The sequence below is a fragment of the Aplidium turbinatum genome, chromosome 9, assembly GCF_918807975.1.
Source record: "Aplidium turbinatum chromosome 9, kaAplTurb1.1, whole genome shotgun sequence".
NCBI lineage: Eukaryota > Metazoa > Chordata > Ascidiacea > Aplousobranchia > Polyclinidae > Aplidium > Aplidium turbinatum.
Genome location: NC_137480.1, coordinates 19,385,496 through 19,446,307, shown reverse-complemented (window position 1 = coordinate 19,446,307; position 60,812 = coordinate 19,385,496). Strand labels below are relative to the sequence as shown.

Sequence of the window (60,812 nt, the reverse complement as noted above, 5' to 3'; positions counted from 1 at the left end):
CCATATCATCAACAATTGTGCCATCTTCAAAGCACCTTACGGAGTGGAAGGTCTGCTTGTCTTGGATGATGAAACCAAAGACCGGCTGCTCTCCAGTAGCCTTCCAGTGTAGTCTGAGAACATCGTGAATCTGGGGTAGAAAAATGATAGATCTTCGGCCCCAGAAGCTCATGCGACGATTTAAATATTATATATTGAATTAAACAGTATCGAAGAGGAAGTTCTTTTATTTTGCATCATCAGCACATGTGAAACAAAAACAAAACAATACAAGATTATAATGGGAGCTAGGTTGTTTGCTGATGATGATGGGAGTGGCAGAAGGACCGAACTGGTCATCAAGTCTGCCACACCCGTGTAGTCTGCCACACCCGTGTCGAAGACGTTGATCAATTAAAAGATCAAATGATTGACCTAAAATATCAACTTCACTTCATTTCATATTCAGGCAATAGTGATATTTTCAAGTTTTTGCGCAGATTGACTGCAAGTTATTTTACACTGATCTTTTACAACAACACATCTTTGTGAGTCAGAATACGCTACGCTTATAAACATGAAAACAACGAATCGATCTTGATTAGCCTACTTCCTAATTCCTGGATAAGACATGCTGGCGCTCTTCTCAAACACAGTTCTAAGATTATATCCGAAATTGTGGATTGGCAGCAACCACCAGCCATCAATTTGTTGAGTGAATGTTTTGGCTTTTTATATTATAAGCTACGTTTGGGAAGTCTATGCATTTCAAAGCTTTCTTTTGTTTTTGTTGAACAGGTTTGCGGAATTGCTAGTCTACGCCAGTGGTTCTCAACCGGGGGTCCGCGAAGCGATTTCTGGGAGTCCGTGAAAGTTTTCGAGTTTGCAGCATCATTGATAAATTATGAAATTTAAAAACTGGTTGGTTGTGCTTTATTTGTGTGTTACTGTGATTTTCAAACTGTACTTCCCAACGAACTAGTGCGATGTTCTTTGAAAGTTCAAAGGTTTGGTTTCTTAAAGGCATACTAAATGAAATTTTCAAACGGGACTTAAGCATTAAAATGCGTAAACTGAACATTCAAGAATACATTTCAAAAAAATTAGCGAAAAAAAATTGTTTTTAATGGCGCTGGCAAGGCCCAAAGTCCAATGTTTCATTTATTTTCATTTTTTTTCAAAATGACCAAAAAGTGGAAACACAGCTCGAGAATACGTCACAAAAGACAGCAATAACAAAAGCCACGTTACAACATCTGATGTTTTAACATCAGATCTGAGGTTTTGAACAAACTGTCTGATGTTTTTACGTTGAAATCTGATGTTTTGATGTACATACATACATAGCTTACAGTTAAATCGCCGGCAGTAACAACTGTTGCGTGATCAGCTGATTGCTCGTCTTTTGTTACGTAGACTGAACAGTCGCACGCTTCGCTGCTCAGGCCCATTCTGGTTTTGAAAGCTCTGACAAAAGCACGCGCGCAATGATGGTCAGACCACAATGGAGCAAATTTTTATTGAAAATTGTTTTATGGTAGCATGTTAAACACAAAGAACGTGGAAAATCGCCAAGTCAGGTTTTTCCTTTAGTATCCCTTTAAATGCATTAGTTTTTTAATAAGGCTATGTTCAACTTAATTTTTTTGAGACAGCAGTCTATTGATCAATGCTTAACTTAAAAATGCAAACGTTAGTCAGCAGTCTATCACCACTCACAGTTTTGCAAGACAAAGATTATAACGAATTAATATTGATTAGAAATGATAAAATGAGAAATTGTTTGTAACGGTCTCAAAATTCTATTGATTTTTGATAAAATTTATAGAAAAACATCAAATCAACATTTAGATTACTGATTTTTGATGGTTGTCCAACATAAAGCTCATAACATAATATGATCAATGTCAGCAATCGTCATAAGTGCGTCGCGAGTTCAGCAAATTCTTCTAAGTGTGTCGTTTCGAAACTTATGAAACATTTGATTCCATTATAGGAGAAGCAATATACTAAAATTTCAGATAAAATTTTTAAGAGTCCTCGACCGCTTCGAAGGTACCAAAAGGGGTCCACCAAAACAAAAAGATTGAGAACCACTGGTTTACGCAATAAAAGAGCATGAGGTGAGATTTATCTTCAAAGGCTGACAAGAGGTAAATGGACAATATAGAGGCTGAGAATCTATGATTTAGAATTTTAGACCAAGATTTAAACCACTTACTTTGAAAAAATTCCGAAAGCAATAAAATAAGTTGCATTACTTTATCACTAATCAAATAAACAATGAAACTACTGTTAAAAAGTAAGCAGGACTTGTCATGCATTTCATTCGATGCCACTCTTATTTTGAACAAAATATTCACACAGTTTATTTGAGAACAGAAATTGATCTAAATACGTCGATTCAAAACAACATAGAAAGCTTTCACTTCGAAATGTTTGGAGCACAAATTCACAGCTTCAATATTTCTAGTTTAATTTCGTTTCTTCAACCAAGGGATTCTTTGTTTCTTCTTTCTCTGAAATGCAATGATAAACCTTCGTTAAAAAATGTGCTTTGTCGTACCATGATTATGCAAAACTAAGTAACATCACAATACCCAACATCATGTGAAGATTCTGAAAAGAGTTTTTCTTCTAGGAATAAAGATTCTCAACATCAAGAGACCAAATAATCAAAAATTTAGTGGTTTATTCCACTGAATAATCAACTTATTCAGTGGTTTTAAGTACATCGAGCACACTAGCTAGGAATCTATTGGAAGTTGTATCTTGTCATGGGGTAGTGATTTGATCACTGCACTTTTATAGAATATGATAAATGCATTATGCTAAGAAGTAGAGTTTTGGAAAGCTTGCGGCCACCCAACAGCATAGTTTATGTTGAGAAGGAGCAATATCACTATAGAACTGGTTGTCGGTTTGATTTAATCTACTTACTAGAATTGACGTCATCGTATTTTGCCCACGGTTGAACTTGGTCGGAGGCAAAGGCACAATACATAATGGCACCAAATAAGCAAATTGCTGCAGTAAGCAAGAATACATTTTGCCAGCTGGAGGCCAAGTTCTATCAAAAATAAGTAAAGTTAGCAAGTAGGCTAAGAAAAGTAAACGAGTAAGAAAAGTAAAAAAAAATTGTTGCGTACTGCACTTTCTTTGAATGCTTCGCTTCGACTCAGATAAATCATTGCCTTCAAATACATAGATTAAGCGTTGCTGTAACGATATAATTAATATCATATTTCATTGTTTTCAATATTGTAGTTCGATGTTTATTCTTTTTCAGACAAGTGTCTGACAGAGAAGCAAAAATTTTTCTTTTATGTGTAAATTGCAAATTGTTGAAGGTTTTGTTTTTATATAACAGACCGACTTGCAAAAAGCAAACTTTCTTTTAATCTTCGATCGTAAGTGTTGAAGCGCATTGTGCGACAAGCAAGGGCTATATGGACAAGTGGACTTCCATGCCCAAACGATTGGGGGCCAATTTGTCCGCGGTTGGACTTTACTACAGATGTGCAGCTTACCAGACAATAAACCATTTACGTTCTTTTGGTTCAAACCAAGCAAAACTATCACAAGATGTGTAAATTATTTGTCAGATATTTTGTGCTGAAATTTAAGTTCTTCTCGATGCTGCAGCATTGTGTCCTTGTCATTAGCAACAGCGAAATCTGCTAGGAAGTTTTCACAGCTAAAGTCTATTGTCTGCAGTTGGTAAAGTTGGCTGTTTGCTTGGTTTTACAATAGATGTGGTAAAAATTTGCTCTTTGAAAGGCTGGTTTGGAGTAGGTAATAGCAGATCGTTCAACAGATGAAACATTTATCTTAAATCACTACTATTATTATTACACTATTTTATTATATTATATTTCTAACTTCTTATTTGATACCCACTGAATCATAGTTCGAACCAAAAATAAAATAAAGCAAATCTCTATCCGTCGGTATCAACATTAGAATGGGTAGACGACTAAATGGTGGAGACAATTTAAGGATTATTTAAATATACATGAAGCGATTAACGTGCTTTCTTTCACATTTACCTCATTGGTAATGAGTGCCCCAGCCACTTGTGGCGCTGCAGATCCAATAATTGAAGCAACGGCGTTTGAAATTGAATATAAAATTCCACTATATATTGGGGCCATATCGATAAAAGATGGAATGTGTCCAGATGCTAAAATAAATACATTTAATAAAGATGGTTTCGAAAGGCTACTTGGTCCAAGCATCCGGTGAGAGAAGATAATGTTTTCATTTGTACGGACATTAGGCCTTTGACACTAACAATGGTAGCGACTCTCGGCGGCCTTTGCTTCAGTAACAGTGCCCATCAAACTTATTACACCCTGTGTAAATGTGATAAGGTTTTCAACAACCAGTTAAGCAGGTCGTCGAAGCAAGGTTGTAATATGATTGGACAGCAAGTGTCTTATCCGTTACGCCATTCCAAACTCATTAAATCATAACGTTTCTTTTTAATAGTACTTGTCCAGGAGTTTTTACATTTTGAAAATCAGTAAAAACAACCAAATAGAGAAAGTTGCAAATCTACTGTACATGTAAATCCCAGGATTCCTGTGGAAGCGCACAACAAACCAACAGCCATCCATCGTTGATTGCCAACAAACGCCATCAAAACCATCGCCACACCTGCCACTGTAAGTGGTACCGACGACATAATCTGAAACAATACTGAACTTAACTTAAATATTACCGCAAACGTGTAAGACAAATCAAAGATATTCCAAAAAGTGTATCTTTTCATTTGCTACTTGCTACTTGCAAGTAGCAGAACCCAGGAAAACCCAGCAGACCACGCCGCCTGAAAAATGGCGTCCCCCAAGGGTCAGCACTATCGCCCCTCCTATTTAATATCTATATAAGTGACCTCCCATGCACTACATCGCAACAGTATAGCTATGCGGATGATCTAGCTCTTCTATACGCTCACAGGAACTAGCATGAGGTGGAAAGAAAACTTGAACTTGACCTGAAACTGGTGGCTGACTATCTGGACAAGTGGAGGCTCAAACTGAATGCGTCGAAAACAACAATATCCGCTTTCCATCTAAATAATCGGGAATGTCAGCGTCAACTGTCTGTCTCGCTAAAAGGAAATCCTTTACCATATACAGCAAACCCAACTTATCTTGGAGTAAAACTTGACCGGCAGTTGACCTACAGACCCCACATCGAATCAGTCCGTGCCAAGGTTACCTCGCGAAATAACCTCTTGAGAAGCCTTGCAGGAACAGGATGGGGAGCCCGAGCATCAACCTTGCGTACAAGTGCACTAGCATTGGTCTACAGCTCAGCCGAATATGCCTCAGCTCTGTGGAACCGCAGCAGACACACAAAAAAGATGGATGTATGCATTAACGACACCTTGCGCATCATCACTGGCTGTCTCCGCCCCACACCTACTGCTTATCTGTCAATTTTGGCTGGCATTGGTCCTGCTCATGTCCGTAGGGAAGAAGCCTCTCATAAACTGGCTTTGCATGCAACACTCGATCCTCAACACCTTCTCCATAGTCACTCCCAAAGAAATGGACTATTCAGACCTCAACGCCTATCATCAAGGCGCCCATTTCATCGATATGCTACACAGCTTGTGGATAAGAACTTCAGCTGCATGGAGACATGGACCCAGGAATGGAACGAGCTGCCACATATCACTCCTCAGTTTTCAGTTATACCAGCACTCTCCATCCTTCCTGGAGCAGACCTCTCAAGAAAGGCATGGGTCACATTGAACAGGATCAGATGTGACGTTGGCTGCACTGGAGCTAATCTATTTAGGTGGGGGTTGCATAATACGCCGATATGTGTCTGCGGAGCGGTAGAACAAACAATGCAACACATACTCCACGAATGTCCCATCTTACGGCCCCCAAGTGGAATCATTGGTATTCGACAACTGGACCCAACTACCGTATCTTGGCTGCACAAGGAGGCATTGCCAATCTAAGCTACTACAAGTCAAACGAGAGAAGAAGATCTTTTCATATTTCGATAACCTGATCACCAGACTCAGTTATGGAAAGAAATATTATTGGAGGAGAAGGATTACGAAGTCTCAATAGACCTTTCATATGGGATTTGTTGTTCATGTAAACAAACCGGCAAATTACCAAAGACCTTCTTTTAATAGCATTTATATCTTTCATGAAAGAGTTAATTTAGTTGCATTCTAGGATGGATATAGCAGCGGAAAGCCCAAGGGAATATGGTTACTTGAGGCTAAGATCAGTTGTCTTATTACAGTATGTTTTCCTTTGATAGATCACAAGTATTTGAAAAACAACACTTTAACTTTAGATTTGTAGTTTTAAGACTGTATCCTACTATAGCCTGCAAGTAATGATATTTTTGTTGGTGCAACTACTTGATTAACTTATCAAAAAAACAAAAAAACTGAACCTTTCGCATGACTATCAATCGAACCCAGCGTTTTGTGACAATGTAATCGGTTAAAACACTGCCAAGGATCATCATAACAAATCTGAGAATAAACGGCAGAGCCGATAGAACTGCGGTCTGAAACAAAAAAATATAATTGATTGGAAATGCTTCATTAATCAGAATAGGTCCTATACTTTGCATATCGGATAAACAGTTTTTATAGCATTAAAAGCAAGTATTGAATACAACACTTACAATCATAAATTCACAGTAACTTCGTATCATGGGTTACGCCATATTGGCCTGTAAACTTATTACATGGTGATCAACTTATTACATTAACTTGTGAACAGTGTTATAACTTACCGACTTGATATTAAACTTATGCACACTTGCGATGTAAGTTGGAATCAATGTAATGATTGATATCGTTGCCCAACAATCTGCCACGTGAGAAGCTAAGGTTGCCCAAAATGGAAGAGATTTTCCAATAGATAACCAAGGAACTGGAGCTTTGTCCTTTGGTACCTGGAAGGCATGATCAATTTTAAAAAAATTTGTTTACCGTCAGAGTTCACATTGGTAAGCACTGCAAGGTGCTAACTAAATCGACCTTTAGCAGTTTGTTTGAACGAAATAGCTAATTGTGTGAGTTAGTGAGGCAGAGTCAACACGTTTCTGAAATAAACTTTTGCACACAAAAAAATACACCTCAACCATTAAACGACACAAGTTTAGCAAATAACATTAACTTAAAGATTGTGACTAAAATAGTTATTAAACTCAATTCGTCAAGTGTCTATCCCACAATCTATCAGCCTAAGTTGTTGTTTTACTATTGGGATGTAAACTCAATATAATACAATGCGTTGAAAAGTGCCAAATAATTCGTTTGAGATTTGTATCTTTTTGCCACCGCCATTAACCAACCTTTTGTCCGTAGATGCTCATTTGAATGTAATCTCTCTCTTGTGGTGATATGCGTGGATGAACAGCAGGAGAGTCGTGTATGATCAACAAAAACACGATGGAAAAGATCACACCAATTGCTCCTAAATAATAAAATAGCAACACACTTATCACCTTCCTACCTTGTTCAAGGCGAAACAAACATTTGTTTTAAATGTAACAGCGAAAATATACCTTGTGGGAAAACGCAAATTCAGACAGTCAACAAATACTATAAGCATGCTTGTAAGCTGCGCAACATCAAGGTGCCTTTTGATTTTACCTTTTTCTGTTTTTTTTTTTTTCTATTTGGATAAAAGAATATACTGATTACTGACCCAGCCAAACGTGTGTGGCGAAACTCTATGATAAACTTGAATTTGCCAATTTAGTGTTACGCTCTCAGCTTTTTTGAGTACCTTTGAAAGGGTTACAAGTTGCCATAAAAAATCGCAGCAAATTTGAAAATCAAAAGTTACTGCAGAAGCGTGTGCTTTTTAATACCGTGGGTAGCCACTTAAACATGACAATTCCTCGTAAGGCCCGATGACACCGCCAACCAAGCTTGGGGCTTCGAACCTTGTTTGGTAATTACAAAAGCTCAGAGAGTTATGGTTTGGGTGAGAATCGAACACAAGTCATCTGAATGACTACTACTGCCTTAACCTCTACGCCAAGCTGTGGACGACAAAACGTTGACTTAATTTGCTTTATATCGATTGATTGATTGATTGAATCTTTATCCTCGGACTGGGAAAGCTTCTTGCAGAGTTAATCCTGGCAGTTTCACATACTTGTAGAAACTTTGAATCACTGACGCCGGCCCGGTCACATTGACGGAGTGAAGATTTCCGATTGTTAAAGTGTTGTTGCCGGGGAATTATTCCATCCATTAAATGCCGCTGAATGGAGAGCAGTCCTTAACGTACGTTGCTCAAGCGCACACCCCGAGATCGAACCAGCGCCGGTATATCAGAAATGTTTTCTCTGTTTTCCTTGCAACTTCTGATTGGTTGAAACGCTGTTCCTGTAAGTTCTGATTGGCCTGATGATTGATTTGTCTTACAAAACTTTTTATGTTTAGATGCCTAACCAATAACGTGACCAACCTGTGATGTAAAACGAAGCTTCCCAACCTAGACAATCAATTACAATTCCAACAAAAGGATAGACAAGAAAAGTTCCTGTCAAAACCCCTGAGAGTGTGGAAGCAACAAGACGACTTCTTTCCAACGGTGGAGCCCATATTCCCCATCCAGTCATGAAGGAGGGAAATGTAACTCCCTTCGAAATAAGTTTAGGTTACATAAGTAAGCGTTCATGGCAAAGCAGACGCATTAACCTAATTTCAGTTTGCAGCAAAACTTAAGGCGCTAGAGTCCTTAAATATAGAGTAATAAAAAATAAAAATTGTAGCTTAATAAAGTCGGTATTAATGAAAACTTTACGAATTTCCAAATTTAGCCCAAGAAAAAGACTTGTGTTTTGATTTGTATTCTTTCTCCAAAATATGACTTTTTGGTCAAAGTTCCGTTGATCAATAATGACATAATAGCCTACATTGATTTTATTTTTGAATGAAATCTTGCAAATCCAACGAATGCACAAGTAACAACTTTATAGAAGGTCAAAGCAATGGATTGAATGGATGCTAATGGTTTTGAAATACTCATTCGGCCTGTTGAAAAACAAAAAACAAACAAATAGAAGCAAAAATATTTCAAATCGCTTGCCTTTGCAACCTTGGGGGTATTCAATACCTTTATTTATATTGAACCGGATGGAGGCCATGGACTGGTCATAGTTGCAATGTAAATTACCTGTATAAATCCAATGACAATCCTTAATCCTACAGCTAATCCTAAGCTGGTCTTGGCTGCAAATGGCATCAACAAAGTCAGGACTGACGAAGCCAAGCCGGTTGAGCCTAAAAGAAGTCTGATTCCAAACCGCTTTGCCAGCCAACCACCGGGTATGTTTGTTATCCAATAGCCGTAATAATAAGATCCCAATAGTAACGTTTGCTGTTGGATTGTCCAATTAAAATCTCCAGTTTGCTAGAAGACAAAATAGCTTGTCATACAAAAGTTCTTTTTCCATTTTGCTGGTAGATGGAACGTTTTGATCACCAGAAAAACATTTGTTTCTCTAAATAAGAATTAGTATCCGTAAGATTGGAGCAAATACATCGCATAACTTCATAAGTTATTTATCAGCATTCCGCATTATGGTAGAAAGTAGATGCTTTAAATTAAGAAAATGTAAGCTGTGATTTACACAAGATCGGTAGGGCAATACCTTTGTGAATTTAAAACATTGATTTGACCCATTTTTATAAGCTCCGTTGAAAACAGAGTCTCTCAGTGACCCAAACTGTTAAAACGATCTGTGAAAGAAATTGGATTCAGACCGAAAAGTTTTTCCTGAAAAAAAGTGTTTAATTCACTTTTCTCTTTGTAAAAGAACATGAATTCACAACAGGATTGTCAGATGCGTATCATAATTGCGCTTTTATTTTCATCTGCTGAACCAGCGAAGTAACAGGCAGATTTCTGTGTTTGCTTCTGGTGTTGGATAACAAGTAGCCTCACCATTAACTCGAGATGACATATTCTTCTTTAGAGTACTCCTTTTATACATAGACTGGTTTGGATGGATGCATTGCATAATGATTCAACGGCTAAAACCGGCAGTAAATTAAAATGGCGAGTATTTGGTATTAAAACATAATTTTTACTTCATGAAAACAGATATTCGTCTTATGTAGAACCAAATGAAGAAAACGAAGCTGCTACGTATGAGCGTACTTGTTTCCCATGATAAGCACTTTGGAGTAGGAAAAGCGACTTGTTCAAATTAAGGTTAATCAAGCTTACCATTTCAGCGGAAGAAACATTTCCTTCATTTCCTCTTTGGCAAGAAAGGTTGGGATCTGTACAGTTTCCCAGACTAACGCTTCCGTTTGCACTAGTTGTCTAAAATGAAAAATATCTCGGTAAATTCAATGCATTAGGCCCATAGGACATCACATTGGCCATGTCAAATTAAAACGCACTTCAAACTAGATCAAAAACCAACCAGCAATTTTGCTACGTGAAAGCCACGGTTTAAATCCTGGATAATCTCCAGATCTTACTCTACTTAATGTATTCTTACTGAAACCTGTTACTCACTTTTAATAGATTTAAATGTGTTTTGAAATAGACCAAGGCCAAAGAATAGCCTAACAGTTGATTTCAATCTGATCTAGTAGTTTTTTGATTGATTTTACACAATTATCAAATCACTTATCAACATGATCTTGAGTGAAACCAAACATTCACTCAACCTTACAAAATAAACATTCTTACCATAGATACAATAGCAACATTGATGCCATTTCTTAAGGAATAAATATTCAAGGTTCCTAGCGCTGACATTAGCGCCAAGACATAGCGAGCCTTGATATAGCATCCGGATGTCTTCACCTGCAAATATTGTACTTAGTTTTTAGACACTCAAAGATTCTGCAAGCATAAGTCGTTTTGACCAGAGCTGTGGAGTCGGAGTCGTAGAGGAATCGGAGGGATTTTGGCGTGTTCGGAGTCGAAGTCGGCCAGTTAGGCTATAAACTGAGCAGCAGGAATCGTATATTTTTCTCCCGACTGCACAGCCCGAGTTTTTACATTGATTATTTGTCTGCAGACATTGAATTAATGTTAAAAGGAACTGATTTTCTTGCTGGAAGTCTTTGCGTTCTTTTTACCAGATATTTAATTTCCTTTGTGAGACTCCGCATTTGTGTAAGGCAGGATACTTACGCAATTATACTTCTTGATAGTTGGGTTTATTATAAGCACATTGGTAGAAAACCTGAAAAAGTTCCATAGGCCATGAATTATCTTCTGACTTATACCAGAATAAAGCCAGTGTGTAGAATTGTTTCAGATTACAAAACCGTCAATGTTTTTTTATCTCAACCTTGCGTTTGTTATCATTGCCTTTCTTAGTGTTCTCACGTTAGCCATTTTGGACAGCGAAGACTATTTGGAAAATTGGACAAATTATCAAATATAAAACCAAATTCATTGAAATCGGTCACAATGTTGAAGTAGCCTACATCCTTGTAAAGAAAGGTCGGTCTATTCCATGAGTTTCAAACTTAAATTGCTCTGATGGCCACAATGAGCACTTGTAAATTAACCCCCGAGGGGTGCAATACACAGTAAGAAGTTAATTAATGAACAAAATAACACAGTTAAAACGCAATAAAAAAAGGTAGTAAAAACACAACAGGAACGTTAGATCGCAAGAACAAGTAGGAAGAGCAAAGAGAAGGAAAAACACTTTACGAACGCAAAAAAACGTGAATGAAAAAAAAAAGCGAATGAAAAAGAAAAACAAAAAAGAACGCAAACAAAACGACGGACCTGCATAGTGAAACGTTCGAAATTTGTTTGACTGTATTTTTTTGTTTTCTGTAAGTGTTATAATAAATTAAATATGTTATATCTGATTAAGTTACTTGGCTTCGCATGCCTATGCTTCAACAAGACAAACTTTTTACCTTATCCTTCTCATGTTGCAATTTTCCATGATTTGTGGATTTAGAAATGCCAAACATGCACGAGAGGACTGCAACCTCACAGAAAGCAATGAAGATTATCTGAATGCCTGGGCTACAATTGAACACCTCGCTTCCAATACAACCCAAATGATGCAGCCAAGTGTAACCAACAACAACCGGAGTTCAAAAAAAAAAAGAGAAACGTGCTAAACCCATAAGGAATAAGGGCTTTCTTGTTTGTTCAGCGCTTAAATTTTAACTGCTCTAATATAGTGAATAATAAAGTAAAAATAAAGAAACAGCAGCCAGCGTAGATTTAAACAAAACGGGTCCTTTTTTTGGAAAAAAAATCTATTGCTATTTTTTGATACAGAAAACAAAAACACTTTCCTTGAAACGGCCATCAGAAAAAGGGTCACCGTGGCCTATAGGTGTAGGACTAAGGGGTGTATGCTGTGATTTAACCAATTAGGCAACTTAACCTTGAGGCTCAATAAGTGTTTTATCATTTGCTACAAATGCATCTCTTTAATTTTAAAAGGTCCAAAATGCATTTATCAACTTGTAATACTTTTGTTTTTACTGCATTTTGCCCAGCATCGTGGAGTAGCTTGCTGCGAATAGATCTCATTCATAGCCTATGAGTCGCTCGCAAATCAACAGAACTTTGTGAACTTAGCAAGCGACAACTAAGCAAGTGACAACTGAGCAAGCAACGTTTGAGCAAGTGGCCAAACTTGGTAAATGACGAAAATGTCAGCAAAATGAGTTTGACAAGGGATGACCATTGACCAAGTAAGTCCGAAGTAGGCACGTAAATATCATTTGCTGAAATGTACTTGCTGAGTTGAAGCACTTGCTGAGTTGTCGCATGCCGAGTGGTACGACGACGATAGCTTATACCCCCACCTATAACATACGTAGCTCACCTCCACTACATCGTGATCGATTGCATTTTTCGTGTCCATTGTGGGGGAACGTTGATACAGTTGAGAATTGCCAGAATTTATCAAATACACAAACTCATCATCAAAAAAATACACACAAATAATTTACATTTCTTCTCATTGCTTGTTAATGAAAATACAAATAATCTTAGTTTTACAACAGTTGAGCCTCCTACCAGGGAATGGGATGGGATAGAATGGAATGGAAGATGGAATGGAAGGCAGATTTTGGGATGGAAAATGGAAAATGTCAAGGATGGAAAGGAATGGAAGATCTTAATGATGGGATGGAAGACAATCTTCCATCATTCCATTCCAATTCCATCATTACCTTTCTAACGCTTCATCAAGACATGCAAAATATTACGTTGCTTGCTGAAATAATTCGATTTTCGAATGCTGTCAAACGTCAGGAGGAAACTTCTTGACGTTTGACAGCATTCCATCATACGACACTTGTGTTCTATGTTTGCAGATTCTCGTGGGTTTTGTTTCGAGAAAGCAGTTAAACGAAATACATTTTTGTACATTTCGAAACAAAAAACTACAATGGCAAAGTCGATAGAAAACAGAAAGAAACAAAACAAAAATGTCTCCAAAGTAAACGTTTGAAAGTATTTGCCACCTGAACAAAAGTAATGTTGTGCAATAGGTTGGTTGGACTGACAAAGCCTTTGATAGGTTATTCCTGGCAGTTTCGCATAGGCTACTTTTGTAGAGGCTTTCAGCTACCGACGCAGGGCCGACGTTAATAAACATTATGTATATTGTATATACCAGCGTAGCGCTTGGCCTACATTTGCAGAGTGTGGCAGAAGACCAAGTCATATTTCAGCTATAGGCTATTAATTTCCTGCATGTTTTTTCTTTTTGTTGCCATTAAGCTACTGATACATGCAATGCAGCTTATGCAATTTTTTGTGACTGCCACCCATCAGTAGGCTACTAGTTTTTTGTTTGTAAAACTTACGCAGGACTAGCTTCAACCATATAATCCGATGATGATGACTTTAACTTGTGCTTTTATTACACCAATTGTCCGCGATGCTTCTCAGTATTTTGTTACTTTTTTATCTTCTCCAACGTAGACTACTACTATAGTTTCTTTAACTTTGCTACGTGTTGTTTCTTTCTGTATTATATTTATAGAATCAATCTACGCTTCTAGTTCTAACACCAAACGGCATGTAATCCTTAGGAAAATATTGCTGTTAAATTTTTAGCTTATTTGTTTGTTTGTTTGTTTATCTTTATCCTGCATTGCGGGAAAGCGGACTTGAGTGCTATGCATCGGTGTACGCCTTCCGACATACACCTGACCCACGCTGCAGCCGACTGCAATGTCTGTTTCCGGTTGTCTACTCTGCTTAAGACTGAAATTTGGCACTACCCATTACTCGAAATCGATCACTGGGTAGAGGCAATTATCGTGAAGTTTCTTGTCCAGAGAAACAACAGCAAGTGCGGGTGGCTGGAGTCAAAAATGCAGGCTCTCGACTGCGAGCCCAACGCGCTAACCACTCGGCCACTGCTGCTTAAATTTAGCCTACGGTTTTTAGGTTTATTTGTGGCATATTCATCGCGGAGATCACAAAATGTGAAGATGGAAGATGGAAGAGATTTCTGAGATGGAATGAAAGATGGAATGGAATATTTCTAAGATGGAATGGAGATCGAATGGAAGAAAATCTCAGGATGGAAGATGGAAAAAAACGTCTTCCATTCCATTCCATCCCATACCCTGCCTCCTACCATAGAAGAATTTAAGTTCAAAGAAGACTATCATTTAGAAATTGTCAATTTGCTTTGGTCATCTGTTCCTGATATTCTGCACACGCCATCACCGTAGACAATAGTCGGTAGGCCTACATACAAATATCACTTTCAGCACATGATCTGCTTTTACATTCAGTTTCAGCAGCAATACCTTCGGGACATTGTATTCTCATACTTATTGTATTGTTGCTGCTGTCAAACCGTGTGTTTATAAAAGGCGCTTCCTAATCTGAGTCAACCTTAAAAGTTAATAAAATAAGCAATTTCTTTTAATTCTTTTGTTTTACCGAAACAGAAACAAGACATTACAAACAGAACTTAGCACAAAATCCAATCGCTCTTTTACTCGATTTTGATTTTAGGCACAGAGTAGGCCTACAAAACACGAAAAAAATCTTTTGTAAAACCGCTATCAGAGTTACCTTCCCATGAATCGCTATCAGTAGCCTTATATATAAGCCACCACATTCACATTTGTGATAGAGATCAAATCATTGAGCGAGCTTATATTAGGTAGACCTAATTTGCAAAGAAACGCGTAGCCTAATATTATTTGCACGAACAAAAAATCGCAGTAGTCCCACATAAAATTTAGAAACTTATACATTTTCCCGGTCTTCTTTGTTTTCTTCTGAACTTAAAAATAAAGCTGTGACGAGTTCTTTCTACTTTAAACGGATCCAAATGAAACGTTCTTCATCTACGTTTTCTTGTAAACAGTCCATTTTTTCGCAGTGGTAGACCCCAGATACGTGACGTAGCTTTGCTGGCTTCACTCCATGCTGGGAGTGTTAAAAGTTAGTAACATATGGTGGTTACCAGGAAATCAAAGGATGCAGCTAGCTGCGGAAAAAACAAGTTGCTGCAATTGCATGAAAATATATAACGATGTTGCTGTCAGTAGGATAAATGGCGAAAATGAGTGTTAACCCTTTGCTTTTCAACGTTATTTTGGAAGTTAACTGCTCAAGGGGGGGCCGTTTTTGGATCAAATTCAATCAGCTGTTACGTGTTATCCGCTGGTGCTATTTCAACAGAAGTTGCACTGGTGTGAAAACAAATCATTTGTCTATAAGTTTGAAAAGTCATTATTTTAAAATTTTATATGTTAAACTTGATATTTCAATTTTTGCAAAGGTACCCAAAAACGACAATTTTGATTTATCTTGCCGCTATTTAATTACCATGCTAATCCGATTTCATGCAAAGTTCTGAATAACAAAGAGCTCAATCGACTGCACGAAGTGTGTGTGCGGTGTGCCGAATCATCGCGTTGGTAAAGATTTGCGAGCAAATCTTATTGTAAGCTACTCACTGATTCTAAAATAGTTACAATCAGAATAATATTGTTACACGAATTTGCAAAAAAACAAAACTGCGTTTGTTGTCTTACATTTTTGTCCTAAACTAATGCATTCCGAAACTCATGGCTATCTTCTAGTTTTATGGAACCAAATTTCTCATAAGTAACACCTTAGCCTGCTTGAATAGCTGTTTACATCTTCGTTTGTGTATTTTAGGTCTACAATTGAGTTTGTAGTATGAATATTTTTAGTAGAGAGAAGACAATTGAACAAGTTGTTGAAATTATCTGAAATTTCTAAGTTCAAATTAGGTGCTTTTGAAATTGTGGATTTGTGTCAAGTCGCATCACAAATATCATGCAGGCTCCATCATAAGTCATTTCGCTTACGGGTGTTTATAAACATGACTCATAAATTACATCCACAAAAAATACAGCATTTACATCAACAAAGCTAAGTTCGAAGCCCACTTTTATTGAAGATTGCGTCAATCAATTTGAAAATACATTTTTAGTCCGCCAGCGTCGAAACAATGCAACGGCGAATTGAGGAACATGCGTAAACAAAGGAAATGTGAAATAACCCACAGTCAGCAAATCTACATAAATTTAACGTTTACAAATGTTGAATCAATGTAAATAGACTGGATTGCTGACTGGGTCCTTATTGTTTGAAGCACAAAAAATACGCGTAAAGGCGACAACATCAGCAAGGCAGTGATTATGTTTCTGGCCAAAAAAAAATTAACGTTTGGCTTCAAAGATAAAAATGATTATAACGAAGCTTCAAAGTTTGTCGTAAAACATTTTGCAGAGATACAATAAACATAATCACTTTGTGCCAGATTGTGAGAAGACTTCCTAGATTCTTTCCAACCATTTGCATGATTGCAAATTATTTTCTATAACTTTATATTGCCAAATAATGGCTTCTTTGTTGAAACAACGTGGCTACAATTCTATAAAAAATTCTGAGGCCTACTACATTGAAGTAATGAAAAAAATTTTTGTGATTTTGCTGATGACGTTTTACAATATCCGAGAAGTAAAAAATAATAATGATGAATTATTTTACAAAACCGTGGTTTGCAAGCGCTTCACAAAAAATTGTTGGGGGAAAATTTACTATTAGACGTAAAACGTTTGTAAAAGAAAATTGTCGGTTTACGTATTTATAATGTTTATTGCGCTGTTATCGAATTATAAACTGCCTGTGTTGTCTACCTTTGTGGTTGCCGGCCAGCTTAGAGCAGCATGCAAACTAAGCGTTTATGGTATTTGCATCGTGTTATGATTCTCGAAAATTTCCCACAAGGTCTTTATTTTTATCGTGATATTTTCTGCCTCTTTTGTCCTAAACTTGAAGTTATTGTGCAGCACAATCCACATCGGCTTTTAGACTCATTCTTCATTGAAAATCTTTTGTGTGGTGCATCATTTCAAGTAGTGTCTTCCCCTAAACTGTTACACAAATCGTCCAGAACCAGGTTGATTATTATGTATCTTACACCCGTTGAGAGCCTGTTATTGTATGTGTAGAATTATTACTGTAGATGTCTGACTAAATTCATGCCAAAGTCGAGCAAATTCTGCTTTCGGGATCCTTGCCGTTATTTACGGTATTTTTTGTTGATAAGTTTAGGCAGCATTTTTCCAAGATAAATGAAGACATCGGTATTGTTCGTCACTTAGATTTAGTTTTCTCAGCATTGTTTATTCATTCTTTGATTCACTAGTTTGTCCCACTTTTGGTATAATCGGATCGTTTATAAATGGCGGGTCTTCACAATAGCCGGCCTCTTATACATTGGGGCAACGTATTCAGATGTTGAATCAATGAAGAAGAAAGCTGATTTGTTGTTTGTCTTATGTGACGCCTAACTTTATGCCTCGTCAACATTACAAAATATTTTGTAATGTACATTATGTACATTGTACATTTTGTTTGTACATTACAAAATATTTTGTAATGTAGATGAGGCATTATCATCTTGATTTTGCGCTCTTTGGAACAAAACACAGTGCACTGTGAAACAAAAATACAGGACATAACAACAAGTAGGCGACATAAAGCAGGGAAGGGACGCCATCGAGTTAGCTGCTATACGTGTAAATGGAGCCTATCTCACAATTTTGAGTGTATCTCACAATTACTGTTTGCAAAAACGCTATTTCTCCGGCTTCTCCAAAAAGCATTTGCAGTAATACATTTCCTCAATTGCAAGTTTTGTCAATGAGAGCATTTCCATAGAACGTTTATTTCGAAACCAGGTTTTCGTGTCTTTACCCAAGAGAAGATTTCTTATTGTAACGTTTTTTATTCGTCAATGAATATTATCTGCTTGAAACAACTGTTTTGAATAGTTTGTGGCCTCCATAGCCTACTATTTTGATCGTGGATTGCTATTCTTCTTTGTAGAGCTGATAACGCAAAAAACGTTTGCTATTATTGTTTCTAATTAACAGCTTTGTGATCACTGGCTTTTCTTTGTAGCATAAGAAATAACGCGCTTTGTATTATTGAGGTCAAACCAAACAAAGGAAAGCAAGAGGATGCTTCTCTCTGCTCGCGCATATCGATGCACGAAGCAATTATGAGCTTATGGCTTGTTATCGCAATGTAATCCATTTCACGCTTTGCTGGAAGTTAGCTAGAAATAGCAAAAATTCACTAAAATCTTGAATTTACAAGAAAACTACACAACTTTTAGCATCAAATTTAATATCATCAGATCCGCCTGGCAATTTTAGGAAAAGTCAAGAAAAACCAAGTGCATGGCGTTACTGTGCTTCAAATAATTAAAGGAAATTTGAGGGGGGGGCCAAATCTGGCCTCCCTTTGAGGAGCAAAGTGTTAAGCGTACAAATTTTAAGACGCATATTTTCCATTTGACCAAATTTGTCAAACTAAAAGCTCATTTTTTATGACTGAAATGCTTATTTTTTACACAATATTCAACTTGTGTTAGCAATAACCAAGATTTCTAAAAAAAATTCGAAGTAATTTTGATTTAGCTCTCACATCTCATTGATATCAACTAATGTTTTTACTTGCCGTAAAGACATATAGGCCTAGTCCTATTCTGCACGATAATGTTTTTTCGTTTGTTTTTGTTTGTAACCATTTTTAATACTTTTTGTCTAGAAATCGCTACTTACAGTAGTTTCTGGTTGTTGTATATTTATATAACGTTCTCACAACTTTTAAGTATTAAAAAGTAGCGCTTTGTAAAATAATGTACTTGTTTTTAGTGTAAATTTTTTTCCTTATTGTTTGCAAAACATTAGATCAGTTAGACACTTTTAACCTAATTGACTTTGAAAGGATTGCCTGCCTCAAACGAGATCTGATCTATATACCCCCTACAATGCATTGGCTCAGACACTGACTGCACCGCGTCATAATAAAACAAAAATAAAATGATAATAATTAATTACTGCGAAATTTTCTTTTCACAATACAAACCCTGCAAGCAAAGTTTGTTTTTAGTACAATGACTCAACATCTGCATATTGCGTTTGTAAGTATCAACAAAGTCAAACAACGGGCTACGATCAGTTTTGTTTAGCTTCGTATAATTGAACAAAGCTCTCCATTTGTCTTTGTTCTTGTTGGTTGGTTTTGAATCTTTATCCTCGGACTGACAGTCCGAGGATAAAGATTCAAAACCAACCAAAAAGAACAAAGACAAATGGAGAGTTTCGTTCAATTATTTGATAGGATGTATGTGTTGCTCAAGCGCACACCCCGAGAGTAGTTTTGATTTTCGAATTTGCTGCGATTTTTAATGGCAACTTGTAAACCTTTCAAGGGTAATCAAAAAAGCTGACAGCGTAACACTAAATTGGCAAATTCAAGTTCATCATAGAGTTTCGCCACACACGTTTGGCTGGGCCAGTAGCCTAATCAGTATATCTTTTTATCCAAATAGAAAAAAAAAAAGTAAAACTAAAAGGTACCTTGATGTAGCGCAGCTTACAAGCATGCTCATGCTCACAGTCTTTGTTGACTGTTTGAATTTGCGTTTTCCCACAAGGTATATTTTTGCTGTTACATATGAAACAAATGTTTGTTTCGTCTTGAACAAATATTAAGTAGGAACGTGATAAGTGACTTAAGTGTGATGCTATTTTATTATTTAGGAGCAATTGGTATGATCTTTTCCATCGTGTTTTTGTCGATCATACACGGCTCTCCAGCTGTTCATCCACGCATATCACCACAAGAGAGAGATTGCATTGAAATGAGCATCTACGGAAAAAAGGTTGGTTAATGGCGGTGGCAAAAAGTCACAAATCTCAAACGAATTATTTAGCACTTTTTAACACATTGTATTATATTGAATTTGCATCCCAAAAGTAAAACAACAACTTTAGCTGAGCCAGGCTACTTTGTGCAATGACGTAGATTGTGGAATAGACAATTGACGAATTGAGTGTAATAACTATTTTAGTCACAATCTTCAAGTTAATGTTAACTGCTAAACTTGTATCGTTTAATAGTTAAGGTGTATTTTTTTGTGCAGAAGTTTATTTCACAGACTTGTTGATTCTGTCTCCCTAACTCACACAATTAGCTATTTCGTTCAAACAAAGGTCGATTTAGGTCGATTTAGTTAGGCACCTTGTGGTGCTTACCAATGTGAACTCTGAGTGTAAACATTTTTTTAATTAGGCTAATCATGCCTTCCAGGCACCAGAGGACAAAAATCCAGTTCCTTGGTTGTCTATTGGAAAATCTCTTCCATTTTGGGCAACCTTAGCTCCTCACATGGCGGACAGTTGGGCTACGATATCAATCATTACATTGATTCCAACTTACATCGCAAGTGTGCATAAGTTTAATATCAAGTCCGTAAGCGACGACACTGTTCACAAGTTGATGCAATAAGTTGATCACCATGTAATAAGTTTACAGGCCAATATGGCGTAACCCATGATACGAAGTTACTGTGATAATTTGTGATTGTAAGTGTTGTATTCAATACTTGCTTTTAATGCTATAAAAACTGTTTATCCGATATGCAAAGTGTAGAACCTACTCTGATTAATGAAGCATTCCCAATCAATTATATAATGTTTTTTGTTTCAGACCGCAGTTCTATCAGCTCTGCCGTTTATTCTCAGATTTGCTATGATGATCCTTGGCAATGTTTTAACCGATCACATTGTCAGAACACGCTGGGTTCGATTGATAGTCGTGCGAAAGGTTCAGTTTATTTTTTTGTTTTTTTGATTAGTTAATCAAGTGGTTGCACCAACAAAAATATCATTACTCGCAGGCTATAGTAGGTTACAGTCTTAAAACAATAAACCTAAAGTTAAAGTGTTGTCTTTCAAATGCTTGTGATCTACCAAAGCAAAACATAATAAGACAACTGATCTTAGCCTCGAGTAACCATGTTCCCTTGGGTTTTCCGCTGCTATCCATCTAGGCGAGTAAGAATTGACATAAAAATAGCCGGACCCGGACATTTTTGATAACAACCATTTTTCTTCATAAAAAGATGGGTTACCTGTTTGACACCCCAAATCTAAAATTCGGCAAAATTTGGACTTAGGGAAAGGCCTTTTCCACTGGGGCAATTATTGATCGATGCGCCATCTAGCGGAAGAAAAATATATGTATTTTCTATCGTGCTAATTCCCGAATTTCAAGTGAAACAAAGATGATTAACATAGTATCTAGAACTACCCTTCAGCAAATTTGCTATTTCACGTTGATTCAACGTCTGACAACGTTGAATCGACGTAAAATAACATCTTTTGTTTGCTGAGTGCCTCATGTAACAGAAATTAGGCTCCAATGATAGTGTAAAAAGGTGGTCCCATCCTTGATTCAAGTGTTGGGTATGAGAAGATAAGGTCCTCATTGTACTAAGCCTTTGGCACTAAGGACAGTAGGGTGGCCAGTTCCTATCTCTCGGCCGCCTTTCCTGCAGCAATTATGCCCACCCAATTTATTTCACCCTGCGGGAAGAGGTGAACGGTGTTTTCAACAACCAGCTGAAGCCGGGAGTCGAACTAGGTTTACATTATTGGAAAGCCAACGCCTTACCCGTTGTGCCATCCCACAGTGTAGTGGTTGTAAAATTCTACAAAATGCTAATTAACTAAGATTGATTTCGGAAAATGTAATTTCGTCTGTTACAACGTATCTGACGAACATGAAAATTACGGACACATTAAATTTGGTAATGATTTATACCTTGAACTTTCACAAAGAAAAGATTTCAGAAAAAGCATAATTAAGGAGTTGGATAACAACTATAACATCATACCAGCCAAGTCATTAAATCCATCGTATCATCGCCAAAGTTGCACAAAAATACTTACCTGAAGAAATAGGTCGTTACATAGGTAGGCTACTTAGGTAGCCATTTTTACGTCGATGCAATGTCGCCAGACTTTTATTGTCAATTGGCATTTTAATACATCAGGTCACAAGATCGAGTATGCTCTTGGATGTACTATCATCCCTTGGTCTTTGTTGTGCAAATTATGGTCAAGTAATAGCGTTTAAACGATCAGCTAATGTAAGCCAAGCGAATGGTGATAATAGGGATGAGGTAATGGACTATACAAGGCATCCCGGCTCTTTCTGTCAGTGGGTAGCAGATAACTTCGATTTTAACGAAGATAATCTGACAGGTCATGAACTCATGATACAACGCATGTGATGGGCATTATAAATTGTCAAACACCAAGAATGGCAACTCGACCAGTAGTTATTGAAAAACGACACGTCAGTGCAACTGAACTACTGGAATCAGGCAATTTTGGCAATTTAATCGAGTCGTATACTAATGCAAAGACAGGTAGCCTACTTGGAAAGACGTACGACGTACGAATCAAGCAGCTGAATGTCTCTCCCGTGTTATTTATTTACGCACCATGAATTGCTTGACACTCTGTGGCTGTGTTCAAACATAATATTCAATTCTAAGCCAGTACAATGGCAAGAGTTCATGGCTAATGTAGTTCAAGGTGAGTTTCAGGTTTCGTCCGTATCATTTAATCCTATGATACCACTTAATCAATCAATCAATCAATCAATCATTCAATCATTTTATTTTTCGTCATTAACGCGTCCGGGACAAAAAAGATACTAACTACAAAAATCGGTACAAACCTACCAGCACGTTAACGAACGGGAAAAGGTGGCAAAACCTTAAAAGGTTTAAAACGTGCCTGAATGAAAAATTATGTAGTAGTAGTAGGCTATATATCAGTAGTTAGCACAGCCACAAAACCCAAAACCGCAACAGATGAAGCTGTTTACAGTACAAGGATATTTGTTTAAGACCAAGCGAGAAAAATGAGCATACGTTGTCCACCGCTAACGTTTGACCAACCCCTCTACTTCAGAGCATTTAAAATTAAACAGGACAATTTTGGTATCTTCAAAAATGTTCACTTATGACTTGGTGGTTTTTATCAACTGATGTCCTTTCTCGGAGCAGGGTGCAAACTGATGGAAAGAAGTGGTTTAGATGATTTATGGAAAACTTTGTATGCATCGAAATCTTTGCCAAAAATGATGGAGAAGATTTGTAGGCTACAACGTTTCAACAGGGCGTTATTGTTGGTACTCGTGTAATGTGGATACAATGTGGATAACGCCTTATATATTGGTAAAGATATTATTCGCAAAATATGCCAAAAGAAACTGAAAGAGATTTCTCTAAAAAGATCTGACCAAGCAAGTACCAAGCAAGCATAGTCCGTTACGTAATTTCAATATGTGTGTGTAACTGTGTATATTAGTTTGTTTTTGTGATGTTGGGTTCAGTCGTGTTCTCATTGCTTTAAGAATTGGCGCTCCAGTTGTTCCAGGAACGAGGAGGCGACTGATTCTTAACTAATCATCAACTTATTTTAAAGTATCAGGTTTGGTGGCCGTGCTTAACTATATTTATTGATGCATACCGCAATATTAGATCCATTCATGCACGTCTTAAACCATTAAGGTTTTGCCACCTTTTCCTTTTGTTAGTTTTGTTACTGTATTTCTTTTTCACAATATCATTTCTTTTGCATTCTGACAAAGAAAAATAAATTGAATTGAATTGAATTGATGGGAAAAGCCTTAAAATGTGGAGATGAAGAGATACACATGTCATCCACCGAAATCTTTCACAGATTATACTGTCTATACTCTATAGCAGTGGTTCCCAACCTTTTTTGGTGTCGGGGCCGAATTTCAAACTTCAGAGTACGTATGGAGCCGCATGAAAACACTCAAGTAATTAACGTGTGCTTTAGCGGATAGCCTATGTGTGCTTTAAGCGGGCTTTGTGCTAATTGGTATTGGTTGCAAATTATTGGGCTTGTCTTTGTGTTGATTTGCCTGTTTTGGGCTTGTTTCTTAGATTCACTTTCTTGTTTTCAAAAAAACAATCTGACATCACTGTGTAAGATGTAAAATGAAAATTTCACTGACAATGCAACCTCTACGACACAACGACAATACAGTTTGTAAACAATTTTGACTTCGCAAACAATTTTGACAAGTCCTAAAATAATCGCCCTAGTTATTATAAATAGATTTTTTTAGATTTTTTTGTGGGATTTTCAGGGGTCAACGAGAGCCGCAAGAAGGCTAGCTTGGAGCCGCATGCGGCTCTAAGAGCCGCGGTTGGGAATCACTGCTCTATAGCCTGTTTGCAGGTGAAACCGGACAAATTTTCGTAGGAACTTGCCAATGTTCCACTATCACTTTTCTCAGATGACGGAAGTATGCGGAAATCTCAGACATTTGCATTGTTCAAATACATAATCTTGCAAAATGAAGATATTTTGTGCATTAATTCTCGATTATCTTGTATTTCGATTGTATTTGATGGCTGTGCTCTCATTCACCGACGTCCCTGGTCAAAATTTGGGAATATGAAATATTTGCTTGAAATGTTCATTCAATATCTTCTACGCGGGGAAAATACCAATATCAGCGTTGTTTTTCACAATTGTGATATTGAAACAACCAAAGGCCAAAGGGGCAGAGCAAAAGCGCATAAAGCTGACCACATCTTGTCCCGACGTTGCAATTCGCTTAGACACACCCATCCCGGCAAATAAACCCGTGTTTTTATCAAATAAACGTAACAATTTATAAACTTACTCTAGGATAATCTTAGTAATAATGGCATTACTGTGGACAAGGCCAAAGGACAAGGCCAAAGGACAAGGCCAAAGGACAAGGCCAAAGGACAAGGCCAAAGGACAAGGCCAAAGGACAAGGCCAAAGGACAAGGCCAAAGGACAAGGCCAAAGGACAAGGCCAAAGGACAAGGCCAAAGGACAAGGCCAAAGGACAAGGCCAAAGGACAAGGCCAAAGGAGAAAGAGACGCTGATGTTGCCATTGTCCGTAAGGTTCTGGAAGAACATGAAACCTATGGTCAAGTATAGGCTAACTGTGATGTCTGACAATACTGATATACTCATCCTTTTGCTTTATCACGCACCATGCGGAAACAGCATTTATATGAAAACGTCTAACGCGAAAATTTCCATTCGTCGAGGTCAGCTTGCTCTCGGAGAAAATATGTGCCGATCTTTGCTATTTTGCCACGCGTTCTCTGGATGCGATACAACATCCTGCATTTACAAAACCGGAAAAGTAAAAGTTTTTAAAATCTTGAAAGGTCTGGACAAAGTGCAACGTAAATGTGCCGCTTTCGGAAACAAGGAAGCTTAAAAAGAAAAAAACATTTCCAGAATTGGAGAAGAATTCTCCAAAATTCTGTACAAGCAAGTGTTTTCCACGAATACTTTGAATTTATTTCGCTACCATTACGCTGTATCCCCAAAATATATATCAGTTGAAAGAATGCCTCCAACAATTATACAGCATGCTACTTTCACAGCCTTAGTGTGCATCGTCAAGTGTCAACATGGCGTCATTTGAAAACTGTGCTGAATCATACTTTCTATGGACACAAGGAAACAGCTTCTGGTCTGGTCCCAATAATGACAGATAATGAATGTGAAACCAAAACTTTTCTGAAAGAAATTAGGTGCAATTGCAGGAGCGCTAAACGTTTATGCACATCTTGTGGTCAGTGGCGTAGCCAAGGGGAGGGGTTTTGGGGGTTACAACCCTCCCCCCCTTTGGCACGCGTGTGACGTCACGATATTGAGAATGATGCTTTCAGTCTAAAAAAAAATGCCTAATTTTAAACAAAATTGCATTAAAAGAGCAAGTTTTGCCAATAGGCCTATACCAAACATCTCAGCCAGGAATTAGCAACAAGAAAAGATACAGACTTAGCTTTATTTCCGAAAAATGCCGAAGAAAACATGATCTTATCCTTTTGCTATGCCACCAGACACCACCATTTTACAGGAATATTCGTAACCACATTTTTGTTGAAAATGCTCTCAGAATGCACTAAATTCAAAGTAATTTTTCAAAATTTTCTGGGGGAGGCCCCCCAGACCCCCCGCCGCTGGGTCGTCAAACCCCCCCCCCTTTCAAAATTCCTGGCTACCCTACTGCTTGTGGTTGCTCCAAAAAAGGCTTTAAATACAGTATTCACTGAGCTTGTGAAGCTCACTGTGAAAATTCATCACTTTTAGAGTGTTAGATACCCAAGACCTGTGAGTGTAGAAGTAGGCTATATTTACTTTAATAAAAATAGTTGTATCTCTAGAACGGGACCTCAAATTGTTACTGTGGTAGTTTTTACAAGTAAAATATTTTTTGCAATGAATGATTTGTAAATGAAAGCGAACGCATATATTAAATATACGCTGCCTTTTCTGTTGAAGCAAAGCAATAGTACTGAATAAAAGACATTAAATGGGCTCCAGATAAACATTAATTGCTGAAATCGCTGATGTTGATGTTTCTATTATGCGTTGATTCTACATCTGCCAACGTTGTATCATCACTTGTTTCAGTTGCTAATGTTACTGAAGTGTCATATAGCCTACATTGAATTACACTTTAACGTAGGCAATTATAATTGCGTAAAATAATTAGACTGTAATAAATGGCCAAATACGTCACAAATATGGGGGTCGGCAGAAAAAATGCAGGGGTGGGGGAAGAAGCGAGGGTTGAGAGTGCACAATTTTTGCAGCCAAATTCATCTTGTAAGCTGCAACATAGGTAAGAAAAGTTCTAAATTTAAAGTAACATTTAAGTGGTGAGGTGCAAAAATTGTGAAAAAAATTACTATTAACGTATGATGTAAGTGGTTGTTGCGCCTACGGCGCAAAACTATTTAGAGAAATCAAAAAACTGAAGTAGAGTTGGTTAAAAACCTGATGAGAAAGTGTTTGCGTAGAAGGCGAGTACAATTTTTGAAAATTGCACTCCCGAGCAAATTACACGTAAAATCATAATCTTGGGGAGAGAGGGGGGGTAAGTGCCCTTCCCTGCCGACACCCATGATCACAACCTTCTTTAAAAAAATTAATACACTTATATTTTTGTGAGTGTTAATTACGTGTATGTGCTTCCTAAGTTTCATTTTACTTAGAGAAAATATTTACAACCGCTAGATGACGCGCTATGAAAATTTAAAATGCTGATTTAGGGCAGTTCCCCAAGTCCGATTTTTTCCGAATTTCGGAATCGTCGGTTTGACTACCAGACAAGCCTCCTGCAACCAAAAAATTGTTGTTATCAAAAATGTCCGGGTCCAATGTCACTTCTTACTTGCCTAATCCTAGAATGCAACTAAGTTAACTCTTTCATGAAAGATATAAATGCTATTAAAAGAAGGTCTTTGGTAATTTGCCGTTTTGTTTACATGAACAACCAATCCCATATGAAAGGTCTATTGAGACTTCGTAATTCTTCTCCTCCAATAATATTCCTTTCCATAACTGAGCCTGGTGATCAGGTTGTCGAAATATAAAAAGATAAACTTTTTGGAAAATCTTTGATTTGTCTTACACGTTTGAGGTAATAAATTAAGTTCAGTATTGTTTCAGATAATGTCGTCGGTACCACTCACAGTGGCAGGTGTGGCGATGGTTTTGATGGCGTTTGTTGGCAATCAACAATGCAATCCCGCGAGATCAGTCGTTTCCATGATTGACACTCCGGAATATCAACTGGCAAAATTTTAACACTGTGCTGTAGTTTGTTTTTTTCCTGTTGATAAATTTAATATCTAACCATTGTACTTTGTTTAGATATACAGTAGATAAAATTGCTGTGCGTTATTCCTGAAGAGGACGTCATGTGATGTCGAAGACGTTCGAAATTTGTTTCACTGTATTTATTTTGGGTTTCTGTAAATGTTGTAATAAGTTAAATATGTTATATCTGATTAAGTTACTTGGCTTCGTATGCCTATGCTTCAACAAGACAAAGTCTTTACCAAGCTCACAGTTTTGCCATGGCTATGATTGTAACAAATTAATGTTGATTAGGCCTATATGTAAAAAAGGAAAAATTCTTGAAAACGTCGCAAAAATTCTATTAATTTTTGATAAAGTTTATAGAAAAACCTTAAAACAGCATATAGCTTACTGACTTTTTATTCTGTGTGCCAACATATCGTTCATAACATAACTTCTTTCATGTCATCAATCGTCTTTAAGTGCGACACGTGTTCAGCAAATTTTTCTAAGTGTGTCGCTTCAAAACTTATGAAACATTTGATTCCAGTAGGAGACGTAATATATTAAAATATTAGATAAAAATGTTTTAGGGGTTCGCAACCGCTTCGAAGGCATCAAAAGGGGTCTTTCAAGATAAAAAGATTAAGAACCACTGTGCTAAACCTACTGTATGTCCAAAAACGATTTTTTTTAAAAAGCGTCAAATTCGAGGTTCTTTTCCATCACGCTTATGCTCACGCATCACGCTCACGCTCCATCCATTAATCAAGTATGAAACTATGAGACTTGCAGTGGTCTTATTGCACAATCATAATCGTGATAGCAGTTCAAATAATTGAAAGAACGTTCAGCTAACATGAATAGATCTGCTCTGCCCTATACCTTGTGATTTGATGCGGTGCAAAATAGCCTACAAAGTGTGCATTCAAGAATAAGGACCCCTCCAAAGAGACTATGATGTAATGTTTTCTGAAATGAAGCTGACAATTTTCCTTTCTGATAATAATCAAATGAAAGAATTGAATTATCTTTTCTATTGACCAAACTCATGGAACAAACAAACTCTAGAAATGGCCATTCAATTAAAATGATTCGTTTTACCTAACAGCTTATACAAAGGGGACAATTGCTCCCTCCCAAACAAACAAAAAAATTGAAATAAACATTTCACACCCTGTTACAGCATTATTTGACAAAATTTTAATATTGATTTAGACTGAAAATACTCTCCGAATGCGCACTTTCAAGGTATTTGTTTCAAAATTTTCTGGGGGAGGCCTCCTTCAGACACCCCTGTGGGTGCTTCGCCTTCGGTGACCATCTGTTACCGGACTCACACCCATGTGTAAAATACTTATTTGCCTACCTCAAATTGTATTTGTTTTGGTTACGCCAGAGCAGTGAAAAAGAATTTCATCAGTCTTTGTTAATGGTTGTGCAGGGCATCCCTGGTGCAGGGGTCTTCGGTTTTTTATTTGGATTGAAAGTTTATTAGCCCCTGATGACAGCAGATACGCTGCTGGCGTAACAAAGCTTCGATGACACAGAGGTAACGCAATGAGTCTCAACTAATTTCTTTATTTGTGAGTTCGAATTGAATTTAGATTTTGAATTTAAAAATACACTCATTTATGTTATATTATCTTTTATGTTATCTGTGTAAAAATTGTTTTGTGCAGAGGTATGTAAAGCACTTTCAGAAAAAGGAAAAAGCAAGCAGTTACGTAATTTAAAATTGGCAAATTTTAACAATATGTTTACGAACTAGGGTGAACTCCTGGTGAGATTCCGTCACAGAGGTGAACTACGGATATAACGTTTTGAAGATTGAAAGCGGTGATTTGCCATTGAACATAATCACTTGGGAAAGCTGCGGGTGGAAGGTTATTTAAGTAGAAAATGATTTATCAAAATTATATTTGTGCACAAGTAAGTTTTTTAAGAAACGTAAATGTTATGGGAGAATTACATTTTGTAGAAAGTTAAAAACAATGGAAATTACATGGCAGGTCCCTACAATCACTCCCTGCAAATTTTAAGACCGCGAAATAGAAGATCACACGTTTTAAAATTAACAAAAAGGTGAAAGTAAAACTAAAAAATAAACACGACAATAAATGCAATAATGTAGTTATGCAGGTCATAAAAATCGGATTGAAAAATCCTTTCAAAAAGCATGAAGAAATGGCGTTAAATGACAAACAAACAAAGACACAAAAATATAGAAACGCATTAAAAATAATCACAAGTTTCATCGGATGAAAGTCTGGCGCAAGCAACCTTGACTTGCCATGTTCTTTTCTTTATATATATTTTTTTGTTTTAAAGAGAAATAATGCGAGCATGGCGTGTGTTCGTCTTTAAGTCTCTGGCTTGATTCGGATAATGTCTTTATACTTCAGAGTCCGTTGTGAAGTGTCTGTATGATTAGGCTTCTCGTTTCTGTATGATTAGGCCTCTCGTTTCTGTGTGATTAGGCCTCTCGTTGCTCACTTCATCAGAGTGTTCTGTTGCGTTTCGAGCTTTCCCAATCGAACCAGGCTTTGTGCGTCACTGCCAGTAAATCTGCTCTGGTGATTTCTCCTGAGCAAATTAAATTGAGCAAGAGCGATTAAAAATAAAGGCAGCACTCACTACAGGACGTGTTATCCCAAAAAAAGCAAATAGTCGAATTATTGGTAAGAATTAGAGATAATTTAGACGTACCGTCTGGAAGGTAGAAAAAGGTAAAGAAACATAAAAAAGGCGCAAGATAACGTTGAGAGAATGTAGAGTATGGAAACGAAAAGAGAAAAACACACGCGCATTTGGCTAACGCGATTGATTGACACGAACCAAAATATCTGACCACAACTGAAGGATGGCACTGTGCTGAAGTGGAACTTCGTTTATGAAGTTGCAAAAAACTTCAGCATAAAAATACAGCCAGCGATTTAGCTTGAGCTGCAAAAAAAACTGCTATAGTTGCAATGTATCGCGATGCGATTGAGGGCTTAAGCAATGTTGTTTTATACATGAGAATAGACTGTGCTATTTCTCAAGCAATGTCAAAACATGCCCTACAACATGCCCGGTTAACCTCGATAAAAGTAAAAATAATGCTATGTGGGGACCGTATTTATGTACCATTAGCCACATGCTTTGAGAGGGTACGTGGGGGCCTAGTTTGGCTCCATTAGCCACATGCTTTGAGAGGGTACGTGGAGGCCTAGTTTGGCTCCATTAGCCACGTTGCTTTGAGAAGAGTGCGTGGGGGCTTTGGCTCCATTAGTCACCCTGCTCAGAGAATAAACAAAAATGTTCAAGCATAGTAGCTTGTAAAAAAATCAGTGCCATCTAAAAAAGCGTTATTACGTCAGAAAGTTTGTCTCTTGTCAACAAAATAACGCCAGTGCAGGTTTGTGTATATTTAGAAAAGATAGCGATTTATTTATAGTAAGAGCTATGCCGAAATTATGTAGAACAGAGAATAAAGATAAATGAGGGAAAATACGAGAGAGTTTAACGCGTACCAATTTGCAATTAATAATACTTTCAAAAAGGCTGTCAACAAAAATACTACGTAATATGAGATGTTCTACTGGTGCAAATTAAGCTAAACTATCACAAGATGTATTACAGTGACAATCTGCTTTTATTCCGACGTTTCGTCAGACGTTCGACGTTTCGTCAGACGAAAACGAAACGTCAGAATAAAAGCAGATTGTCACTGTATACATCTTGTGATAGTTTAGCTTAATTTGCACCAGTAGAATATCTCATATTACTTAATTTAATGCCTGGTGAACAGCCTCATTCAATTTTCAAAAATACTATGTGTTCATTTATTCAACAAGCCGTTTTGTTAGTGCATTGTGATTAGAAGGCGAAAGTCGTCAACAAAAATTAGGCGCTGTAGCTTTTGGATTGCAGGCATTTGTCTCTATCGAATGTGAAATGACGTTGTTTTTGCGAAATAAGCAAAGGCGCTTTTTGCTTTAACGTTAAAATGCAATATGAAAGACAGTATGCGAGACAAGCATACAAGTATAAGTTAATTAAAACTGTCACGTCCCAAAAAGATCCCAAATCGTCTTCAGCATGGACATGGCCATGGTCATTGGTCAACCTCCTCAACTTCAAACACCAGAGACGAAATATAAGTCAGAGTATTTTACAGTCATTGACAGCGCGCAGCAAATCTTACTATTTCAAGTCAACCGATCTTGAGCACTATAAAATTCTACAAGAATCACTCTTTAGTGGAAAGTTACAATCACATGTGGTAGTAAACAATTTTTCTCAGTTCTCTGACACAGATTACCTTGCACAAGAACTATACTTCTTTCGAAATCAGTGCAATGGAAAGTCGGTGGAAGATTTTCGAATGATATTCAAAAAGATACCATCCGCTGTTCGACAAATGTTTCCGCAAGTGAAACTTTTTGTGCGACTTTTGCTCATATCACTAGCCAGCTCGTGTTCAGCTGAACGGTCATTTTCAACTTTGCAACGTGTCAAAACTTGGTTACGATCCACCATGACACAGAAATGGCTAAATCATGCAACGGTCTGCCATGTGCACAACAAAGTTTTGAATTCGATCAACCTCCATGACCTCTCCAAGGACTTCGTTTTTAATTTGCCGGAAACTGGTTGCCGAGTGTTTGGACGTCTGCTGACCAATGCTGACTCTGGCAATTTAAACCTATATATACCGTACATCGCATTAGACTTGTAGGCTACCTACTGCGTTTGTTTGTCAGAACAGACCCCTGACCTTTCTAGCTCGCTTCGCTCGTCGCCCCTTCCTACCTTTCCTAGTAAATGTCCCCACCAATTTTAGAGAGCGATCGGCGCCCATGGCTTCAGGGGAAAGATCATTTTCTAAACTAAAGTTGATAAAAATTACCTTTGCTCTACAATGAGCCATAAGAACGCTTGGTTGGACCAGCTGTTGTTTCAATTGAGCAAAACGTGGGCAAAGCATTGGGCAATGCTTCTCCTATTAAAGAGTTTGCCGCAATAAAAGCTAGAAAGGTGCATTTTGTGTAAGTACTGCAGACGGGTGGTGTAGGACTCTGAGTGCAGTGGTGCAACATAGCATCAGAGTGATGTGAAGATGTCACAGCATGATATACACCTTTCTCTCTTACCATCGCTGTTTGTTGTTGTATCATGTTAATTCCTTTTTGTGTTATTGTGATTTATGGTTATTTGAGTTTGCGTACTTTAATTTGTCGATACCGGGCTGTAGGGGGCCCTAATATTACTTCCTGCCCAGGGCCCACAAAATCTTAAGGCCACCACTGAGGCAATGGTGATATTTTCAAGTTTTTGCGCAGATTGACTGCAAGTTATTTTGCACTAATCTTTTGCAACAACATATCTTTGTGAGTCAGAATACACTGCGCTTATAAACATGAAAACAACGAATCGATTTTGATTACTTCCTAATTCCTGGATAAGACATTATGGCGCTCCACTCCCCAGTCAGCAAATCGTTCCTTTTTCACATTGATGCAACGTCTGCAGACTTTAACGTTGCATCAATATGAAAAAGGAATGATTTGCTGACTGAGTCAAACCATTGGTCAAACACAATTCTAAGATTATATCCGCAATCGTAGGACGTAGATTGACAGCAACCAGCCAACCACAAACCATCTATTTTGTTGAGTGAATGTTTTGGCTTTTGATATTATAAGCTACGTTTGGATGATCTATGCCAATGGTTCCCAACCGGGATGCCGCGGCACCCTGGGGTTCCATTTGCATTGCTCAAGGGTGCCACGAGATATTGCAATAGTGCGGCCCATTCTTTATTTTAACTTTAACCCGTAAGTGCGGAATTTATACTCGTTGCTGTTCGTACCATAAAAACGCTTGAAACGCATCATTATTGCCAGGGTTTCATGATTTTATTTTGCGTTGCGTTTCACGGGGCACTAAGTCAAATTGCAGTGATGGATTATCGAATTGTGTGACCCAGCATGATTATAAAATTACACGATTGTTTGGGAACCATTATAAAATTGGAAACTTTTGTTGGATAAAAATTTGACGAGTTCTGGATAAAAATTCAAAATGAATATCCTTGCTTTGGAAAGAATGCTATTGCGGTTTTGCTGCAGTTCTCCACGTCATACCGGTTATAGGCAAATTGTTCGTAAGCAATTGTTTGTAAAGCAGTTGTTCGTAAGCAATTGTTCGTAAAACAATTGTTCGTAAACTGTTTTTCGTAAAATGAAATCCGTAAAACAATTCTTCGTAAAGCATTTCTTCGTATACATCAAATTTTAATTGCATGCACGAAAAAATGCTTTAGGAAGAATTGTTTTACGAAGAATTAATTTTACGAACAATTGCTTACAAACAATTTGTCGGACACTTGTCATACGCATGTGAGAGTGGATTTTCTGTATTATAATAACGAACATAAAAACTAAAAAACGAGAACGACTGCTTCTAGTCAAGAAAGAAATGCTGGTGGCTTTATCGAATGTGCCCCCAAACATTAAGGGGTTTTGTGCAAGAAATCAATCCTAAATGCCACACTGACTTTTGAATAAATACATTTATTTACGCGCGCTATAATGTACATTGTACAACTCATTCTGTGTTATTTCATTCAGTTGTTTGAAATACAGAAACCTCAAAAAACTGATCAAGCTATGCCAGGGTGCCGCAAACTATTTATCTCTTTGATAGGGTGCCGCAAAGTTAAAAAGGTTGGGAACCACTGGTCTATGCATTTCAAAGCTTTCCTTTGGTTTTGTTAGACAGGTTTGCGGAATTGATAGTCTACTCTACGCAATAAAAGAGCATGAAGTGACCTTTGTCTTCAAAGGCTGACAAGAGGCAAATGGACAACAAAGGCTGAGAACCTGTGATTTACGGTTTTAAACCAAGGTATAAACAACTTCATTAAAACAAACTAACCTACTGAACCAATGAAATAAGTTGTATTACTTTGTCATTTATCAAAATAATCAACAATGCAACTACTGCGAACAAAGTAAGCAGCACCTGTGATGCATTTTGATCGATGCCACTCTAATTCTGAAAATATTTTCAAGTTTTGGTGCAGATTGACTGCAAGTTATTTTGCGCTGATCTTTTGCAACAACATATCTTTGTGAGTCAGAATGCGCTACGCTTATAAACATGAAAACAACGAATCGATCTTGATTACCTAGTAACTCCTGGATGAAACATGCTGGCGCTCCACTCTCCAGTCAGCAAATCGTTCCTTTTTCACATTGATGCAACGCCTGCAGACATTGACGTTGCATCAATGTGAAAAAGGAATGATTTGCTGACTGGGTCAAACGTCAAACACAGTTCTAAGATTATATCCGAAATCATAGATTGACAGCAACAACAAACCATCCATTTTGTTGAGTGAATGTTTTGGACTTTATTATAAGCTACGTTTGGGTGGTCAATGCATTTCAAAGCTTTCCTTTGGTTTTGTTGAGACAGGTTGCGGAATTGATAATCTACGCCAGTGGTTCTCAACCTTTTTGTTTTGGCGGACCCCTTTTGGTACCTTCGAAGCGGTCGCGGACCCTAAAAAATCTTTTTCTGAAATTTTAGTATATTGCTTCTCCTATAATGGAATCAAATGTTTCATAAGTTTCGAAACGACACACTTAGAAGAATTTGCTGAACTCGCGACGCACTTATGACGATTGCTGACATTGACGAAATTATGTTATGAGCTTTATGTTGGAAAACCATCAAAAATCAGTAACCTAAATGTTGATTTGATGTTTTTCTATAAATTTTATCAAAAATCAATAGAATTTTGCGACCGTTACAAACAATTTCTCCCTTTTTTCATTTCTAATCAATATTAATTCGTTATAATCTTTGTCATTGCAAAACTGTGAGTGGTGATAGACTGCTGACTAACGTTTGCATTTCTAAGTTAAGCATTGAACAATAGACTGCTGTCTCAAAAGAATTAAGTTGAACATAGCCTTATTAAAAAATTAATTCATTTATATGATATTTTTTTAGTTAGGAATCCAAACCTTTGTGCAATGTACATTGAACGTTCAAAATACATCACACCAGTTCGTTGGGAAGTAGCCTTCAGTTTGAAAATCACGATAGGCCAATACACAAATACGGTCTACGGCTACGCAATAAAAGAGCACGAAATGACTTTTATCTTCAAAGGCTGACAAAAGGTAAATAAACAACAAAGGCTGAGAACCTGTGATTTACAGTTTTAAACCAAGGTATAAACAACTTAATTAAAACAAATTAGCCTACTGAACCCCAATAAAATAAGTTGTATTACTTTGTCATTTATCAAAATAATAAACAATGAAACTACTGCTAACAAAGTAAGCAGCACCTGTGATACATTTTAATCAATGCCACTCGTATTTTGAACAACATATTTACACAGTTTATTTGAGAACAAAAATTGATCTAAATACGTCGATTTAAAACTACATAAAAAAACTTCCACTTCAAAATGTTTGCAGTACAAATTCACAGTTCAAGTTTAGTTTCCTTCTCTCAACCTAGGTCCTAGGGATTCTTTGCTTCTTCTTCTGAAACGCAATGATAAACCTTCGTTAAAAATATGCTTTGTCGTACCATGATTGTACAAAACTAAGTAACATCACAATACCCAACATCATGTGAAGATTCTGAAAAGAGTTTTTCTTCTAGGAATAGAGATTCTCAACATCAAGAGACCGAATAATTAAACATTTACAACAATGTGATATTCAGCGGTTTTAAGTACATCGAGCACACTAGCTGGGAATCTATTGGAAATTGGAAGTTGTATCTTGTCAAGGCGTAGTGATTTGATCACTGCACTTTTATAGAATATGATAAATGAATTATGCCAAGAAGTAGTATTGGAAAGCTTACCGCCGCCCAACAACAATTTATGTTGAGAAGAAGCGATGTGTTCTGGCGTCAGCCAGTGGCGTAGCCAGAAAAAAAATTTGGGGGGGCCAAATATTTGATGCATTGAAGAGAACGACAAAGTGTTTGATTTAAGACATCGCCACTTGATGTGCAGTGGCGTATCCTGGTGGGTTAAGCAAGGAAAGCAATAAAGCTGGTGGGGGTTAGAGCGTGCCGAAGGGACGCGTATTGTAGGGGGTCCGGGGGCATGCTCCCCGGAAAATTTTTTCAAAATTACACTTAAATAATGGATTATAGCGCTTTCTGGAAACACTTTCAGGGTAATATTTGTATGAAATTTATTAGCAGATAAACAGCTATTAACTTATTAAAGGTAGCTGTTACACACGAACGGGCAAAAACTGCGGCTAAAATTAGAGAACACAAAAAACTCAGCTACACAAAAACCCAACAGAGTAAGCGATTCTGAAATTGCTTCCACAAATTAGTTAAAAGAAGCGTAAATCGCGTAAACTTTGCGCGATTTACGATTTGCAAAATTTATTGGTGTCTTTCTGTGTGTCTAAAACAAGTCCTAGGGAGTGTTAATAGCCAGATGTCTTGGAAAACTATATAAATTTATACAAATTATATTATACTGTATTTTCAACAAAGGGTTCAACTACAGAATCCAAACTTTGAAAATTTAGGGGGGGGCATGGCCCCTTTCGCCCCCCCTGGCTACGCCTATGGCGTCAGCACTACCTAACTACTCACTATAGAACAGGTTATAGATTTGATTTAATCTACTTACTAGAATTGACGTCGGCGTATTTTGCCCACGGTTGAACTTGGTCGGAGGCAAAGGCACAATACACAATGGCACCAAATAAGCAAATTGTTGCAGTGAGCAAGAATACACTTTGCCAGCTGGAGGCCAAATTCTATCAAAAATAAGTAAAGTTAACAAGTGAGAAAAGTTAACAAGCAAGAAAAGTAAAAAAAATTGTTGCATACTGCACTTTCTTTGAATGCTTCGCTTCGACTCAGATAAACCATTGCCTTCAAATACATAGATTAAGCGTTGCTGTAACGATATAATTAATATCCTATTTCATTGTTTTCAATATTGTAGTTCGATGTTTATTCTTTCCAGACAAGTATCTGACAGAGAAGCAAATGTTTTTCTTCTAGAACATTTGAGGGTTATTTAAACATACATGAAGCGATTAACGTGCTTTTTTTCACATTTACCTCATTGGTAATGAGTGCTCCAGCCACTTGTGGCGCTGCAAATCCAATAATGGAAGACACGGTGTTTGAAATTGAATATAAAATTCCGCTATATCTTGGGGCCATATCGATAAAAGATGGAATGTGTCCAGATGCTAAAATCAATACATTTAATAAAGATGTTTTCGAAAGGCTACTTGGTTCAAGCATCCGGTGAGAGAAGATAATGTTTTCATTTGTACTGACATTAGGCCTTTGGCACTAACAATGGTAGCGACTCTTGGCGACCTGCGCCCATCAAATTTATTACAGTTACACCCTGTGTAAATGTGATAGGGTTTTCAACAACCAGTTAAGCAGGGCGTCGAATCAAGGTTGTAATGTGATTGGACAGCAAGCGTCTTATCCGTTGCGCCATTCCAAACTCATTAAACCATAAAGTTTTTTTTTAATAGTACTTGTCCAGGACTTTTCACATTTTGAAAATCAGTAAAAACAACGAAATAGAGAAAGTTGTAAATCTACTGTACATGTAAATCCCAGGATTCCTGTAGAAACGCACAACAAACCAACAGCCATCCATTGTTGATTGCCAACAAAGGCCATCAAAACCATCGCCACACCTGCCACTGTGAGTGGTACCGACGACATTATCTGAAACAATACTGAACTTAATTTATCAAGAAAATGAAGTATCTTCTGACAGGTGTCAAACCCACAACAATGCTTGATATGAACGACTCGGTTACATGTCTTGTAATGCAAAGAAATTTATTCTCACACGTGTCAGTTCAATCATACATAGCTAAATATCGATTTCGATCAGCTAGAAGCTAGATCATCTTCAGTTAAGCTTATTCAAATAGAATGTTCTGATTAGTGAGTGCACGATAGGCCCACCTACCAGTCTCAGTATTTACTCATGTATTTCAATTTGTGATTGTGTATTGGCTAGACAAGTAGGTCTATCTCAATATGCATGCTTCCCCAGTGCTGTGTATGAGTAGACTAAGCTGAACCTGTTACAATTTGGTACTCATCATGCCAAATGGGTGTGTTGTATATGGCTGTTCAGTGTTCATCTGGCCGTTCTTCTACTGATAAAATTTCTTTGTTCCATTTTCCAAAAAACCGTATTATATCATAAAAAAGAAATGGAACAAGTCTGTAAACACCACAAGAGTGTGGTCAGGATCAACAAAATTCAGCACAATATGCCGACTCCATTTCAAGGAAACAGATTTTCAAAATTTGTTTCAATTTGACATGAGTCATGCCACACGTCTCAAATTAAACCGTAATGCATGCCCTTCAATTTTTTCAAACAAAAACATTTCGACAACTTTGCAACCGAGATTCAAAGTCCAGTGGAGAGACAACTCCACAACAAAATTCCACTTTATCCATGCGACCGGCTGCTAGGAAGCGTCAAGTTCTTGAGGTAATTTTAAGCTAACAATTATATTATTGCATGTTTGTTATAAAGTACCGTACATAAGTAGCGAAGTAGCATCCTTGAGAAATTGTTTTCCATACAATTTACAATATGTATGCTGCCTGCTGGTATAGTGATTCCCAGCTACATGCAGTTTTAAATCGTCCCATGTATAAATCACCAAGTGCATTAACAAAAACAAGTCTTTCATATATACATTGTTGTTTTCTTTTTCAGTTACTTTCAATAAAAAAATAAACTGAACCTTTCGCATGACTATCAATCGAACCCAGCGTTTTCTGACAATGTGATCGGTTAAAACACTGCCAAGGATCATCATAGCAAATCTGAGAATAAACGGCAGAGCCGATAGAACTGCGGTCTAAAACAAAAAAACATATATAATTGATTGGGAATGCTTCATTAATCAGAGTAGGTTCTACACTTTGCATATCGGATAAACAGTTTCTATAGCATTAAAAGCAAGTATTGAATACAACACTTACAATCACAAATTATGACAGTAACTTCGTATCATGAGTTACGCCATATTGGCCTGTAAACTTATTACATGGTGATCAACTTATTGCATCAACTTGTGAACAGTGTCGTCGCTTACCGACTTGATATTAAACTTATGCACACTTGCGATGTAAGTTGGAATCAATGTAATGATTGATATCGTAGCCCAACTGTCCGCCATGTGAGGAGCTAAGGTTGCCCAAAATGGAAGAGATTTTCCAATAGACAACCAAGGAACTGGAGCTTTGTCCTCTGGTACCTGGAAGGCATGATTAGCCTAATTAAAAAAATGTTTACAGTCAGAGTTCACATAGGTAATAACTAAAAAACAAAAAAAAAAAAACATACACCTTAACTATTAAACGACACAAGTTTAGCAGTTAATATTAATTTGAAGATTGTGACTGAAATATTTATTAAACTCAATTCGTCAATTGTTTATTCCACAATCCACGTCATTGCACAAAGTAGCCTGGCTCAGCTAAAGTTGTTGTTTTACTTTTGGGATGCAAATTCAATATAATACAATGTGTTAAAAAGTGCCAAATAATTCGTTTGAGATTTGTGACTTTTTGCCACTGCCATTAACCAACCTTTTGTCCGTAAATGCTCATTTCAATGTAATCCCTCTCTTGTGGTGATATGCGTGGATGAACAGCTGGAGAGTTGTGTATGATCGACAAAAACACGATGGAGAAGATCACACCAATTGCTCCTAAATAATAAAATAGCAACACACTTATCACGTTCCTACTTAATATTTGTTCAAGACGAAACAATCATTTGTTTTAAATGTAACAGCGAAAATATACCTTGTGGGAAAACGCTAATTCAAACAGTCAACGTAAATATCAAGGTACCTTTTAGTTTTATCTTCTTTTTTTTCTTTTTTTTTCCATTTGGATAAAAAGATGTAGCCTACTGATTACTGACCCAGCCACACGTGTGTGGCGAAACTCTATGATAAACTTGAATTTGCCAATTTAGTGTTACGCTCTCAGATTTTTTGATTACCCTCGAAAGGTTTACAAGTTGCCATTAAAAATCGAAGCAAATTCGAAAATCAAAACGTAGAAACGTGTGCTTTTTAATTGCGAGCTAATGACGTGGGCAGCCACTTAAATTTGGCAATTCCTTGTAAGATCCGATGACACCGCCAACCAATCAGAACACGTGACTACCGTCATTGTGAGGGCAACACTAAAAGGCGGAAATGCGGAACGCGGAAATAAGCCGGGCGTGAAATGGTGTATTGTCCGCAGAAGTAGCGATTTAATGCCGATGTAGAAAACGCGAAAATACGATCTTGGCGTCCATATTGTTTAACATAGCGATAACTTCATCGTGAAAGAATGAAATGTTGCAACATGGAAAAAGGCGGAAATGCGATTTTTAACAACAACTCACCACCGAACCTACTTTTATGTTGAAATATCATTGAAAGATATTGTTTAGAAGCAATTGTGAGGTCATTAAATACTTTGACTGTTTTAATTCCACAGTTATTGGAGTAAATTTCGAAATTTTGATGGAATTTATTGAAATAGGAAAAAGAAGGAAATGCGATTTTTAGCCACAACTCAATACCGAACATTTTCTTATGTTGAAATATCATTGAAAGATATTATTTAGAAGCAATTGTGAGATCATTAAATACTATGACTGTTTTAATTCTAAAGTTGTTTCAGCTTATTTCCGCGTTTCCGCATTTCCGCCTTTTAGTGTTGCCCTCATGGTGACCTTTCTACCATTCAGCCAGAGAGTTAATCCTACATTGAACTTTGTTTGATACTTACAGAAAAACAAAGAGTTATGGTTTGGGTTAGAATCGAACATACGTCATCGACACGACTACCGCTGCCTTAACCCCTACGCCAAGCTGTAGACGACAAAAAGTTGACTTAATTGACTTTATGTCAGAAATATTTTCTCTGTTTTCCTTGCAACTTCTGATTGGTTGAAACGCTGTTACTGTAAGTATAAAACTTTTTATGTTTAAGTTCCTAACCAATAACGTGACCAACCTGTGATGTAAAACAAAGCTTCCCAGCCTAGACAATCAATTACAATTCCAACAAAAGGATAGACAAGAAAAGTTCCTGTCAAAACCCCTGAGAATGTGAAAGCAACAAGACGACTTCTTTCCAACGGTGGAGCCCATATTCCCCAGCCAGTCATAAAAGATGGAAATGTAACTCCCTTCGAAATAAGTATAGGCTAATAAGTAAGTGTTCCCGGCAAAGCAGACGCATTAACCTAATTTCAGTTTGCAGCAAAACTTAAGGCGCTAGAGTCCTTAAATATAGAGTAATAAAAGGTAAAAACTGTAGCCTAGTAAAGTCGGAATTGAAAACTTTACTCAAGAATTTCCAAATTTAGCCAAAGAAAAACACTTGTGTTTTGATTGGTATTCTTTCTCAAAAATAATACTTTTTGGTCAAAGTTCCGTTGTTCAATGGCATAATAACTTACTTGATTTTATTTTTGAATAAGATCTTGCAAATCCAACAAATGCACAAGTAGGCTACCGTACTTACTTTATAGAAGGTCAAATCAAAGCAATGGATTGAATAGATGCTAATGGTTTTGAAATACTCATTCAGCCTGTTAAAGGCCCATAAAGGGATATTAAAGGAAAAACCTGACTTGGCGATTGTACACGCAAGTAGGCCATGGTACACGTTCTTTGTGTTTAACATGCTACCATAAAACGATTTTCAATAAAATTTTGCCCCATTGCGGTCTGATCAGCATTCCACGAGTGCTTTTGTCAGAGCTTTTAAAACGGGAATGGGCGTGAGCAGCGAAGCGTGCGACTGTACAGTCTACGTCACTATAGACTAGCAATCAGCTGATCGAGCAATAATTGCTACTGCGGGCGATTTAACTGTAGGCTATTATATATGTACATCAAAACATCAGATTTCAACATCAAAACATCAGATATGGTAACGTGGCTTTTGTTATTGCTGTCGATAGTGACGTATTCTGGAGCAGTGTTTCCACTTTTTGGTCATTTTGAAAGAATTAAAAATAAATGAAAGATTAGACTTTGGGCCTTACCAGTGCCATTGAAAACAAATTTTTTTGGGTATATTTTTTTGAAATGTATTCTTGAATGTTCAGTTTACGCATTTTAATGCTTAATTCCTGTTTGAAAATTTCATTTAGTATGCCTTTAAAAAAAATGGAAGCAAAAATATTTCAAATCGCTTGCCTTTGCAACCTTGGAAGCATTCAATAATACCTTTATTTGTATTGAACCGGGTGGATGACATGGATCGGCCATAGTTGCAATATAAATTTACCTGTATAAGTCCAATAACCACCCTTAATCCTACAGCTAATCCAAAGTTTGTCTTGACTGCGAATGGCATCAACAAAGTCAGGACTGACGAAGCCAAGCTGGTTGAGCCTACAAGAAGTCTAATTCCAAACCGCTTTGCCAGCCAACCGCCGGGTATGTTTGTTATGCAATAGCCGTAATAATAAGATCCCAACAGTAACGTTTGCCATTGGATTGTCCAATCAAAATCTTCGGTTTGCTGAAAGACAAAATAGCTTGTCATACAAAAGTTTTTTTTTTCCATTTTACTGGTAGATGGAACGTTTTGATCACCAGAAAAAACATTTGTTTCTCTAAATAAAAATTAGTATCTGCAAGAATGGAGCAAATACATCGCACAACATGATAAGTTAGTCTCAGCATTCCGCATCATGGTAGAAAGTAGATGTTTTAAATTAAAAAAATGTAAGCTGTGATTTACACAAGATCGGTTGGGTAATGCTTTTGTGAAATTAAACATTACAATACTGATTTGACCAATTTTTATAAGCTCCGTTGAAAACAGAGTCTCTCAAACAGTGACCCAAACTGTTGAAACGATCTGTAAAAGAAATTAAATTCAGGCCGGAAAGTTTTTCGTAGAAAAAAAGTGTGTAATTCAATTTTCTCTTTGTGAAAGAACATGAATTTACAACAAGATTGTCAGATGCGTATCATAATTGCGCTTATATTTTCATGTGCTGAACCAGCAAAGTAACAGGCAGATTTCTGTGTTTGCTTCTGGTGTTGGATAACAAGTAGCCTAACCAACGCGAAGTGACATATTCTTCTTTAGAGTACTCCTTTTATACACAGACTAGTATGGATGGATGCATGATGATTCAATGGCCAAAAACCGGCAGTTAATTTGAATGGCGAATATTTGGTATTAAAATATATTTTTTTACTTCATAAAAGCAGACATTTGTCATATCTTTAACCAAATGAAGAAAATGAAGCTGTTACATATATTTAGTAGCGTACATGTTTCCCACAATAAACACTTTGGAAGTAGGAAGCGACTTGTTTAAATTAAGGTTAATCAAACTTACCATTTCAAGGGAAGAAACATTTCCTCTTTGGCAAGAAATGTTGAGTTCTCTACAGTTTCCCAGACTAACGCTTTCATTAACACTAGTTGTCTAAAATTGAAAATATCTTTGTCAATTCAATGCATTAGGCTCATAAGACATCACATTGGCCATGTCGAATTAAAAAAACACACTTCAAACTAAATCGAAAACCAACCAGCAATTTTGCTACGTGAAAGCCACGGTTTAAATCCTGGATAATCTCCAGATCTTACTTTATTTAATGTATTCTTACTGAAACCTGTTACTCACATTTAATAAATTTAAATGTGTGTTGAAATAAATAGACCAAGGCCAAAGAATGACATTAGTTGAATTCAATTTGATCTGGTAGTTTTTTGGTTGATTTTACACAATTATCAAATCACTTATCAACATGATCTGGAGTGAAACCAAAAACTCACCCAACCTTACAAAAGAATCATTCTTACCATAGATACAATAGCAACGTTGATACCATTCCTTAAGGAATAAATATTCAAGGTTCCTAGCGCTGACATTAGCGCCAAGACATAGCGAGCCTTGCTATAGCATCCCGATGTCTTCACCTGCAAATATTGTACTTAGTTTTTAGACACTCAAAGATTCAGCCAGCAAAGTCGTTTTAACCAGACCTGTGGCGTCGGAATTGGAGGGATTTTGGCGTGTCGGAGTCGAAGTCGGCCAGTTATCAACCGAGGAGTAGGAATCGTATATTTTTCTCCCGACTGCTCAGCCCTAGTTTTTACATTGATTAATTGTCTACAGACATTGAATTAACGTTAAAAGGAACTGATTTTTACGTTCTTTTAACCGGATATATAATTTTCCTTTATGAGACTCCGCATTAGTGTAAGGCAGGATACTTACGTAATTACGCTTCTTGAAGTTGGGTTTATTATAAGCAGATTGGTCCTTGGTCGAAAACCTGAAACGGTTTCATAGGCCATGAATTATCTTCTAACTCTTGCCAAAATAAAGCCAGTGTGCAGAATTGTTTCAAATGTTTTTATCTCAACCTTGCGTTTGTTATCGTTGCCTTTCTCCGTGTTCTCACAGTAGACATTTTGGGCAGCGCGAAGACTATTTTGTAAAAATTGGACAAATTGTCGAAGATAAAACCAAATTCGTTGAAATCAGCCACAATGTTAAAGTACATCCTTGTAAAGAAAGGTCTATTCTATGGGTTTCAAACTTAAATTGTTCTGTGGACCAAATGAACATTTGTAAATTAACCCAAGGGCCGCAATACACAATAAGAAGTCAATAAACAAAATAACACAGTTAAAACGCAAAAAAAAGGTAGTAAGAACACATCAGAAACCTTAGGTTGTGAGAACAAAGAGATGGAAAAACACAGTACGAACGCAAAAAAACGCAAGTAAAAATAAAGAAATAGCTGCCTGCCCAGATTTAAACAAAACGGGTCCTTTTTTGGAAAAAAATCTATTGCTATTTTTTGGTACAGAAAAAAACACCTTTCTTGAAACGGCCACCAGAAAAAGGGTCACCGTGGCCTATAGGTGTAGGACTAAGGGGTGTATGCTTTGATTCAAACAGTTAGGCTACGCAATTTAACCTTGAAGCCCAAAAAGCGTTTTATCAGTTGCCACAAATGCATCTCTTTAATTTTAAAAGCTCTAAAATGCATTTATCAACTTGTAATACTTTTGTTTTTACTGCATTTTGCCCAGCATCGTGGGGTAGTCTGCTGTGAATAGATCTCATTCATGGCCTATGAGTCGCCTGCAAGTCAGCAGAACTTTGTGAACCAAGCAAGCGACAACTAAGCAAGTGACAACTAAACTGAGCCAGCAACGTTTGGGCAATTGGCGAAACTTGGTAAATGACGAAACTGAGCAAGCCAAAACTTGAAATGTCACAAGTCAGCAAAATGAGTTTGACAAGCGATAACCAAGCAAGTCTAACGTGAGCACGTAAATATCAGATAAGACGAACCCGAGGAAATTACCAATAGTATTTGATATAAGAAAACTACCATTTACTGTCGTGTAAGCGGAGAAAACTGTTTTCTCTCAACATTGAGAAATTCCAAGTTTGACTAGTTGGATTGCTGAAAGGCGAAGACTCCCGTTTCTTCGACTTGTTGTTTTCTTTAGCCATTGCAAACAAACTGTATTTATTCAGAAATGTCAGCAAATCAGCAGGCAATGATGAGAATTTATTATTGGAAAACGCCTTATGCAACATTACTTTGCAAGTTCCAATGCCTGATGGCAATTTTTTGTAGGTTTCCGTCACGCGTTGAAGCAGTGTCTGATCATGCGTTTTGTTTTTCTTTGTTTATTGCATTAATCGGTTAGTGCCTGCTGATTTGCTGACATTTCTGAATAAATACAGTTTGTTTGCAAGGGCTAAAGAAAAACAACAAGTCGAAGAAACGGGAGTCTTCGCCTTCCAGCAATCCAACTAGTCAGACTTGGAATTTCTCAATGTAGAGAAAAAAAAGTTTTCTCCGCTTACACGACAGTAAGATGATGATAAGGACTTCAATATACGTATTGCTCACGCAAAAGCCTCTTTTCAGCAAATGAAAACAATATTATGCAACAAGAACATATCTTTCGCAACCAGATTCACAGTATTTAAGTGTTACATTTATCCAGTTTTTAAATATAATTCAGAAACCTGGACAATTACCAAATCAATTAGTAAAAGAATAAATGGGTTTGAAATGTGGGCATTCCGAAAAATGCAGAGGATTTCCTGGACCGATATAAAAAGCAACCAAACTGTTTTAAATCAAGTCAAACAAACAAATAATCTACTAAAAAATATCAAAGAAAAACAACTTCAATTTTTAGGACACGTGCTGCGAAAAGAAAAAGTTAGAACATCTCTCTCTCACAGGCAAAATTGAAGGGAAGCGTGCCCAAGGCAGACAAAGAGAAACCTACTTAAACCAACAAACCGACAAAACTAACACCAACATACACCTAATCCACAAAGCAAACAACCGAGAATCTTGGAAACTTTTCATACAAGAGGCAGTCAATCCTTGGAATCAAATGCGACAATAGAAGAAGACACGACAGTAAACGGTAGTTTTCTTATATCAAATATTACGTAAATATCATTTGCTGAAATGTCCTTGCTGAGTTGTCGCATGCCGAGTGGTCCGACGACGATAGCTTATACCCCCACCTATAACATACGTAGCTTACCTCCACTACGTCGTGATCGATTGCATTTTTCGTGTCCATTGTGGGGGAACGTTGATACAGTTGAGAGAATTGCCAGAATTTATCAAATACACAAACTCATCATCAAAAAATACACACAAATAATTGCTTGTTAATGAAAATACAAATAATGTCAGTTTTAGAACAGTTGAGCCTACTACCATAGATGAATTTAAGTTCAAAAAAGACTATCATTTAGAAAATGTCGATTTGCTTTGGTCAACTGCTCCTGATATTCTGCACACGCCATCACCGTAGAGTAGACTATAGGTGGTAGGCTTACATACAAATATTGCTTTTAGCACATGATCTGCTTTTACACTCAGTTTCAGCAGCAATACCTTCGAGACATTGTATTCTCGTATCTATTGCATTGTTACTGCTGTCAAACCGTGTGTTTATAAAATGCGCTTCCTGTTCTAAGACAACCTTAAAAACTAATGGAAGAAGCAACTTCTTTCAAATGTTTTGTTTTAGCGAAACAGAAACAAGACTTTACAAACAGAACTTAACAGCGTCGTTCGTCGTGCTTAATCACTTTATCTTGATAATTCTTCGCCATTTGAGAACTATAGCTACGGTTTAGAAGGCTTTTTAAAATTTCAGCGAAGTCACTCTAAGAGGCTTTCATCAGACCAACGACGTGCGCAGGAAGAGTAAGAAAGCGCCGTGCAGCTGCTTAGTACCTACGCCGCACCACTGATTAACTTCTACCGAACGAGGTCGTGTGACCTCTTGCGTCACAATGCTCTGGGCACGGGTTGGAAAAATTCTACACTAACGCTACTACTTTCTACTAAGTTTATTTTTGCGTGTCATGTGAGTAGGCCTGCCATATTTTTATCGCCTAAAAAGAGGACACATTTCGCCAGCAAGTAGAATTTTACTCTTGAAGAATTTTTTACATGTTTTTAGATCATTTCAGTAGGCCTATAGGCCTAGGGGCAAAAGTTACCAAAAAAAAACAAGAAAACAGATTGACTGAACGTTTAACTTATTTTTTGTCATTTCATCTCTAGTGCTTCCTACGACAACAAATGATTTTATATTTTTAAGAGTCAGCAAAAAGTGCAAAAAGACCTCATTTTTAGACAATTTCAGTCAGACAGCAATGATCGCAAAAATCTGCAAAATGTGACAAATCAGGCACGACCTCCTGTAGCCAAGCCTTAACTTTTTTCAACAAGTAATGGTCAGCCTTAACGAAATTGTTAAATTATTTGCAAGAAATATGACTAAAACAGTAGGCTGCATATATAACCGTTAGTTCACGCTAAAAACGGCGTGAACTGAAAAGCTGTTCCTTTCCTTGCAAAGCTGTAATCTATCCATGCCACGATTTCTTTTGCTGTAGGTTAGGTGTTATACACATTGCACTTCTAGACATTTGTTTCAAGTAACAAACGAACTAAATGGAGTTGGTAATCAACAACGTCTACAAGCGTTGTTCTTGTATCAATATAAAACATATGTAGGTAGAAGACTATTTTTTTGTGAAAGTGTGAGCATGGCCTTTAAAATGTCGTTTAATATCTTACAGTGAACCAGGCAATGAACGTTCAACAACAGTTTTATAAAATGAACCAATTTCTTATCAGCATGTTACATTGGTATACAAAATGTTTAGAAAACAAATGGCCTACAAGCCGTCGCTGAAACGTCATCAAGCAATATAATCTCGTTGAAAATATAAGCATGAAAACTCAAACTGTGAAAAAAGAGGACATTTGAGCACTTTTCAGTGTCCTCGGAGGACAATTCATTTTTCTTGAAAAAAGAGGACAAATCCTCCTAAAAGAGGACGTATGGTAGCCCTACATGTGAGCGAAAGTGAATTTTCCCAGGGCTATTTCTTTCTTACTGTAATACCAAAACTTAACAAATATGCTGGATCTTGCTGTTATAGATTACTCGTATAATCTAATTTTGAAACCAACCTTGCCTTATCAATAATACTCGGAGATCAAAGCCAGACATTGTGACGTAAAACGTGAACTAAGTTGCCCTGATTAGTGTAGATCAGTGGTTCCCAACCTTTTTGTTGTCACGGACCCCTTTAGACAAATTATTAATTCTGCGGACCCCTACCTAAATTTTGCCTGAAACTCAATTAAAATACTATTGATTATAGCAAAGAAATTTATTTTCACGCGAGTCAGTTCAATCACAGTACTATTGACTATTTATGCTACTCAACTACTGTACGGTGTCATATTGCATTGCCGCTGTGACTCCTGCGGCAAATATCAGGTTAAACAGTTGCTCAAATAAGAAAATGAATGAATTGTTCAAGAAATGTCAGCAGTATTTGAATATTGAGGTGACCCAAAGTGCCATGCCGAAACTTTTTCAACGTAAGCAAATTTAATGAGATGGTTGTTGTTGCCTTTCCTGAACTAAACTGCGGTTGAGTTTTTGACAATGCAACACGCATGTCATCTTCAACGTCCACTGTCCAGGCGATTTCGATGTTGCTTTTATTGTAACAAGAGCTGAGAATCCTGCCTCGTAAAGGTTAAGTGGTTATGAATGGTAACAAAACAATAATCGCTTGCTTTGCCAAGAATGGTAGGTTTGCAGTTGTGAGCACCAAAAATCCTCCACAGTTTTTGAATGAAACTCAATGCGTAATAACTCTTTTGATCTTAAATCAATTAGGTCATCTTTACTGAGATCGTCATCGTTAATGTTGTTCAAGTCAAAAAGAGAAGGATTTCGAATCCGTATTTCAACTTCGTTCGGCAGATGTTCTAAATTAAAATAACGTTGAAATGAGATTTGCAGGGTTTCAAGTGTGCGCAAAATTTTTCTCTCATAGAAATCAAAAGAGTACATTCTCTTTGAGTTTCATCCATCAAGATAAGATCTTCTAACATTGGAAAGTTAGCGTAATTACCTGCTTCCAATCTGCGTTTCTAAACCGGCAACTTGGCTAAAAACGCTTTCAGTTTTTCAGCTGCATCAATTAATTGTTGTCACACCTGGTCCTTGAATGCCACGATTAACATTGTTAATCTGACCGAAAATATCGGCTAAGTAGGCCATGCTGTATAGAAAACTTTTACTCTCGAACAAATTTGAGAGGGGACTTCAATTTCCTTTCAAAAGAGTTGATACCACATTTTTAGCTGCTGCAGTCGTTTTAAAACTTCTCTAGATAACCAACGTAGCCTACCTCAGAATGATACAAAAGTACTCCGTAATCTGACCCTACTTCTTGACAGAGCGCTTAAAAAGTACGGTGGTTTACAAATTACAGCTCTGCTTTTGATGAAATTAACGACTTTCACGCAATTTGTCAGAATTTCTTTGAGACTTGCTAGTAAAGTTTTTGCTGCTAAGGCGTGGCCTACCTGTGCAAGAAGCAATGGGTAACAACCAACCGAGGAGCTTCGTTTTTTACTAAAGCAGCAAATCCGGACTTGTTCCCGAGCATAGCTGGTGCTCCATCCGTACATATAGAACAAAGTTTTTTTTTCCAAAATTCATCAAGGTAATCACAGACCCCCAAATGCTTTCTCACGGACCCCCAAGGGGTCTGCGAACCCCAGGTTGGGAACCACTGGTGTAGATTGTAGAAGTACCCGTACTCCCATCGATTCTTAGAGAATAATTCACTTTTGTTACGCTGATTCAATGTCATCAATCGTTGAAGCAACGTAAAAATCGAAAATTTTCCTTCTTAAATGGAAGCTAAGGGATACAGTATTCACATTTTCTAGATGCGCGGGAAATTATATTCTTGCAACAATTGTTCGTGCTATGCAATGACGATTTGTATCGCTAGTTCCTGTGCTATTTCTCGGCGGACAAATATGACCGATCTAGATGGTACTTCCCGCGGACATCACATGCTGTGACGGCGGACGTGTCCGCCGTGAATTTCGAGGCCTGGGGTAGGCCTACATGAACAAGAAAAAAATATTTCGCAAAACCTCTACCAGAGTTACCTTCCATGAATCGTTATCAGTAGCCTTATATACAGTATAAGCCACCACATTCACGTTTGTGATAGAGATCAAATAATTGAGCGACCTTATGTTAGGTAGTTAAGTTACAAAGAAACGCCTGTGAAGCTTTCAGTGCTATGCATCGACCTTATATATGTATCACAGGTCACAGTGTTTCATGGACTGACAACTTCGGGCCTGCCAGAACTATGCATCCATCCCAGACAGCAATTCAGTTGTTTTTTACATTAATTCAACGTCGGCAGACGATAATGTGGTTGAAGATCTCTAAATTAATATGAGCTACAGTTTTCCTATTTTTATTGTATTTTGCTCTGCTAGTTCAAATTCTGCTTGTTCGCTCTGTAAACTTTATTTTGAATGTACAAATGGCTAATATATATTCGACGTAGCCTAACTGTTCACCTGATTATGAAGTGATAGATTTTAATGACTGCGAGTCTTCTAACGTGCTCTCTTCTTGCGATTACGTGTGATATTATTTACACAAACAAAACTCCCAGTAACCCCACATAAAATTAAGAAACTTATACATTTTCCTAGACTTCTTTGTTTTCTTCTGAACTTAAAAAGAAAGCTGTGACGAGTTCTTTCTACTTTAAACGGATCCAAATGAAACGTTCTTCATCTACGTTTTGTAAAAAGTCCATTTTTTCGCAGTGGTAGACCCCAGATACGTGACGTAGCTTTGCCGGCTTCACTCCATGCTGGGAATGTTAAAATAAAGTAACACATGGCGGTTATCAGGAAATCAAACGATGAATGCGAGCTGCGGAAAGTACGAGTTGCTGCAATTGTATCAAAATACAGTATATAACGATGTAGTGCTGTCAATAGGATAAATGGTGAAAGTGAGAGTTAAATTACACTTCTTTTCAGCTTCTTGCTTTAAAAAACTAATTAAAATTGCATTTTATATTCTAAAAAATGCACTGATTGGCAAGAAATTCAACAACTTGGATAAACTATTTCGATGTTTCATATCTTTGAGTGACGACATAGCCCAACCGTACCCAAGTATGAACTTTAAGTAAAGAAAGTTAACCAAAATTGTTGCGAAAAACATTTTTGGCTCAATCAGAGCAGCACGAAACACTTGTTGTTGCAACGTAATTTTATGTAACCCTCGAATCTCATCGCATGATCTTTGGGCAAAAAATTAGCCCAATTATTAATTATCATTGCAAATAAAATCAGTCAAAGCAGTGTGGAATACTGTACATTATGCTTCAACTCAGTTTTGTGTATGCAACCTGGTTTTGCTGCAACCTAGTTTTGTGCTGCAACCTAATTCTAATGCAAATAATAATTGCTGGTATAGAGTAGACCAGAGGTTCTCAACCTTTTCAGATTCAAGGACCACTTAAAAAAATTGTGTCTCAGTCACGGACCACTACTTCCCTCCCCTTGTAACAAACAAATGTCACTTATTGCTTGCTTAGTCTTAAACAGTAGTTGGTTTTAGAAAGATTGCTACATTTAGTGTGAGCCTTGAGCTTGCACATTTGAGCACAGCATATCCAAACAAAGTGTAATACTTAAAAGACTCAATCGGAGTTCATCTTCGACTTCAAGTCAAGAAGAATACTTTGTTTTTATTGTAACCAATGCAGAAAATCCACATTGACAAAGATAACATGTCGCAAAAGGTAAAATTATTTTCAAAGCTTTCTGAGACAGTTGTGGATACTCATGTGAAGCTTGTATCCAAAATTTTATCAAGCTCACTCTCGCAGATGGATGCAACATATTCGAAATAGTGTCACTGGTCAGTTCACGGACTGGAAACCCATGAAAAACTCTGAACGTTCAAATCACCAAAGTAGAAGTTAAATTGACCCTGCAGTCACTGAGTAGGCTATGGTCAGAAATAAAATTCATCAACAGTTGTTTATTGATTTCAGCATTTTCTGGTTTCTTAGTGAATTCGTACAATTGATCAAACATCTCAAAGTTGCCCTGCAATAATCTTATCTTCCAAAGATTTTTTTTTTCGTAAAAGCAGACACTTTAGACACTGAGGATACCGTAATTAAATTTATCTGCTTTCCTTGCAGCGATGAATTAAGTTTATTGAGTTGTTGAAAAGTGTCAGCCAAATAAACCAGAACAGCAACCCAAAAGCTATCGTTGAAATGAGCAACAAGCTTGGATTTTTTCTCCAAGAAACTCTCTCGCAGCATGTAACTCAAACAGTCTGTTAAACCCATGGTTAAACACTTTTCCCCTTGATAACCAGCGAACTTGAGTATGCATCAGTAGCTAGCTGTTCATGATCAAGATCCTTATTCGAACATAATGAAGCAAAGAGACGACAATTTAGTGGATGAGCCTTGATAAAATTAACAACTTTTATGCAAAGGGTTAAAAAACAACGACTTCAGACTTTGCTCGCGGACCACCAGGCAAATGCTCACGGACCAACTAGTGGTCCGCGGACCACAGGTTGAGAACCGCTGGACTGGAGTAGACTACCATAAGTGTTTTTGCTTTATATAACACTAGCCATCGCAAGGTTTCTCCAAAAATTTAGATATTTATATTGTATCCACTGTACCTCTTTATTTGTACTCTTCCTCTTTTCTTTCTACTTGTTACCAGTTATCACAATACTTGCAAGATGTCTTATTTACTTCCCTCTTGTTTTCTTTTAAGTTACTCTTATAACCTTTTACTGCTGTATTTTGAGAACAGTACCTGCCAGAAAAAAATCAATACATGAAAGTTGTTGCATTTTCAACAGTCTTTAGAAATATGTTTACAGATTTTGCGTATTTTTTTTGTTAAATACCTTAAATGACTAACATTTCTGAAAAAATACAAAAATTTTGCGCTTTTTGATTTTTTTTTGTTTCCGTTTAGATATCTAAAAAAATCTTCAAACTGCGATAAACGTCACCGGTAGATGTCAGGCAAGTGTTACGCCTTCCATACAAACGTTGTCACAGTGATGTTTAAGCATTATGCGAAGAAAGAACCGCATAAATTTCACTTTGCACAAAAAATAAAAATTCTCCTAGCAATTTTTTTCAACTTTTAGAAAATACAAGTCTTATATTGGTAGTTTGGTTAATTCTTGGTCGCTGGTGTGAGTCTTCATCCTCGGCTTGCTCAGTCTGAGAATGGAGATTCAAACTAACAGCAGTTGTTTCTCAATCTCAGTGGCAAACCCTTTTATTTATTGAAGTAGTGTGCCTGCCTCTGCACATTAGTGTGTATGAATGTGTAGTTAGATTTACTGTTACGAGTTGGTGGCTGATCAGATGACTGCTTATTAGTGATGCAAACCGCGCCGCGTACGCGGCCGCTTTTGACTTTTTCGCCGCGTGCTGCGCCGCGTGGAAGGTTTAAATGACAAAGCCGCGCCGCTTGCCGCGTAAACTTTCAAGAAATATCAGTTATGAAACTTCAAATTTAAATTGGGAACACGGATTACTTTTTTTCCCTTTAAGGGTAACCCTAAGCTGGAAAGCTATGCAAATGGCTTGCAGTTGACATGGTTTTTGGTGCTGGCTTGTGAGGGAAGCTGTACAAGTGTTTTTGGTTAATAACCTAGCTGATAAGCTCAGCTCCCAGGCTATAGGCCTAGGGCAACTACCACATTAGTTACTATAACAGTTAGCCCAGTGAGTTCAGGCTATAAGTTTTAGGCTACTCTTGACGTCTTGTCTGACTGTGTAGTGTGTAGTTCATACAACCATTGACATTAAAATTGCATTATTGCTTACAAAAAGTGTTCAAAAGTCCTGATACTGGATCCAGGAACATTCTATTTAAAAAAGCATGATGTCTTAGAACTTAGATGCATTGCTGATAAGACAATATGATCTGGTTAGCCTAGTCAATTAATGCACAACTGTACCGGTAGGGTACCAGTTACACGCCATGGGTGTTTTTTTGCCACAATTGACTTTCTAAAAATAACTCGTTAAAATATTTTGTAATTTGCGGTGTGCGCTGCAGTGTCAAAGTTTCAGATAAATTGCCGTGCGGTGTGCGGAAAGGTGATTCAGTTGCGGTCCGGTGAGTGGATAAAAATTTTGGATTCGCTGCATCTCTACTGCTTATGGTCTTTCGCTACCATCCTGATTACGCCATAATCTCACCAACAGTTGTAGCCTACAATGCATTGCTTTGACAATTACATTCACTCTGCTTGTTTGTTAATATGGGCTGGGCTATGGCGCAGTTGAAACAAAATAAATTGACTTCCTCTTTCTAGAAAAGTGCACCATGTGCACCAAGTTGGTGCACCAACACCATGCAGTTTGGCAAACAAAGACCAGAGTTATGGTGATTGCAAACAGTGTGTATCTTTTTAAGGCCCGGGCTCTTTAAAGGGCCCGTGACAGATAAAGGGTTAATTAATAATGTTTAATAATAACCTATAGCCTACTGTAAAAGCTTTTTGTTGCCTTAGGGAAGCAGTAAAAAATGGGAAGTAGTCAAAATGCAATAAAAAAGCTACCAAACTCCAGCACGCAGGCGATCGAAGTCAAGAAAAGGTTTTCTTGCTTCAGTTGTCCCACTGGGTCAAGATGAGGTTGCCGCCAATGTGCGGGTCCAACTGTGGAAGGAGGAGCTGGCAGCTGGGCTGACACCGGCCAATATGGAGCTTTCTCCCACAGAAGGCCTTCCTCCCAGAAAGCGTAAACCTTGGAAGTATTGGCGATGCCTCAACCGCTTAAGAACTGGCATTGGAAGATGTAGGCTAAGACGTTGATGCGACACTGGGGATATTCTTTGAGAAGCACAAGTTGTAAATGTGGACAGGAGCAAACAGTGCAACATCTCCTCGAATGCCCTGTCCTAAAAGCAAAATGCTCTGCATAAGACTTAGATAGAGCAAGTTCAACGATAGAGCAAGAGCTTGCGTGATGCTCTGGGCTACGGACGTGTGACACACGATGAAAAAGAAGAAGTAAAAAATGAGAAAAGTAAGTTAAAAAAAACTTTCAGTCAGACTGTAAACAAGTAGCTAACAATTTGACTTGGACAGATTTTCTGGTTTCAAAAATACCAACTATTTTTCCTATTTGGTGGAGTTCATAAGCTATTTAATTTTTGCAGATTGATGGAGTGTCTGTTGTTTACATATTGCGTGTGAGGGCTGCACATTTCGTACTTTGAAAAGGATGCTAATTAGGGTGTGACAGCCGCCCCATGATTTTTAAAACTTGGTTTCACAGAGCCTACCTTTTTTTTGGTGGTGAGGTTTTACCTGTATAACATTCCTGTAAAGTTTCAAAAAAATTGGTCAAGGTTTAGAGGTGGCCCGTGGCCACTAAAATTTTTGGGGGGTGCGCGATACATTTTTAGGGGTGTTTTTGCTATATCTCAGCTCGTAGACATGATAGAAGGTCATGCTATAGCTCAATCGATGCAGAATAAGCAAGTTTATATCAGACTTGTGAACAAATGTTCAGTCTAAAATGTGTAGTTTTTGAGTTATTTGAGAAAAACCCGTTTTTTTGCATATTTGTGAGAAAAATGTTTAAGCACCTTTTCTTCTTGGGTTAAAACATATGGAAAATCAATGAAATGATGAATTCACATGTTTACTTAATGTTAAATGAAATTACAAAATACATTTGAGAGCGAGGAACAGCGATAATAAAAATCACAATGTAAGAAACCAACACCGAGATGGATGTAACTTTTGTTTACGCTGATTGGGCATAGAATTTCTGCTGTTCTCAAATACTTGAAGAATATTTTGAAATGAAACTTCTGTCTTAGTAGTGTCAATAAAGTCTTGGCACAGTTTGACACCCCTTTCTGCTGCATCATTAACAACACAAAGATTTGAAACCCGTTTCCTTGCTTCATAGTTGCTGCCGTTCTGGCACCAACACTTAAAAAGGTCGTATCAATCCTCAAGATTCTGAAGAAGCTCCAAGAATTTTCTCCAACAAAGGAACTCAAGTCATCTGTTGGTTTTGTAGGAACGGAAGGAAAGGAGGGTTTGCCAAAATCACTTCCTCTTTTCAAAGAATGTCCAGGATCTTCAAAGCTTGTCAGTTTTTGAACAATTTTTGCTTTGTCTTGTCAGACACGCTGCTATCGAAAAGGGGTATAGGTTTTTCACTAAGATACCACATGTGCCCCTTTAGAGCTTTAAGAGCTGCTTTGGCCATACTGCTTTCGATTTCTTCATACTCAAGAAGGTTGTTGATAAGTTCTAGGTTGTTGCAAGGAGCAGAAGTTGACACAGAAGCGGTTAGCCACCATGGCACATAGGAATATACAACAAGCTGAATGAGGAGACCATGATTCTTTTATCTTTGAAGCTATCGTAACCACTGACTGCAACTTGTACCTTTGAAGCAAGATAACAGATGTAGTGAATGAAGTCATTTATTAACAAACACTACAATTAAATGCATTGTTAACTTTCCTACCTGTGAGCTGTTCTGTAGCTGAGATTAACTTTGGAAACATCACCTCCTGTAGCGGTAATGTAAGTGCTGCTAAAGATGTAGGGCTGATGTGGTTACGTACAGCTGCTTCCACTACTGTGGAAGAATTGAGGATATCATGTGGCCAGAATGCTGATGTACCAGTCTTCACAGTCCTTTTGTGTGGCCTGTTGGAGCAGTGAGCTATCTCTTCAGAATCATCTTGATCCTCAATGTCTACATCATCCTCAACAATATGAAATGACTTTTCAGCTGCTTCTCGTCTTAAACATTCCTTTCTTCTCCGTTTTTTCTCCGACTCCTTCCTTCTATTGACCTTCCTTTCTGTGGTAGTGAGAACCAAATCAACACTGCCCATACTTGCAACCCTGTCTGTCATCATACTCAGTAAAAATGCTTTATCTTCTTCATTACTCATGTTCTTTAACACATTCCTTGGCCATAACTTTATTGTGGAGTTTAGTTTCTCTTTGTAATCCTCAATTCTATGTTGCTGTAAATCGTCCATCCTGTACCGGGTTTCTCTTTTTAGGAGAGCCTTCATTTCACTAAACAGCTTAATCACTTCCTCCGCCATCTTTGAGATTGCAAGTGAGGTATTCTTGCATCATTTGCATGTTTGTAAAAGGGTAGTACTGCTTTAACAGCTTCGTTAGCAGCATTTCTCAAGGTATTTGTTGTAGTGGAATGATGAGCAAGAAAGCACAGCAGGACCTGACGACAAGTAGGGAGTCGTGAACCAGTAATGACTTTATTTTCTTTACCAGGAATTGTGTCAAGCAAATAATACCTTGGATCTTTAAACTTTGACATAGCATGTAATTTAAATTAGCACTTACCACCATAAAAATTGCCTAAACAGTAAACACCATGTTAGTGTTCAGTTTCTATGCTTCTAACAAAGCAAAACATGAGGTAACTTAGGTTTAAACTTTGAAGAGGTACAGCTTCTGTACTTCTCCTGGTGTTCCTAAGAAGAAAAAAAGTGAAAATGGTAAACATTCAATTCATATGTAACAATTTTTCACTATTTTTTACAAAAAACGCGTTTTTCTCAAATAACTTGCAAACTACACATTTTAGGCAAATAGTTTCTTCACAAGTCTAATACAAATTTGCTTATTCTGCATCGATTGAGCTATAGCACGACCTTCTATCATGTCTAGGAGCCGAGATATAGCAAAGGCACCCCTAAAAATGCATCGCGCACCCCCAAAAACTTTAGTGGCCGCGGGCTACCTTTAAACCTTGACCAATTTTTTTGAAACTTTACAGGAATGTTATACAGGTAAAACCTCACCACCAAAAAAAAGGTAGGCAAATTCTGAAAAGGTCGGGGCGGCTGTCACACCCTAATGCTAATGTCTCATCAACACCTGCGACTGCTTGTAAGCACATCCTGAACAAAATTTAGTTTATTCACATCCATCTACAACTCTCATAACGTTGATTGAGAAACACACACAGAAATGTAACCATCCAGTGCAAATAGTGTAATCAGTAGTGTAGAATCTAAAGAGCGCCGGGGGCATGCACCATTGCACCCCCTCAAATCATTTGGAAGTTGCATTAATTTTTTTTTCTACTTAAAAAAAATGTATTTATAAAGTTGGTTTGAAAATTTTCTGGGTTATGAAGTACCGGGGTGAGCTGTTAGAGAATCATGGGTAACTTAAATCGCGCAATTTATAAACTAAACGAGTTAGGTAATCGAGTTTTCCAAACTTTGCAGATTGGAAAACTCGATTACAAATTAAAGAAATAGCAGTGATGTTCCAAGAACAAGGTTATTACTAATGAAGTTGGTGTTTTTAGAAAATTTACAGGAAATTTTCTGAGTTTCTGCATTACTAAAATCTGTATCCTTATTGAGTTAGTGTCAATCATCCTATTGAGCGTGATATCGGAACTTTTTTTTATCGTTTTATTGCTATTATGGCTTTTTTACATGAGTTATCCAGGCCCGGATTTAGGGGGGGCAGAGGGGGCAGTTGCCCCGGGCCCCCCGACTTTTGAAGGGCCCCCCTTATGTGGTTAAAATGTGATTTTGTGTTATTTTTTTTCCTTTTGGCCTTTAAAGTTTCTGCAAAATGCTGTGCAGTACTGGACTGATGCTACTGTAGACGTAGAGATGGTTTTTCGCGCCGTAGGCTTGAAAAAAATTTTTGCACGGGGCCCCCCCATCAGCTATATCCGGCCCTGGAGTTATCTGTTTTCTGGAGCCTGATCACTTGCCTTCCTTGCCAAATAGACGAACACGATAACGGCGTTTTTAATATTTTTATTTTGTAGAGGACTAGAGATCGAATATTTTACTACTTGATGCTGTTTAAAGACCGTTGCTGCGCGCTGACACCCACTTCTCCATCAAAACTGTGTAGCTCACGAGCTATCATAAGTTCATCATTGTCAATGCACGAAGATACGCAAATTCGTTGTTACGCGCCCGACTCAAGATCACGCGAAGCTGGTTCGCCTCTCGGAGAGTGCGCTTGAGCAACGCATTTCATGACTGGCCTCCATTCAGCCAGGCAAAGTGGATGGAATAATTTCCCAGCAACAACACTTCAACAATCGAAAAACTTCACTGTCAATCTCGGTAACCGGCCCTGCATCAAAAGCCTCCACAAGTATGCGAAACTACCAGGAACAACCTATCAAAGGCTTTGTCAGACCGAGGATAAAGATTCAAAACCAACCAACTAACCAAACCTAATTTTCTTGGACCATTGAATGTAATGTGCTGAAAAAAGATGGAAGGAACAAAAGACCAACTTGCTTATCGT

The 60,812-nt window shown here is 37.5% G+C and overlaps 1 protein-coding gene across 4 annotated transcripts; it reads right to left on the bottom strand.

The window, feature by feature from the left end:
* Positions 1-221: 221 nt before the first annotated feature.
* On the bottom strand, positions 222-47,743 carry LOC145777179 (sialin-like). Of its 4 annotated transcripts, XM_082588494.1 has the most exons (13): positions 47,619-47,743; positions 45,304-45,361; positions 44,886-45,002; positions 10,218-10,316; positions 9,162-9,398; positions 8,451-8,625; positions 7,324-7,445; positions 6,760-6,921; positions 6,412-6,528; positions 4,546-4,669; positions 4,029-4,162; positions 2,920-3,049; positions 222-2,498 (listed from the first exon to the last, which is right to left on the bottom strand). In XM_082588494.1, the coding sequence occupies exons 3-13, from the start codon at positions 44,952-44,954 to the stop codon at positions 2,449-2,451; spliced, it is 1,419 nt and encodes a 472-aa protein (XP_082444620.1). In that variant the 5' UTR covers positions 44,955-45,002; positions 45,304-45,361; positions 47,619-47,743; the 3' UTR covers positions 222-2,448. The 4 variants fall into 4 exon arrangements, with proteins under 4 accessions (XP_082444620.1, XP_082444617.1, XP_082444618.1 ...); XM_082588491.1 differs by lacking the exon at positions 45,304-45,361; XM_082588492.1 differs by lacking the exons at positions 222-2,498; positions 2,920-3,049; positions 4,029-4,162; ... (6 more) ...; positions 10,218-10,316; positions 45,304-45,361 and adding exons at positions 34,388-36,541; positions 37,663-37,792; positions 38,103-38,236; ... (5 more) ...; positions 43,347-43,583; positions 44,416-44,505.
* Between the last annotated feature and the right edge of the window lie 13,069 nt (positions 47,744-60,812).

Bases quoted from the DNA above. Each gene is read 5' to 3' on its own strand.
- LOC145777179 (XM_082588491.1), bottom strand. From the start codon at position 47,657: ATGGACACGAAAAATGCAATCGATCACGACGTAGTGGAG. The intron at 9,399-10,217 runs GTAAGCTTGATT...TTTGTCTTCTAG, and splicing joins ATGTTTCTTCCGCTGAAATG to CAAACTGGAGATTTTAATTG. The intron at 2,499-2,919 runs GTAAGTAGATTA...ATTGCATTTCAG, and splicing joins ATACGATGACGTCAATTCTA to AGAAAGAAGAAACAAAGAAT.